The sequence below is a fragment of the Alnus glutinosa genome, chromosome 4, assembly GCF_958979055.1.
Source record: "Alnus glutinosa chromosome 4, dhAlnGlut1.1, whole genome shotgun sequence".
In the NCBI taxonomy this organism is placed as follows: Eukaryota; Viridiplantae; Streptophyta; class Magnoliopsida; order Fagales; family Betulaceae; genus Alnus; species Alnus glutinosa.
In genome coordinates, this window is record NC_084889.1 from 5,660,712 (window position 1) to 5,720,956 (window position 60,245).

Here is a 60,245-nt window from a genome sequence, read left to right on the forward strand (position 1 = left end):
TCCTCGAGCTTCAGCGGTTCTTCTTTCTCAAGCAATTCTGCCGAAAAAGTCTACAACAGCTGCCGGAAACAACTAAAACCAAAGAAAATTTTCAGATTTCGCCGGATAAATGTGAAATCTGCCGGAACTCACTAAAAAAAATCCTTTTTTTCACTTAACTTAAAAACCCCGACAATCTCCACAATCAACCATCAATCAGATGGAGGACAACCCAGACCAACCGAACACCCAAGCCAACAAATACCCAACCTCTAGCGACCCAATTATCTCTTCCATTCTCCTAATCCTTTCGGCTAACACACCTAAAAAGCCAGCCAACAATCACAAAACTACCTTAAGACTTCACACCCAACAATTGAAAATCCTCATCTACCGAATACGCTAGAGCTCCGAAAAAATCAGATTTCACCATCACCATACAGATTTCATTGGAAAAACATTTAAACACCACAAATCTGCCAGAACTCGCCAAAAAACACCACAACAGCCGCCGATAACCACTAAAACCATCTTTAATGGCCAGAAGTTGCCGACAACCACTGACGTGCTTGTCGATCTAGAAATCGGAGATGATCTAGAGGTGGCCGTCGATATAGAAATCGGCTGAAACCAGAGAGAGAGAGAGAGAGAGAGAGAGAGAGAGAGAGAGGGGGTTAAACTTACCGGTGGCGAAGCGGTGGAACCGGCGGGGGCTGGGAGGCTTTTTTCCTGTTTTTTTTTTTCATACTAAAAGAGTGAAAAAGGGGGATTAGATCCAGTGTTTTGCCAACACTTGCTTTTCTTGTTCCAAGCTGATGTGTCAATCTCTTATTGGTGGGCATAAACCCTTGTTTTCTGCCACGACCAGACAGAATGGGCTCTCTATAAAATAACCAGTGATTATATGTTTTACTTATGCAGACAATTTTTTTACCCCTTTTAACTACCATTTTTTTTTTTTTTTTTTTTTGTGCAATGTCTCCCAAGATTTCAATTTTTAATATAAAAAACCACTTACCTTATTTCTGAATTTTCAGAAATACACAACATAATCTCAGACAAGACCATGAGTTTCATTACATACATGTAAACCGTCCATCTATTCTATATGAACCAGGGAATTCCTAAAAACCTCCATATTTTCAGGGGCTAGAAACAAATCAATGACTATTGTACTATTTACATGTAAATTCACATTATTCAAGCTTTCTTCTGTAATTCTCCTCGGGTGCAAACTAGAGCATTTAGTGAGTACAACTTCTCACTTCCAATCATCACATATTTCCTATTAACAAAAAGGATACAAAAAGCACCTCTAGTTCCATATCTATCTCACTCCTAAAAACATTGCAGCAGAAGACACCTTTACCTAAAGTTTGTCATCCATCCCCAAACAATATTACAGGGAGAAAAGGAATGAATGCAAGCCAAATCTCCAAGCTACACAAAATCACCTGCCAATAGTGAATGCCAAACCACATATAACCTAAGGATCTCCGATCAAGCAAGTAGAAAATAGCTTCCAGAAAAAACTATCATCTCTCCACAATAGGCAGAATTCATATTCCAAGAAACCCCCAAGCCCTGTGAACAAACACTAAAGAAGTATGTTTAAGAAAATATTCTTTATCTCTTGACTCTCCTTCGAGAGTTTGAATTAAATTTATAATATGAAAATTACAACGGTATGATAACGTTTACAAACAATATGATTCCATCAGAGAGTTTGTGCTTATCATTGCTTCTCTTGGATTGAAACTTCAGTGGCTATCTTATCCTTACCATTTGCAGAAGACAGAGTTTTATCTTGACTGGTAGATTTGGCTTTGGTTTGTTGATTCAGTTCTTGATCAATATACTTAACACCCTCAAGTACGTTTGGTCCACTAGGATGATGATTGTCTAGGAATTTGAACGGGTATTACTAAGAATACAAGAAGCTGGAAGGGAAACGCCATTCATATTCAGATTCAGTCGGTTGATGACAACATATGAATGACCAAATTTCCTCACTTGAATTGAATCAAATTTGTTAAAATACCCTAGCTCTAAAAATGATTTTCCCAAAAAACCATTTTTTTTTCCAGGGAACCCAAAACTAAAATGAAAAATCATTCCCCATGGGACAGAACAACCGGGGGTGGTGTGACCAGAAAAATGATTTTTAGGGGAAATACTATTTCATTCATGGGGGAATAGCAATTCCTTACCTTTTTTTGAGGAATAATTATTCCTTTTTTAGGGAATAGGTAATCCCATAACCAGATAATGGAATAAATATTACACAGGAATGGTCATTCCATTCTTAACTACATTCCTGCGTAATCCTGGAATCCTACTTACCATTGCAGATTCAATCAGTTATTAAAGGACACAATAAACTGTAGCTTTTACTTCAGAAAGCTATAAGAGGAGCATAAAAGAACCAACCAACAAAGATGGACCAAACAGAGATGAGCTAACATTTGGGGTTACCCTGTAGTCTGTACTTTATTAGCCAAACTGATAAGCCTCAAACACTAAAGAACCATAACTTTATTTAATAGCGAGATATTGGTAGGGATACCACTATTATTTCTATAGTCCTAAATGTTCAATGTGTATAAATCAGTTAAGTAATCTCCCATGTTTCTTCCACGTACAAATCCCTTCATATTTTGTAGCATTGATCTTTGGGGTGTCTATTAGCTATAAGACCATTAAAAGATAATAAAAATGGGAACCATAAGAAAGAACCAGAAAGCTATTCAAGTAACCTTACGTTTATTATATGCATATAAATGACGAGCAAAAATCAAACTACATATCAAAAAAATTTCCAACAAAGGAATTCAAATCAAACGAAGATATCACCGAAAACATAAAGACTCGAGAGAAGAGTGTAGAGAGAACCGAATCAAATCCCACCAAAATCAAGTAGCAACAGACACCTTTGGAAGCTCCTTCCTCTTGAGATATTGCTGCAGCACGGCAAGCCTAGCTGTCTCGAACGCGAAGTACCCCAACGCCGAGAAACACGCACTGTGAACAACTCTGGGCCCCATTCCTCTGGACAGCCCAACCCACCCTTCATCCTTCAGTATCTGCTTCACCGTGGCCGCGACCCCGCTATACATCGCCGCCGCAACCTTATTCACAGCCTCACTTCCTTGAAGCTGAGTCATCAACCTCGTCTTTACCACGTCAAGCGGCGTCGTGATGGACGCTGATATCGCCCCGGCCAGTGCCCCACAACACACGCTCTGAACCGGCTCCAGGTGGGTCTTCCCCGTCCTTCTCAGCACCGCGGCTTTCAAGTACTCGAACGACGAGTAGCTCAACACCCCAGCCGGCAAATTCCTCAGCAATGTGGCAGAGTAACCTGCGTACAAGCCCAGCACACCGTCTTTCTCCAAAATCCTCAACAAGACCTCCCAAGAGCGCCCCTTGGCCCCAGCCTGCATTCGCTGCGTGATCAACTCCTTGGGCACCATTATCGCCGACGACACGATGTTCCCCATCGCCCCGGCGGTCGGGGGAACAAGCACAGAAGGGTACTGGTCGAGCTTGGACAAGATCGACTTCCCCAGCTCGCAGGTGCCGAAGTACACGGCGGAGGAGGCGGTAGAGCCGACAATCACCGCGGACACGCCGCTGTAGAACCCGAGTATCCCTTTCTCCTGGAAGGTCTTGGCGATGGCGTCGAAGGTGTTGGCATAGATTTGGAACGCGCCCTTGGTCTGGAGCTTGGTTTTGATGGTGTCGAGCGGGTAGAGACAGACGTAGGTGAAGGCGCCAGCAATGCCGCCACCGGCCGCGCCGATGAGTGCGCGCTCGAGGTCCGAGAGGCTCTTGAGAAGGGCCTTCTGGGCATTGGCCTTTGGGAGTTTTAAGGAAGTGGAGGCGAAGGAGAGGTGGGAATTGGATTTGGGGTTGGGATTTGGGGAAGATATGAGAGTGGAAGCGAGGTGGGTGAAGAGGGAATTGAAATCTGTGAGAGACTGTGGGTGGGGATTGTAGGATGGGGAGGGGAGGCCTAGAGAGGCCGAGATTCGGGTGTCCATGGCTGATGGCTATGTTCAACGTGTTTGCGCTCTCTCCCTCTTATCTCGTCCTCTGGTTTTCGTCCCTGCGCTCCAATCAAGTGAAGGAAAATGGAGGCGGAGAAAGCTCGAGGGACGCATCTAAACGGTGCGTGCTCGCTTGGTGAAGACGGTGCCGTTTTAAGCTCAAGAACCTCTTTTTTTTTTTTCTTTTTTTTTAACATGTCCATATAAGAAGAGGAATAGGAGATTTAAACTAATGACATTCGCTTTATGGCGTGGTCCCCAACCGATTGAGCTACCCAGCCGATTGAGTTGTCCCTTGAGACAAGCTCAAGAACCTTGATACCACGTTTTTTGACTTTTGTTCGAGTTCTGCTACAATTCGGTACATATTTTTTACAAACTGAAGTGATGATGTAAACGGTTGTTAATAAAATATTAAAAACAGATGCTAGGTGCACTCCCAAATGCATATTTCTTAATGTGACAATAAATTTGTAATTCATTTAAAATTTAATGATAATTTTTAAACCTGTATAAGTAATTACAATTAGCGGTTATTAGATTTTAATAACCAATAACTAGCAGTTAATAATCACTTTTAATACATGGGCTTTTGGGCCTATTGATGGTGTTTTGGGCATTCATCGAAATAAAATAACAAAATACAATTAAAATTGACAACATAATGAAAACGTATATATATATTACTACAGGATTACTGTGATTAACAAAATTCATAATAATCCACTTTTCTTTTTCTTTTATGGATACTTGATATAGGTCTCAGATGTTTAGGCGTACAGCAAGTACGCGACAAATGTCTTTTCATATTACACCTATAACATTTATCGATCTTCATAGTTCTTTGTAGGTTTATTCTGTAAACCTTTGTTTTTATATTCTTTCGCCTCAGTGTGGTTCCACTTCTAGTGGAAATAAACATTTCTTTTGTAAGAATTATGAGTACGTTCTCATTGACCTCTATAATATATATATATATATATTCTACCACGTTCACGTCCACGATAATGGTTTCCTTTATTACCACAAAATGAGGTTCTATTTACTTCAATAAATGGTGTAGAACTCGTTGGATGAGATTGGTGATTTTTCATTAATAGCTCGTTGTTTTGCTCAGCTACTAGAAGACAAGATATTAGTTCAGAATATCTTGTAAAATTACGCTATCGATATTGCTGCTGCAAGAGCACATTCGAGGCATGAAATATGGTATATATCATCATAAGTGCACAGTTTTAATTGTGAGCTGATTTTAAAGAGTGCAACTTCAGATACATCCAACAATAATGAGCTTTTTGGGAGGATAACTGTCTTCTGGTACTTGTATCTCTCCCTTAAATTATTCCACAAGGTCAAAGGATCTTTTACTATAAGGTACTCATTTTTATTTAATTCATCATGTAGATGATGGCGAATAAAAATTATTGTTTTAGCGCGATCCTGCTGTGATGCTTGATTTTCATTCATTGCTTTAGCACGATCCTGCTGGGATGCTTGATTTTCACTCTTAATAGTATTTCCAAGATTCATAGCATTATAAAATGATAACATTTTAGTTCATATTAATCTCACATGGATCATAAAATTCATATGTTTTAATATGATTCTTAAAACAATACAAATTTCTAAACATATGTTAGAATGTTAATTAACAAAATAGATAATAAGATTATTAAATCTTAAAGAGACTTACAATGATTTAAGAATATCCCACGGATAGCTTTTGATGTTGAAGATCAAAAGAACACAACAACGAGCTAGAGCTTCGTGCTAATAATGTGTTGTAAAATCAAAGAAAATAACAAAACAATATAAATAGATTGCAATATGTGAAACTAGTTCTTCAGGAACTATGTATGATTCTTCTTTATTATTATGTTGCATTTTATTCTTTTTTCTTTTTTGCTTATTTTAAATAATTTTTTGAGTTGTTTTTCTAAATAAAAAGGATTGATTCAATAATAATAAAAGCCTATATTTTGGGCTTTGGTGATAGGTGCATTATATATATTTAGTTCCAACAAGTATTTTGGGCTTTCATTAACAACTATTATAGAAAAACTTTACTTATAACTCTTGATCTTTCATTACTTTTGAAATAAGGTACTCAAATTTTAAAAAGTCTCAATTTAGGAGATTCATCTTTCAATTGTTTTCAATTTTAACCATTCGTTATAATTTTCTGTTAAATCTTATAAAAATACTCAAAATACCCCTGTATTTGGTTTCAAACAAAAATTATAAACAAAATTTCAAAGATTCATGCATGAGTATTTTTGTAAATTCCGTTAAATTCTTACCAACACCTAAATCTTTGCAATTTTTTTTCTTTTTTTTTTTCCTAAAAAAAAAAGGGATATTTTGAGAATTTTGATAGGATTTAACAGAAAATTATAGTAGATGGTTAAAATTAAAAAAAAAAATAAAAAAAATTGAAAGATGGATACCCTAAATTAACACTTTTTAAAGTTTGAGTACCTTATTTCAAAAGTGTTGAATGATTAATGGTTATAAATGAAGTTCTTCCGACTAGTAATTGTTGCAGATGTAACAAGACTAATGAAGACACGAATAAGAGAATGTCTGAAAGTTTCAACAAATAAGTTTTGCATAGGGAAAATTACAGTTTAACCTCCCAAATTACCACTCGTTTTGCGTATAGCCCCACAAACTGTCAACACTCCGACTCCGGCCCCCAAACTACCAAAATCTTTGAAAAATGCCCCATTTGGCAAAATATTCACGTATTACCCCTGTCATATGTCATTTTTTAATTATTATTTTTTTTTTTACAAAAAAAGAAGTAAACTAAAAAAAAAACTTAATTTTTTTTTTTCAAAAAAAAAAAAGAGGAAAATGAGGTGGCCTATGAGCCACCCCTAGGGCTCGGGGGGTGGAGCGCGACCACCCCCAGTGGCTGGGAGTGGCCGCGTGCCACCCACCGAGCCCTAGGGGTGGCTTTTCGAGCCACCCTAAATGGATTTTGGGAAGCCACCCCTAGGGCTTGGCAGCCACCCCAAACCCCATATTTTCGGGTTTTTTTTTTTTTTTTTTTAAAAAAAAAAAATAGTTTTTTTAGTTTTTAATTTTTTATCATTTTTTAATTGAAAAATGACACGTGGCAGGGGTAATATGGAGATATTTCACCAAATGGGGCATTTTTCAAAGGTTTTGGTAGTTTGGTAGGCCAGAGTCGGAGTGTTGGTAGTTTGACAGTTTGTAAGGCTAAACGCAAAACGAGTGGTAATTTGGAGCTAAAAATTAAAATGATATTTTTCCTTTTGCATATTTATCTGCAGCTTTCAGCTTCTGCGAGATACAACTATTATTAACTGGATTTCATTTTCTACCGAGACCTAAGATGCTTATTTGTCAAAGTGATATTGTTTTAATAATTTGAGCATGATTATTTTATGAATTAATATGGTTATTTACAGGGGCGGAGCCGGCTTTCGCAATTTGGGGGTCAAATTGAAAAAAAATAATAAAAAAAATAAAAATTAAGGGTAAAATTTTAATTTAAAAAAAAATAAATAAAAACCTTTGGGCGTTGCTACCTCCGCCCCCCGATTATTTATTTTCGATGAATTTGACACGTTTTAAGATGTTTTAAGATTTATGAAATGAAAGATGAAATGCATTATAATCATGACATACTACATTACTAATTTACTATTGCACCGAATGGATAATAAGGCATTTAATTTAATAAAAATTGGGGGTGAATCCCCAGCTTGAGGAGAGTACGGCCCAAGGCTGTTAGCCTAATAATAACAAGATAAGAGTAAGCCCGGTGGAGGAAGGCCCATTTAGCCAAATCGTGGGTGGTATTTTTAAGCTTTAACACTCTTCCAACCTATTTAAATATTTTTGGAATGGCCACTGAAGGATAACCCACAAGGCCAGTTGATAGGCCAAGCCCGCCAAGGCTTCAGCTGATAATATATTTTTAGGTCCCTTTCAAATTATGGGTAGGCTTGGCCTATCAACTGAAAGCCTTATTGAATGCCTGGTTCCACCGCATCACTACTCTTCTACATGACACACAGCTTGTGACAAAGACCTGGGCCTAGTATGCCTTTCTTTGTTTTGCAGTGTCGGAAGACATTGCTTTCATTTATATTTCATGCATTTATTTCTCTTTCAATTTATTTTAGATAATTAGACTATGAAAATTATGCACACAACTAAACGATGCGGTAGTAAATGTGGTAGTGCCACTGTGCCACGCAAACTGCTGTCTCAATTTGTAAGAAATTATAAAAAGCCGTAACACCTAAAACATTTCTCAATAAATAAATTATGTTTAACCAATTTATGGAGGTAAACATAAAATTTACCAAGTTCTGAGAATTTTAAGGGTTGCATACCATATCAATTTGTAAGGAATTATACTACAGCTACCCAAAATAATTTTAAAAAAATAAATAAAGATAGGATTTTAAGTGAAAACTTTACTTAACCCCTTGAACTTTTATCATTTTTGTAATTACCATTTTAAACTTTAAAAACTCTCAATTTAATGTATCTATCTTTCAATTATTATTTTTTTCAATTTCACCCGTCCATTAAATTTTAATAGAAATGTGTCAAAACTTTCAAAATACTCTTCATTTTTTGTTAGGAAAAAAATTGAAAAAAAAAATGCAAAGAATTTAAGCATTGCTCAAGATTTAATGGAATTTTACAAAAATACTCAAGTATGAATTTTTTATATATATTTATGAAGAAAAAAAATAGAGTATTTTGATAAGTTTGAGATGATTTAACGAAAATCATAATGAATTAGTGAAATTAAAAAAAATTAAAAGATTAATACACTAAATTATGAGTTCTTGAAATTCAAAAGGATTAAATAAAATTTTCCCTAATTTTAACTACTTTAGAGAGTGAGATAAGTAAACATAAAATTTACCGAAATTCTGAGAATTTTGTAGGATTGCTTAAAGAAGATTACTTCTATTGTCTCCTCGCAAAAGATTTGAAATTGAGTTCTGTGAAGAGAGAAATAAAGTTGTAATAAGTCAGAAAAGTAATATGGAAAAATATTACCTTTTACTGTTTAGTTTCATGAACTATACTTTTAAAATACATTATTAAAAGAGAGAGAGAGAGAGAGAGAGTACAAGTTACCTTTTACTGCTCGGTAAGTGCCATGAATCCATGATACATGTTTCCATGTGCTTGATTTGAATGGTAAAATAATAAGTTTTTTTTTTTAACAGTTGATCTAGAAATTAGAATGTACTTGGGAAAGAAGCTTTAGCTACCCAAATGATCATGATGGAGTCGTAAATCTTCCATGATGACGACAATCTATAACACAAACAACAAGTACTGCTAATTGCTAACCCCATGTTCCGTAAAGGCATGAAAATCACACTCCACTCCAATTACCAATCGAAAAAGGGGAACTCATGTCAGGAATTATGCAGACACACCAAAACTTGGGGCCCCTCAAAGTGCACCCATTGGGATGTTACATCTTTTTTATTTTCCTACAAATCGACATCTATTTAATTTCTTTGCCCATGTACAAGATTTCATGGGATTAGGAATTGCTTTAGAGTAATTTTACCTTGGGTTTGAGTCATTAACATGAAAACAATTAGAAAATCTTTCTTTTGATAAGTCTAGGTGGTTGACAATGAGTTCTCGAGTTTAAAATGTTAGAATATTAATTAAAGAATTAAATTTATTATTTTTAATCACCTTAAAATTTTTGAATAAATAATTATTTAACATTGTATTAAAACATAGATTTTGAGTGGGGGACAAGGATTATTTAGTTGTGATTTAAAGTTTGTGCATCTAAATATATATCACATTATTTTAATTTTTTAAAAGACGTTTCGATATTGACATCATGTGCACCGTTAGATGCATCAATTTTAATTTTTAACTCTTAAAAATCTTATTCAGTAAGTGAGTTTACACGTTTTAAACGAATTAGAATATTAATTACATGATTAAATTTATAATTTTTTTTATTAACGTAAACCAAAATTTGAAATAGTGATGATTTACACTAAAGTCTCAATCATGGGTATATGTGACAAGCTATCAGCTTTCGGTATAAGACAGAGCTGAAAAGAAAAAGTAAAGAGAAAGGGGAAAGTAATTGTGGGCACGAGATTTTGTCGTATTACTTTTTATCTAATGCCCCCATATTTTCCCTTCTTTTCCATATTCAGACCCCATTTCACGATAAATAAAAAAGAAAAATCATTTATCTTACCTACTATAAATTCTCTTATAGCCTTTACACCCTCCTACGATTAAAGGATGGAATGCCATGAAGCATCAAAGAATTATCATGACACGTAGAATAGAATAAATAAGAAAGAAAGAAGGAAAAAATTGATTTTGATTAAGAGGGAGTAAGACTAAAAGATAAATTTTTTTAAACAAAAAAATATGATTAAAAATATTAAATAATATAGCTAAAAATAAATTAAAGATTAAAAGATTAAAGAAAAACATTGGTTAAAATATTAATCTCCCACATTCAATGTCTGGCCGGAATGTTATTTGCCCCATTTCACCCTTTGATTGGTTGACTACACCGTGTACAGAAAGTATTTGGATCCTCTACGATTCAAATGAACCAGAGAGGATTCAGTTAGTTTTTTTAGGAACATAATTGTCCTTGTAATTCCTTCCGATTCAGTTTAATCGGAGAGGATCCTTTTATGCTCTGTATATAAAGGGGAGGGTGGGAAGCATATAAATATATAATGGTGCATATATTCTAAAAAAAAGCATATTAAAAGCAAACTGTTTATTATGTATGCAACTATTTCTTCCACCACAGTATAGATCCATAGACCTCTTTTTCTTAATAAAAAGCCCTTACTTTCTTTTAATTTTTTTTATTTAATTTAAAATGCTAAAATAATTATACGGATATGTTTGTTTCGATGTAAAATATTTTTTCGCTCAAAAATATTTTCAAACAAATTATTTTTTAAGAAAATGTTATTCGCTGAAGACATTTTCCAGCATTTGGCGCTTACAAAAAATCACAAATATTTTTCATATTTTAATTCAATCATATTAACCTATAAAAATCAATTTCTATTCACTACATTAAAATATTAATATAAATATTTTTTAAAAAAAATTACCGAAAAATTTGAGTTCTGACAGTGTTTCCTCGGTGGTCCGGCAGTAGTCAGATGCACTCCGACGATTTGAGAATGACAAGCTCAAACTCGAAAAATAGTTTAAAGTTATTTTTTTTTAACAATTTTACGAAAAATTAAATAAGCTATTCGATTAAACCGGAAATGTTTTCATTGAATATTAATTTCAGTCGCACCAAACAAACAAAAAAAAATTTCATAAATTATTTTTCGTCAAAACAAACGGATCTTACATTTCTTCATATTAGATAAGATTAGGATCGCCTTTGTATTCAAATTTCAATATGAATTAAAATGCTTAGAAAAAAAAAATAAGGAATTTAAATAAAAGGAAAAATGCTTCCATGTATGTATTAGTTTAGTTATATGATGTAATTGCTAAAGTAAAAAAGTTTGGTTTCTTTGAAATTTCTATCCAAAAAGTTATATACATGCTATCATGAAATAAAGACGCCACTTTAAATCCTATTATTTGTGATATAGAAAATTACAAATATATGTGGATATATATATATATTTAAAAATAAAAAAAAAAGAAAAAAAAAAGAAGAAAAAACCAAACTCCCCTGTTTTGTCTCAATAATTATACCAAGGATCCGGATCCAGATCTTTTAGTAATTTTATGTTTGAAAGCAATTTGGACCAAAAAAAAATGTAAAAAAAAGAAGAAGAAAACATATGAAATTCATTTGCTCCAACAGATAGATGAACCGTCCAAAACTTGTTAGTGCAAATAAATTAAAAAAAAAAATTATTAACAATTCGAATAATCAAATTGCTGAAAATCAGTACAAAGCCCCATTGTTCTGCCTTAGTATGCAAATGGCCCTCATGTCAGGGCAAGAGGCCGACCAAGCAATGTAAGTTGTGTAATTGTGTCACGTCAGGAGGGCCCTCGCCTTGCAATTTTGGCCTCTTCTACGCAAAGTTAGCCTTTGGAAGCCCCTCTCTCTCTTATCATTTCATGCTTCATTCCCCTTCCATCAAAATTATAGCACATACAAATATGGCGGCTTTCAAGGTAGCTATCAAGTTGTTACTTGTTAATGTAATTATTGCATTATTAGTACCACCAATTATTAACTCCCATATTCATTTCAATGAACCATCCACCTTGTACCTTTTTGGCATCACCAACCAAAATGCCCCTACAGACACTCCTACATCAACACTTTGCCCCTTTATTCATACATTAATACATACTTTTTGCTCAACTTAGGGTTGGGTATACCCTGCACAGTCGCTAGAGTTCATCAAAAGTAGAACAAGTTTCCATGTCACATTCAAAGTTGAAGGTTCCTGGTTACCTTGCATTCCTACTAGTAGAGTACTATATCACACTCATCAAATGAAATAGAAAAATGGAAATAATAGGATTAAAGATATGGGTCACCTAGACAATCATTATGCAAAATCACAACCAATTATAAGATTAAGAATTGAATTTGAATCTCTTATAATTTTTTGTTCAAAGTACAAGAATATGATAAACTACAAGAGACCGTGAGATAAGCTCTCTGCACAAACAACTTGCTTGAGCGGGTGCGTTCATCTTCAAGTAAGAAGGCCCCATCAAAACATTTTCATGACTTTTAGCCCAATTCTAAAGAATAAGAAAATTCGAGAGATTCCCAAAATCTCAGTTATAAAGAATCCGATCCACCGTAACCGCTCTTATTTCTTAGACTTTGCTGCTCGTCTTTTTATTTCATATGCATTCTCTCAAAAATCAATGGGGCATTAGGTTATAAAACAAAAAAAGATATACTAAAGTTTAGATCTTAATATCCTCAAGATTTAAAAGTTGTCTTCTTTCCTTTGCTTGGGAACCTTACAAATTGTTTGGGATGAATTAGGATAGTCTATAATTATCTTATCGAAATGTAAATAATTCAAGCAGGTGATTGTGAGAGACCACGTACTTATGAGAATCATCTAATCGAATAAGTGGTTGGACGGTCCAATTTTTATTTGGTCAGACGAGTCTCATAAATAGTTTCTAATAATCACTTACTCGAACTCTCTATCTTTTAGACAGATAATTATATATGATCCTGATCCGTTTGAAATAACCTATTGCTAGCTTGAGGCTTATGAGCTAATTTTCTCGGAAACAACTAAAATTAATGTCGCAACAGTAATGTGTCTAAGATTATTTTCCCATGGTTGCTCACCTGCTTGGTAGGTCTTCTTTTCCCCCGATGAGTTATTTAAATTACTTTTAGGTTACTAACGAACATTAATATGACTTTAGGGTTACCGTTTGTTTGCCAACTGCATCGAATACTAGAAGGTGGGATCAATAATATGGGAAAAAAAATCATTTAATTGGTGATTGGTCGAATGTCCAAGTTTCCAAATAATTAAATTAAATTCAATTGTGATTTTAATTTTTTAAACGTCATATTAATTTTGAGAGCTAGAATAAAAATATGATAAAAAGATAGTTAGTAGTATTACTCTTGTTTTTTTGGAAGCTATGGTATTAAAAAAACTATGATTGTTAACAGGAAGCTCCTAATCCTTGCAATATTTTAGAAAAAAAAAAAATTATTTTATTGGGTGATATCCTCATTTACAAGACTAGTTTAAAATAAAGTTTTAAAGATTATAAATCTAAAAGGAACACAAATGTTTTAAACAAATTTTAAAGATTATAGTTTTCTCTTAAAATATTTTACATTTAAAAAAAAAAAAATTAGATTGAAACAAACACCGCTAAACTTGCAAATTCATTACCAAAATAACAAAAACGAAATTCCGCTTGAAATTTGGAATAATTTATACGTGTCACAGAATGAGTTGACCAACCTGAAGAGCTTGGCTGGTTCCATTCCCTCCGGTAAATTTTATCGTCTTGAAAAATCAAATACGTACCACAGTCAAAGTCAAAAACGTAGAAAGGTAAGAGTCCACAGTTCGGGCGGCTGCGATAGCCTTGGATTGAAGACTTATCGAACGGCGGGTCCTACATCATCGTAGCGAAGATGATCATCAACCCAAAACCTGGTGGTCCTGGTCGTTCACCTACCATATCAAAATAGAGGGCTCGTACTTCAACAAGAACTACACCAGATTCTAAAGGGGTGCTTGGTAATTTCAAGGTTTCTTCACAAAAGCAAAGAAAGATCACAGTAATTATCACCTTCTTTAATTATATTTAATTAATTAGATAAATGCCTTTGAAACGTCACCTTCCCTCAATTTCTGAAAAGATCTGATATGACCCGATATCAAATCATGGATCCACGGGTTTTGTCCCTTTTGTAATCCCCGGTGTTCCCTTGTCTACCAAGTTTAATTATCACTTACCAACCAAATAAGGCCATTGAGTACAGAGCCACACGGTTATTATCAAGAATAATTTATCACGTTTCAACTAAATTATATATATATAAAAAAAAGCATTATAATTGTTTTTAATATAAGAAAAGATGTAGTGATGGATCTTATTTAAAATTCCTAATTTAAGAAATTATATTGAGTTTTTACTTTTGCATTTCTTATTTGTCGAAATGTTAATGAGATGCTATTCATCTTAAACCAAGCTTAAAATTATAAAATAAAAAATGAATTTATTTTTGAAATTTATGAAAATTTATTCTTTACATCTATAATTAATTGTTAAAATCGGACTTGTTGACGCGTGGCCTCTAAGCAAATATAGAGTTATTTTCTCTTGGGAGAATGATCCATCTACAAGAGTTTTCTATGAAAATAAGCCATCTATGCTTTTCAAGCTAAGAATGGAAAGAAAACATAACCTAACCTGAAGATCAATCTTACCCACCAATATCACCCTCTTAACTATTAGATGGAAAAAAAAAAAAAAAAAAAAAAAAAATCTATGACAAAATTTTGTGGATTAAGATTTTTTTTTTTTTTTTTTTTTTTTTTAAAACCGTTTTCTTTAAATTAAAAGGGCAGGATTTTACAACATTAATATTCATCACTTTTAAATAGGAGAAAAATAATAATTGCTGAAAAATATTGGATTTTAATAAAAATAAAAAATGCTGATATGACAATATCTTAATTATTTATTTAAAATCAATAATTGTGATTTTAAAGTAGTTATAGAATAAAGTACTCCTCAAAATACGGTAATTTAATTTTTGGTGTCCTCCTTACCCAAATAATAGATTATGGGTTTACTCTCTAAAAAATAATGATTATGGGGTTATTGTTAAAAAAATAAGAAATAAAATTAGGGTTTAGCTCTCCTTGTTGGGTTAGGAATGATTTATCAAATGACTATGACATATAGAGCGCGTTTGGCATTGTGATTTCGTAGACTAAAATTTGTAATTTTAAATTAAATTACAAAAAATGTATCATTTGTCAATGCATTATTTTAAAAAGTTGTGTTTTAAAAATGTAAAAAATCTACATTTTCAAATCGTAAAAAAATATGATGTTTTTGAAAAAAGCACTTTTTAAAATAATAACTGCGTTTTTAAAAATTGTATTTTGAAATTCCACATTTTAAATTTGTAATTTTTAAATCGCAAATCAAACAAACAGATTTGGTGCAACAAAAATTGAGAAAGCAAATAAACTTTTAATGACGATGACATATATATGATATAGTATGATTTTTTTGTACCATTTCTTCCCTATTAAAGCTCTTATGTTTTATGTGCTTATTTCTCAAGGCAAATGAAATTGAGACATCTTGGCTGCACAACAATTACATAATAATGTTGATGTATTCAATATTTTCAATGTTAGATATATCAATATTATTATACAATTATTATATAAAAATTGTGGAAATAACATAACTCAATGAAATGACCAATGAGGCTCCAATCCAATGGTTTTTTTTTTTGGCTGCTTTTCGTACCTCAAATAAAAAATCAGAAAAAGAAAAGAACATCTTCCATCTTAAACATCACGCAGCCACATGGCCATAGTTGACACGACCGTAGGTGATGCCAAAAGAATAAGGATTGTAATTGAACCAGACAGATCAACCAAATATTCCTTCGGACTATGCCTATATTTTTTGCTATTAAAGCTTCCCCCCCGCCCCCGCATTCATCATCCCCAAACTGGTTTACTTCACCCAACTCCTGCGTGTTCCCTAAGGTGCCTTCAAACTGCGGTCTCATCCCCCGTCACAACCGCCACCAAATCTTCGGACCCAAATACCCGCTTGCGGAAGATTCCAGGTAGACCCCCCCGCTACTTCTGCGTGCAACACGTTACACGTCAACATAACACAAAGGACATTTTCGTCATTTAATTTCTACCACATACATATATATATATATATATATATGGTCTGAGCGTTTGGACCTGAGAAATGGTTAATAGCCGTCACAATTGTTTAATTGCAATTCTGACCAATTATCCTCGTGACTATTTTAATTCCCTGTCACAATTCAAGGAACCATACTAAATGACCATCATGCGTTCAAGATGGGTCACATATCTCTTCCCTCTTGGAAAATGATAATTCAAATTTTAAATAGAAAAAATTATTTATTTAGTCAGTTGCACCAAATTAATTTTGGAGTATCAAAAGTATTTTAAATATTCTTCGATAAGATATATGTTTGAAATGTTCTAAGCCATTAAGTATTATTAAAAACCAATAGATGCATACGTGAATTTATGTTACAACCAATCCCTTACTAACATATGACATGGTTGATAATTCAACTTATTATAAAATTATAATTTTATTTTTAAAATATAAAACAAAAAATAAGATTTCTTTTTTTTTTTTTTTAAAAAAATAAAATAAAATGAAGAAGTTATCCTTAACAAGTTGGGGGTGGCCAAATTAGGGGCAACCTCTCTTAATAAGGAGTGGCAGACCAATCCTCATTAGTGGGACGACTTGCCTCTCCTCATCCTACTAGAAGCAATTAATCATCTCTTATGAAATGAGGCTATCCTTCGTTATATAGAATAAAGATCTTTTCAAATTTAAATGAAATAGATGATATTTATTTTATTGTTAAGATTTAAAGTTAGCGTATTTAGCGGTGTAAATATTGTTATATTGTTTAATTTTTTTTTTAAAAAAGTATGAATATTGACATCATAAAATACATACTTTCCATTCTATTTGAAATAATGAGGATCTTAGTCCCACTCCATCACCTGTATGTGAGGAGAGCTCACCCTATGAGATTTTATAAAGGGAAAAAAACGTAAAATTGATCATTGTGGTCAGCTTAATTTACAAAATTGCCCACTGTAATATAAAAAATAAAATAAAATTAAGAAGTTCCTGTGATAGGAGAAAATAACAATTTACTAATTGGAGTCAATTTTTCGTCCACAACTAAACATAATATGTTTGGTTGCCACGCTAGGCCTAATAAAAACGTGACACGTGTCACTTTTTAATAAAAAAAATATAAATATATAAAACTAAAAAAATTATTTAAAAAAAAAAAAGAAAAAAAAAAAGGGAAATGGGGGCTGTCGGTCGGGCAGCCATCCCTTTGGGGTTGGCCGCACACCACCCCCGGAGGTAGCCGGGGGTGGCTGCCAACCAGAGGTCACCCCTTCCTTTTTATTTTTATATATATATATATATATAATTTTTTTTTATTAAAGAGTGACACATGTTGTATTTTTACTGGGCTTGAAGTGGCAACTAAACGAATTTTATGAAGTTGTGAACAGAAATCGACTCTAGTGAGTAAATTGTCATTTTTGTTAACCATAGAAATTTTTGAATTATTTTTTATACCAATTAGAATAATTTGTAAATTAGACAAACTTTTTTCGTTTTATTAACTAAGATTTTCTTATTTGTGATTTTGCAAAAAAGCAGCTAGCAATTCTCAAAAACACCCTCCACGGCTCGAAGCCTAAACGTGCTTCCCTCCCCCAACGTCAGAGAAATTAAAAGAAATATAAAAACAAAGTACAGTACTTACTAATTTATTTCATTCCGTTTTATTTATTATTTTAATTTTTGTAGAGCTTTTGTTGGGCTTTGGAAATGTCTTCTCAGGCGTTCTGACGCTTTTTTATTTTTCCTTTCGTTCTTTTTATTTTTCTCATCTTTGACTGGTTGTACTTTTACAGACTCTCTCTCTCTTTCTCTCTGAGACTTCTCTCTCCTCTGTCTCCTCCGTCCCGTTCGTCCAGTAGCGTCCGTGTCCCGCCGGAATTTCTCTCTTATACCCACTCGCAGCCTCAAAACCACCCGTACTCGCCGGGAAACTGCTCTTTTCCAACTCCGGAACCCGTGTTCGCCAGTCCAAGCTAGTCCACGAGGTGAAGGCTGTGCTTGCTTTGACTTTGGAAATGTCAACGGAGGCGCTAGGGCTTTGGCTCCGGAGGAGAGTCGCGGATCTGCGGTGAAGTTGTGTGATGTGAGCGGCGGGGAGTTGATGGTAGTTTACGGACGAGGCAGGGGTTGCCTATGATGACCGGAGCTCCGGCTAGCGATCAGAGAGGGTGGTGGCATTTTGGTAAATCTCTCACATGGAATGGCCGATCTTGTTAGCTACGGGAATGCAGACCGTGACATCGAGCAGGTCTCTCTCCTCTTCTCTGTGTCTCTGTGTGTTAAGCTTGAAAAATGTTTTCTTCTTCTTTTTGGAGGCCGAGTTCTTTTTTTTTTTTTTTTCTTCAAAAAAATTATTGCTTTGCTTTAATTTTTCTTATTTTTCGGGGGGGGGGGGAGAGAGAGAGAGGACGAATACTTGTTCAGGTAGAGTTTTGTGTGAAACCTGGGATGTCTGTTAGCTACAGCCAAACGGCGTATTACGACTTATTTGGTGTAGTTTATTTTTAAAATTGGAAAGGAGGGACATTTGTGTGCTCAATTCTGAAAGGCTTTGCTAAAATATGACCTGCTGATTTCATTGATGGTGGACTTTGTTTAAGGGGATGTGTACAGTAATGTCATAATCATAACCCTCGTTTCAAGAGGCATTTTGATGTTTCGTCCCGATGTTAGTGTTGTAATGTGCAACCACAGACCAATTTGTTCTTGGCAGGATCTTTGGACCTTTAATCATTTTTTTTTGGGGGCATAATTTGTAGTTCTAGATGGCATATAATGGTTTTCATGTAATTGGAAATGTGGACACTGAGAGTAAGTCTTCTACAAGTGGATTTAGAGAAAACTAGAGAAATCAGCACCTAGAAGGGACGTCAATTGGCTCGATGTTTTGGCAAACTAGAATCCAGAACGGTATATGGCAATATGCCACTGATTTTTTTTTTTGATTGGTAAGTTGCACGTATACACTGTTTGTCTTCAACCACGACCTTGTCCTCCATCCCATTCTTTATGAAGAGTGAGATATCCCTCAAGAATCTTCATATGAAGAGATCTAGCCAGCGGCAGAGTTTGTTTGGGAGTTATGTTGTCCCACATCCGGGGAGGACTAAGATTACGTCTTTGTCTCCACAGTCTTGAATGAGAGACCACAGTGTTTACCATGCTTTTATTTTCCCGCTTGATGCATTCGGTAAACCTTTAGCAAACATCCACTAGCCCATTCAAATATAGGCGCGATCCTTACCCCACCCAAAAAAAAAAAAAAAGGTTAAATGGTCCTCAGATTCAGACTTCTAATTTTGGAATATTTTTATTTATGTTTCTTAAGAAAGTTCTTAAATGTTGGAGTATTAACATTTATGTTCCTTAAGAACCAATGAGCTTCAGCTCAAATGGTACTTCCTCCCTTTGTAGCAAGGCGGAGGGGGAGGTCGTGGGTTTAAGTCCCCACTAAGCGCGTTTAACTTACCAATAAAAAAAATGTTCCCTAAGAAACTCCATTGAATTTGTGATTAATAATGTTACTTAGACGATGCCATGTGTAGATTATTCTTCTGGTCCTACCATTTTAGTGTACAAAGTTTGCACGCAAATGGTTTCTTTATCATTGTTTTGAACAATCCTTTTACCTCGTGCAGGCATTAATTGCTTTGAAGAAGGGTTCTCCATTGATCAAATATGGTCGTAAGGGAAAGCCTAAGTTTTGTCCATTTAGATTGTCGAATGTAAGTTTATATCTCTAGCCTTTCGTTGAAAATTTTGGTGTTTAGAAAGTTGTTCTAAATTAGAAAGTGCTATGATTTTGACTAAGACACGGACTAAAATCTCTTCTTTGTTTTCTTCAATCTCTTTTTAAAACCACAAGGTTGTCTGTATCTCTGTATCATTATGTAGGGCATCATTAGAAGAATCACTTCACGAAGTAATAGCTTAAAATTGATCACATCTAAAAACACGCAGGGACAAAATTGATGGCAATATGCCACTCAAACTCCGTAAACATCAGACTGTACAATTCTGACTGGAAACTGTGCATTAATCTTATTGAACTTTTCTCTGAAGATTTGGTTAGAGAAAAGTTCATAGAAACTCTATCCAATTGTCTATAAAATATTATGGACTGTGTATCAATTGTCATGCTAAAAATTGAAGTAAAATTGGGCAGAAGTCATAACCTTCTCCTGCAAGTGAATTATGGACTATACCACATTTCAGTTGAAGTGACCCAAATCTTGGTCCAATAGGGTAGTAGTGAATTATGGTTGGTCATTTTGTTTTAGAAATTATAGCAATTGTCTTTTCAAAGATTTCATATACTTCCAAGGCAGCACGACATTGGTGAAGGTTAGTTAACAATGCCCTCAACTGCAATCTATAGTAATCTACATGAGTTAGAAAATATGAAAACAGGTTGAACTCTTGAATCTATATGTAAATTGACTTAAAAGTTATAAGTGGATATATGATTTGAAAAAATGTAGACAGTTATAATTTTGATTCGTAAATTCTAGGTTTTCCATAGAGCAGATGGTGTGGCTCACTATGTAAGTTTCCAATAACATCATGCTTCCTATCCCTCAATGACACGATGGTGAAATATTTAACTGAGACTTTTCCAATCAACCTTCGTTTAGTTTACCCACAACATATCGCTTGGTCTTATATGTTTCTTGGACATTCTAGTGTCTCTTTGTACTGATAGTTTTATGGATGTTTTAATGGAGCTATCAAGTAATTCTTTGGTTAGCAAAGTTGAAGTTAGCAGTTCCAGGCTAAAATCAGGCTGTTCCTCAGTTGCCACAAAGGACTATTTTCCTTTGTGTTCTTTCTCATTGGTGGCAGTTTGCAGATCAAACAACACTTTAGAGTTGTATCTTGATTGGTTGTGGTTAGTCAATGAAGTTTGTTATGTCCTTTTTGTTACATGTGCGGGTCCATTGGTGAGAGAAAATATTTTTGTGGTTTATCAGCCATGAATTGGATGAAAAAGTAAAGGGGTACTATGTAGGAAGTTCTCCAATCTTCTGTTCCATATTTGAAGTTTATGCAAATATTTGCGAGTACATTTTCTACTCCAATTTCGGTTGGTTGATGGTCAATGGTCCTAAACCAATAAGTCTCGTCAATTTCTTTATTATCAGATGCAAGTTGGATTAAGTAAAACTTTGCCTCTTCATTGTATGAGGGATTAGATGATTCCCCGAGTTTTAAGTGTCAATTAGTACGTTAACATTTGCAGTTCAATTACTGGATATGTATGTTACTTTATGTTTAACATAATTGTATGTAGAGTATGAATTTTAGTAAATTGCTTCTTTCTTAGCTTTTCAGATATTCTGTTCTGATCTTATTGGTGCTAATGTGGAACCCTCTTCTCTGTGCTTGATTAAATTCCTTTTATTTTCTACTTACCATTGTATTTGAAAATGCAGGATGAATCATCTTTAATTTGGATTTCAGGTAGTGAAGAAAGAAGTTTGAAGTTAGCTTCTGTCTCAAGAATTATTCCTGGACAAAGAACAGTGAGATCTTTGTGTTTCCACTTGATGTCACTCTAATGCTTATTGATGATATTTAACCTATGCTACATGATTAAGTTAGAATATTTTAGTTCTGAAATCTTCCAAATAAACTTCGTCTAATTTATTTTCTTTAAATCACTGCCAGGCTGTTTTTCAAAGGTATCTGTGTCCTGAAAAGGACTATTTATCGTTTTCTCTCATATATAACAACGGAAAGCGGTCCCTTGATCTGGTTGGTGATAGAATTTTGAAGTTCTCTCCTTAACTTCATTTTAATTGTGTTATTAGTTTCTGTTTGCTTTAATTACAATTGTAATATGTTGTTGCTTTTTTTCAGATTTGCAAGGATAAAGTTGAGGCGGAGGTGTGGATTGCAGGTATCAAAGCATTAATACCCTCTGGTCAAGGTGGGCGCTCCAAAATTGATGGACGGGGTGATGGAGGCCTCTATCTTGATGTAAATCTTCCTACTTAGAAACTCCTTATGTTTAAGTTTGTTACTGTTATGTTCTTTCTTTTGCAGTATGATTCCATAAACATGAAGAGTATGCCATTGGCATTGGACTAATGTTAAAAGGCTAAAGCATTCTTCCTAAGAATAAATGTATATACATTTTGCTCGACCCTTTTTAATAAAGAAAAGTTTTTATTTTTTATTTTTTTTTGTTTTAGGGAGATTTCTGTTCTTCTCATGGTTGTTTATAGTTTGTAACGATAATAATACACGAGTTGTTGTCTTAGGACCGGTAAAATTTAGAAAACTTTTGTTATTATTTTAATGGGATGTCATTCGAAGTCTAGTTACTACATTTATGTTGGTATTTAACTTCCATGTGGTTTAGGTAATTTGTTTACGGGTAAATTACACTCACCCCCCCCCCCCCCCCCCCCCCCCCCCCCACAAAAAAAAAGAAGTACCATTTGTTTTGAGTTACACCTTGGGTCAAATTGAGCCGTTAAGTGTGGATAGAAAACAAGTCACTTGTGTGAGGCAAGTTGCAGTGAGTTAAAGTTTAGAGGTGTGAGTGCAAATGGGGTGATATTTTTTATTTCTTGGGGGGAGGGGGGAGAGTATAATTTTACCCTATAGGTATTGCTTATATATGACTTTGCGTAACATGAGACTCGTGTTATGGATTCTGTCAACTTTGACTGCCCTATATGACCCTTGTGCAACTTGGAACAAAATGTTAGTTCGTAAGGGCAAGTTGCAGTGAATCAAAATTTAGAAGTATGAGTGCAAATGAGGTAGTAGTTTGGGGGGAAAGTGTAATTTACCCCGTTGTTTATTATATAGTAAACAAAAACAAAATGTGATGCATTATGATTGCAGTTAAGTTACCTAATATATACTATATTTTCCGTTATATGGTCAGCTTCATATCATGTCTTGTGATGAATTGTTTTCAGGACAGTGCAGAGTTAACATCAAATAGTGCGAGTGATAGTTCATTTAGTGCTACTCGAGACATTAGCTCACCTGAGATTTCTGTTACTTTGAACCCAAATACTTCTCCAAAGAGCTTTCAGCCTGATAACTCTGTGCATTCTGAAAGGTCACATGCATCAGAGGAGACAAATATGCAGGTAAAAGGATCTGGTTCAGATGCTTTTCGAGTTAGTGTTTCCAGCGCACCTAGCACTTCCAGTCATGGCTCTGCACCGGATGATTGTGACGCTTTAGGGGATGTATATATATGGGGTGAGGTTATTTGCGATAATGTTGTAAAGGTTGGAGCTGACAGCAGTGCTAATTATTGGACCCCAAGAGTAGATGTACTTCTTCCCAGGTCATTAGAGTCCAATGTAGTTTTGGATGTACATTATATAGCCTGTGGAGTCAGGCATGCCGCCCTTGTTACAAGGCAAGGTGAAATTTTTACCTGGGGTGAAGAGTCTGGAGGACGGCTTGGGCATGGTGTTGGAAAGGATGTTAGTCAACCTCGTCTAGTTGAAACTTTGGCAGCTCTTAGTGTTGATTTTGTGGCCTGTGGGGAGTTCCATACTTGTGCTGTTACAATGGCCGGGGAACTTTATACATGGGGAGATGGTACACATAATGCTGGGCTTCTTGGACATGGCAATGATGTCAGTCATTGGATACCCAAGAGAATCTCTGGTCCTCTTGAGGGACTTCAAGTAGCTTCAGTTACTTGTGGTCCATGGCATACTGCCTTGGTAACATCAACAGGGCGGCTTTTTACCTTTGGTGATGGAACATTTGGTGTCTTGGGCCATGGAGATAGGGAAAGTGTTTGTTACCCAAGAGAAGTAGACTCTCTCTCTGGGTTGAGGACGATTGCTGTTGCATGTGGGGTGTGGCATACTGCTGCTGTGGTGGAGGTAATTATGGCACAGTCTAGTGCAAGTGCTTCATCTGGTAAATTGTTTACTTGGGGTGATGGAGATAAAAATCGTCTTGGTCATGGAGACAAGGAAGCTCGGCTTAAACCTACATGTGTGCCAGCACTTATTGATTACAATTTTCACAAAATTGCTTGTGGACACAGTTTAACTATTGGCCTCACCACATCAGGACAAGTTTTTGCAATGGGGAGTACTGTTTATGGTCAACTTGGGAATCCCCATTCTGATGGAAAGCTACCTTGCTTGGTTGAAGGCAAGCTTGTTGGTGAATCTGTTGAAGAAATTGCATGTGGTGCATATCATGTGGCAGTATTAACTTCCAGGAATGAGGTTTATACATGGGGAAAGGGTGCTAATGGGAGGTTAGGCCAAGGGGATGTTGAAGATCGAAAAACACCGACTCTGGTAGAAGCTTTGAAGGACAGACATGTAAAATATATTGCTTGTGGTTCAAACTACACAGCATCTATTTGTCTTCATAAATGGGTTTCTGGTGCTGAGCAGTCACAGTGCTCTGCTTGTAGACAGGCTTTTGGGTTTACTAGAAAGAGACACAACTGCTATAATTGTGGACTTGTACACTGCCATTCTTGCAGTTCTAGAAAAGCATTAAGAGCAGCACTGGCTCCTAATCCGGGAAAGCCGTATCGTGTTTGTGATTCTTGTTATGCAAAATTGAACAAGGTGTCAGAATCTAGTAGTACTAACCGGAGGAATGCTATTCCTCGCTTGTCGGGTGAAAACAAGGATAGGTTAGACAAAGCTGATATAAGATTGTCCAAGTCAGTGCCTTCTAATATGGATTTGATAAAGCAGTTAGATAGCAAAGCAGCCAAGCAAGGGAAGAAGGCTGACACATTCTCCTTAGTTCGCTCCTCTCAAGCACCTTCTTTGCTGCAGCTGAGAGATGTTGTTCTTTCTAGTGCTGCTGATCTGCGACGAACAGTTCCTAGACCGGCTCTCACACCATCTGGAGTGAGTTCTAGGTCTGTGTCTCCTTTCTCTAGGAGACCTAGCCCCCCGCGTTCTGCTACACCTGTTCCTACCACCTCGGGACTTTCCTTCTCCAAAAGTATCACTGATGGTTTGAAGAAAACGAATGAGCTACTGAATCAAGAAGTGCTTAAGCTACGTACACAGGTATATAGTTCAAGTTTCTCAGGTTTCTATTTGTAATTTTATTAATCTTTTGAGAGGAGGTATGGGGTTGTTGTGGTTGAACCTAACTAAATTCAATTTAAATTGCGTATGTTGATTATTATGAATTGGATTAGGTGGAGAGCCTGAGACAGAGATATGAACTCCAAGAACTAGAGCTTCAGAAATCAGCGAAAAAGGCTCAAGAGGCTATGGCACTCGCTGCAGAGGAATCTACTAAATCAAAAGCTGCGAAGGAAGTTATAAAGTCACTTACTGCACAGGTTTCCTTCTGGTTTATAGACTTGTTAGTTTTGAACTGGATTTCCTTGGAAATTGTTTGTTCATCTTCAGTAAATGCTCTTTTTGTAGAATGTTTTGCACTCTAAGTTTATCTTCCAGTAACATGTAATATCAAATTTGACGAACTGAATTTCCTTGAGAGAAAAAAATCATTCCTTACATGATGAACCCTTTAGTTTACTTTGAATTACTCCATGAACTTGAAGAAGCATTCGGATTAAATGCTATAAGTTTTGTGCTAGTCTTGTTTTGAGCAATGTTTCAAGCAGCATGTTGTTTTTAAACTATGGGATTTTAAGTTATGAGGTATATCCTCAAACCTAAATCATATTTCTGAGTTTATGCGATTACCTGTCCTTTTCTTTACCATCTCCAAATCCTTTTGGGCTGCTTCTCTTTTTGTTGATAAATAAATTGACTATTACTTCCTAGTTATTTTCTATTAACGTCCTTTCACTATGTTCTAGCTTAAAGATATGGCTGAGAGGCTGCCACCCGGTGTTTATGACCCTGAGAGCATGAGGCCTGCTTACCTACCAAATGGTCTAGAGACAAATGGCATTCACGATCCAGACACACATGGAGAGCGCCATTCAAGATCTGATTCAAGCATCAGCTCTTACTTGGCTTCTACCCCGGGAATTGACTCTGTTGCAATAAATGGAACTCACGGCCCAATTCCTTTGCCAAGGGATCTGTCTGGAACCAATGAAACTGACATATACCAACAAAACCGGGGGCTTACGAACTCCAATGGGACGGATGAAAATACAGATATTAGGCTTTCAAATGGTGGGGGGGTTCAGCAATGTATCAGTAGTGTGTCGGAGCCAGTTGATGGAAGGGAATCTGGGCCTTTCCAAGATGGTGAGAATGGTATGAAATCAAGGAATTCTGCACTGGCTGGTAACAACAATCAAGTTGAGGCAGAATGGATAGAGCAGTACGAGCCTGGTGTATATATAACCCTTGTGGCCCTGCGAGACGGAACTAGAGATCTCAAACGAGTTCGCTTCAGGTACTTGCAACTTTTCAATGTCGTAAAAAGTTAGGAAAAATTAGCTGATTCAGACTTGGCGTTGCTGGCAACAAGTCTTGTATATGTTATCATGAAAAACTTTTTGCATTAAAATCTCCTGAATTTGGAGCATATAAATGCTTGTACCTGGTTTTTTGGATCTGGTCCTGCGTTCATGCATCTCTCACATGCTCTACCTTGACCTTATGTTTCAAGAATTTATATTTTGTTATCATGCATTCTGATGTGGTAAATGTGCAGCCGGAGACGTTTTGGAGAGCACCAAGCTGAAACTTGGTGGTCAGAGAATCGTGAAAAGGTGTACGAGAGGTACAATGTTCGTGGGTCAGACAAATCGTCAGTTTCTGGCCAGGCTGCACGCAGATCAGAGGGAGCTGTTTCACCAGCTTCCCAACCTTAGTGATACACATTTTGCATCGGTAATTGATGATGATTTTGAAGCAAAAACCACTTTCTTTTTTCCTCTCTATTCTATTCTTTCCTTTTCTTTTTTTAGGTTCTTTCTTTACCATCATCCCCCAAACCCCCCCCACCCCCCCCCTCCTTTTTTTTTTTTTAAGAATTATTTTGTTCTGTCCAATTAAATTTCTGGGTATCTTCCTTCACATATCTGTTGTAATGTAGTGTATATAGCATAATCAATTGCGAGATAATCTTGGCCAAAGAAAGTTTTTGTCCTTTGCTTTGCTTTCCCCACCCCCCATCCCTTTTTCTCTTTATTTTTTCTCTCATCTCATCTGTTTTATTTGGTGGTTGTAATATTTGTAGATTTTTTTTTTTTTTTTTCCAACCATTTTGATTTCTATTCTTGAAATTGACCGAGAATCACTTCTGGATCTCTGGTGGTTGAGGGATCATAATTTTAATGGTAGCCACAAGTCTGTACCCCCGTGTGCTAAAGTTCATATTATTCTGCTATTAGTGTCCTGCATTTGACATAGATTTTTTGATATATACTTAACAAAAAAAGCCTCTTCGTAGCTCTTAATTTGGGTGCGTGTGATGTGTGATCTTTGAATGTCCCGATCCTTTGAAGTGTCCGGACGCTGCGGTAGAAGTCATTGTACAATATATCTTACCTTTGCCTATTACAAAAGTTTGCTTGAATGTTGCAATGGAGAAAAGTGATGATTTTTTTCTTTTTCTTTTTTTTAATTGAATACGGGACAAGGTTACAAGTGAAGTTTTTCTAACTCCTAATCCCAATGGAAGAAAGAATGGGAGGCCATGATTTAGAGACGAGGGTCCCTCTTGATCCGATGGAAGAAAGAATGGGAGGCCATGATTTAGAAAAGAGGGTCAAAATTAGCTGTAGAAATGTTATTCGGCCAACTCACTTCATTAGTAGGAATTAGGAAGGCAACATGACGTAGATGCACAATCCCATACAACTCTAAGATGAGTGCTGTAACCTAGGAAGTAGGAATCGTAATAAATGATTAAATGACATCCCCTGAACGCATTTGGTTTGACAAATTTCCGGCTATCCTCCAATAAAATAGTAAAAGAGCCTATCAACGGCGATGACTTGGTAGAAAAGATAAACGAAAGCAGAAAAACGAAATGTTTTTAAGGTGCGTTATAACGTCGCTTTCTTAAGAAATTATTTGTTCCCACCAGAAAGGTATGCAAAAAGGTTACAGCAAATATTTCTCCAGAATACAATGGAGCTCAGAAATCTCTGTTTGTTTAATTGCGTTTTGCACTAACAGAAAATTAAATCCGAACACTTCCAGATTTTTTATTATAGCAAGAGACAGACATAGCCTTTTTTAATTTTAAAATACATAAGGTATCAGAAAAAGCATTGAAGATAAAAGAAATTTTGTTATTTCTTTTATTAAAACTGTACAACAGTTATTTCTGTATATTTCTGATAACTGGACAGCAGTTATTTCTGTATAATATTGAAATAACTGCTAATCCAACCGTCCATAACTGTTTAAGTAACAGTCATAAACTGCTGTTTTAACAGACACTTAAATCTGACCATCAGATCAAATAACTGTCTATGATTGATTAATAATAACCATTAGATCGTTATTAATTAATCTCAACTATTAGATCAAATGTGATTTGACCTTACAGTTTATTTATTTGATTGTCCAGTAAATCCAACTACTGGATTTACCTATGAAGCATCCTATGGTTTAGATTAAACCACTAGATCGATTGATCAGGACCATCCAAAATCGAAAGGTCATGATTAGATCGCTCCAAGTGCCAAGTGTGCCATCAAAGCGCCACTAGCGCCCTACAGCCCACTGCCACACGCGCGCGTGTGCAACCGATGCTTCGCACCGTACTAGAGTATACATGTTATAGTATACACCCAAGCATTACTTTAAATGTTTAAAGTGTGTTGGTCCTTATAAATGCCAACTTCAATTTCTCTTTTTCCTATGTGAGACTATCTTCATTTAATGCTCTTTAACACATTCCTTTTAAATCATTCCCAAGACACAAACTAAATATATATACATATTAATTTTGAAAATACTTTAACATGAGTCACATGACTAAGGCTATGGACCCTCTTTATAAAGGGGAAAATGCAATCACTCGACTCCAAAGGAAATTCTGATGATTTGTTAGACCTTTAACCAAATGGTTTACGAATTCGTAAGGAATTTTATGTACAATTATTTAAAACCTATTTACTGCTTTTAATCAATTGGTTCATATTTTGTTATCTAAGCATCTGTCAATTTTAAAACATTTTATGTGCATATAAAATTTATAAATAGGGTAAATATTGACAATTTAATTTGGAAATAATGATTATCAATATTTCATAAAACAAAATTCTTTAGAAACCCCATAAGATCTTGATCCATTGTTTTTAACTCTAGCAATAATTCGAAAAAAGCCATGGCCTCGAGTTTAGAAGCTTGGGAAAGAATTATATCCTTATCAAAGAGCCGGTCGTTGACTCGTGTCCATTGGTATAGATTTGTTTGGTTTGTTTAAGCCATTTCAACACTTGCTTTTGTTGGTTGGTTTGCAGCGAAAAGAAGAATTTAGCACGCAACAAATTCTTATTAGCAACAATTTTATGTCCCACATTTTCTAGTTAGAGGAAATTAATAAGATAGGGCTCTTTGAGTTCAAGTTGTAATCGCGAGAGAAATGTTACATACCACACAAATATCCCATAAAGTTGATGTAGTAAGTTAGTAGCCACTGTTTTTTTTTTTTTTTTTAAAAACCCAATTCTGACTAGACTTTGCCATGTCAGGTTTGTCAAATAATTATAGAATATACTATTATCATTTTTTAAATTAAACATAAAGAAAATACACGTAAAATACGTTAATAAACATAGCCATTTCTTAAGCCGCCGGGCTCATAATTTCGAATAATTAGGAAGAGATATGTTATTTGCATAATTCTTACACACCTATTAGCATTGTCATGTAATTATTATGTAAAATTATTGTGCAAATAATATGTCTTAGTTTAAAGGGTATTGCACATGGTTGGTAATTAATTGCAAGACTTAAACCAGACGAAAACCTTGCGTGGCTATAAACGCAGTCAACAACAGCTAGCGAGCAACAAATTTCAATAAAGGGGGGCTAATCCAGTTTCAAACATAAATGACGTAAGTATAATTTAATTTTCACATTGTGCCCTCAGATGTTCTACAATATATTTTTACACTGTTATGTTCATTTATTTAATTCTTTACATAAATCAATCCCGGTTTATTTTTTATAACAAAAATATTGTTATTATTATTATTTTTGTTTATTGTATAGTAGTGATAAATATCATTATTGGCTGCAATTTAAAAGATTCCAACTGCCAAATGTCTGGGCTTGATTTTTTTATTTTTTATTTTTTTGGCGCTAGTATGGAGGTTTAAATCTTGAAAATAATTATTTCACCCAAAATTATTTGGGAAAACTTCAATTTACTTCCATGAAGTTGTCACTGAATTACAATTTAACCACCAATGTTTCAATTTTGTTAATTGCACCCCATTAAGTTTTAAAAATTTTCAATCCACCCCCCTCTGTCCAATTGAGCCGTCAGAAGAAACGGAAATCAAATAAAAAGATGGAAATGCCCTCATTAAAACGTAGCGGCTTTTTTTTTTTTTTCCCAGCAAAAACAGCGTTTTGCTCGCCCTCATCTCCTTCAACAATCGTCAGACAAAAAGTAATGTGCGAAAACCCTAAGCGTGCGTTCTTGTCTCCTTCAACAATAGCAACTTAACACCGTTCTTGTCTCCTTCAACAAGCGTGTGACCAGAAACGCAGCGTTTGATGCAAGAGGGAACGGAGTGGAGGAACTCGACAACGATGAATTTGGGTCGTGTATCGGAGCATTTGGAAAGAATCGGGCCATGGCGCGAACGGAGTTGAGCTGCGAACACGAGACCCGAGGAGATTCGAAAGAGGACGACCAACGCTTCTTCCCCCCAAACGGAGACCAATACCTCTTCCCCATAGGCGATGAAGTGATTTGCAAATTGTTGAAGGAGACGAGGGCGGGCAAAACACTGCGTTTTGCTGAGAAGACCAAAAAAAAAAAAAAAAAAGCCCTCATCAAAACGCTACGTTTTGATAAGGGCATTTCTATCTTTTTGTTTGATTTTCGCTTCTTCTGACGGCACAATTGAACGGAAGGGGATGTATTAAAAATTTCTAAAACTTAATGGGGTGCAATTAACAAAATTAAAATATTGGTAGTTGACATTGTGGTAAATTGAAGTTTCCTCAAATTATTTGTAGGGAGTTGTATCTTGTAAAATATTCTTTAAAATTATAAAATTCCTTTAGAGTCAGAGTACGCAAATGCTTCTATCTCTACTGACAATCAAGCAGTATTATCACATCACATGGCTCCCTCCTCCATGAAATCCAAACTTATTGTATTAACAACCTTTGACCTTTGGTTTATCTTTTGAGAATGACCATTTCCGGTAGGTCTAACATGGCTCCCCTTTCTCCGAAGAAGGTCTTGAATTGGACCGCATGATTTGAAAATTGAAATAGCGTAACTACCCAACAACGTACGAACTCGATTAATTAGCATTGTAATATGCGTTTTTGGTCCTAATTAAGCTTGTTTAATTAAGATAGAAAAATGGAATTAGGCCAAATCCGAAAGGGATATATATATATATATATATATAATAGTGTTAAAAACAATGAAGTTGAAGGACGTGGAGGCCAGGTAAGAAATCTTTGTAGCTCTAGACTAGGATAGGGTACGTCCCAAAGGTCGTTGTACAGAAATACATCAGTGGCAGGATCAAATCAAAGACAGAAAACAAGGTCACACGTTACCTCTACAAAATTATGAGAATCCGAGAATGTATGGTCACCCAAAACCAATGTATGGACTTGCACGCATTCAAACTACAGAGCCGTACCGATGGTGATTTTCCACTTCTTTCTTTTTTCATCAAATTTATATATAGTAATTATCATAATCAAATGATCGTTTACAAGAAAGAAATGCAGAGATTATTATTCACCCAAAAAACGTTAGGATTCTTACACCTAAACATTTTGCATGTTTGATAAAATCATAAAAAAGCCATTAATGTCCGCTCAACCTTCAAGAACTGCTCTATTCTATGTAAAAGCCATACTATTTTCCGTAAGGCCCAAGAAGGAAAATGCATGTATTCGATCTCCTGGTGATCGAAAGCCAAACTAAAGAAAAGAAGAAGAAGAAAGAAGAGCCCATATTATATATATATATATATACATTACCCGTCAATTAAAAAAGAAGAGACGACGTACGTATATATGATCGATCCCTTTACGATCTGTCAATTAAGTTGTTTCACGGTGATCGCTGAGAGCTTTGTAATCCGATGTCGTTGTGTTTCTTCGAAGGACCGGAAGGTGGGATTGGCCTTGCTTTTGGCAAGAACCCCTGAAACTGATGTGGTGAATTCTCAGACTTGGGCTTCTTCACCTTGAAAACTTGACTGCTCGCGCCTGCGTCGTGAGTAGTACTCTGGCTAACCACCACTGGGAGTAGTATCAAGAGAAGCCATAGAACTAGAACTAGGTTCCTTTTACCCATCTCCCCAAACTATAAGAAAGAAAGAAAGAAAGAAAGCGAGAGATAGATAGATAAACAAAGAAAAAGAAAAAGGGTGGGGTGTGGGGTGTGTGGGGGGGATTTTATTTCATTAATTATTAAGGTAATCACTTCAGCGGGGAGATTTTAATGCGTGGTACAAACTACAAAAAAGATTGTATATATGCTTAAATTTACAAATAAAAAATTTGGAGGTGGCTTGCTTGTATAAATAGTGTTGTGATCAGTGCAAACAATGAGGAGATATGGAAACATGGGGAAGTAAATGCTGGACTATTATAGGCTATTGATGTCTAGTAAAATTAAATGCACAAGTAGTGGTAGTTGGTCGAACAAAGGAGTACTAGGTTAAGCTGGTTGGAGATTAAGATCGTTTATAATTATTTATTTGAATTTAAAAAAATTTAAACAGGTGGTTATGAAAATTCACTTATGAAATCCAACTCACCAAATATAAATTGAGCTGTGAGTTTAAAAAATAATCTACTATAATTATTAACTCGAATTCTTTTTTGAGTTCAGGCAAATAATTGTAGACATTGATTATCTATGTTTCTGAAGGCATTGAACTGGTCTTTAGGATGTGTGTTCTGAGTCATAAAGACGTGATGAAACGAAAAGGCCAAAAGGATTTGGGAACAAAGTTAGAAAATGGGAGAAAAGAGGAAAGTCGTGCATTGTGGTTAGGTGGGGTTTGTAGGGACACGTCGAAATTAATGGCCGACTTGGGGAATTGAAGGCGTCCTGCAGTTAAGTCCAACAACGTGAAAATTTGTCCCTTTGTATGCCATTTTATTACATGATGTCACAAACCTGTCATGCTAGAGCTGCTTTTTCAACTGTCGGACCGGTGAAAAAAGGGCTTCTGTAAAATTTTAAAAAAACGGTCATCGGAGTTCGTTGGTCTCAAAAGGACAAAAACACTCGTATATATATATGATTAAGTTAATATAATTAGTATAAGCAGGTGATAAATATTCGCTTATCTCGTAATTATTATTATTATTATTATTAATTTTTAATGAAAGAATTTTTTTTTAAGATAGGACTACTTCGTGTACCCACTCCTGTCAAGCAAACTCAAAACCCATACAAAACGCTCCCTTCACACGAATCAGATAAGACTTCGACTTCATCAACAAGAATGACCTAAAAAATTTTATATTTTAGAACTAATAAAAATACTACCAAGACCAAAAACCTTACCACTTAAACTTACAAGGCTTTATGCTGATTTATTATCCCAACATGTCACTCTAGAAACTCATTCGAAAATTATGGGAATACTGAATACCCTTCTTAAAGGAAAACCCCGAAAAGAAAAGAAAAAAATAGAGGTCCTTGCCAATCCCCACAAAGCACAAACAGTGAGCCCCAACTCCCAAGCAAGCTGTTGTGGCCTTTTGGCTTACAATCTCTTCCTCCTGTATTTTTCTATTGCATAAATTCAGAAAGAGAATAGTATTGTTTGGGCGGGGGTTAGATAGTAAGTAATAAATGTGGTAGATATCCCTTCATAAATGGAGGAACAGATCGATTTGCCAACCACGGAAGTTAACTAAATATCAGGAGTACTTGGACAACCGCAAGTGGAGCCTCATGCGATGTGCTCGACATAAGAAAAACGGTTGAGTCAAGGGGCCCCGTATGCTGTATAAGATGTTGGCACAAAAGCCACAAACAGGGGGGACAGATTGACGGAGACATGGATTTTGCGTAATCTGATCTTGCGAGCTTTTCGTTCAAAAATAAAGTTATATGTTCCGAGAGGAAAACCCTAGCATGACGCATGACAACCTTTGAGGCATTAAGCTTTAAGCTTTGTAGAGATTGATGATTAGATGTCGCGCCGGGCGCTTCAATTTATGTCTTTTCTGTTTGTTTCTTGCTAGCTTTAGCTTTACTTACTTTGGAGCGCTGCGGTTTTTTTATTCTAATTAAAGTTTACAACTTGTATTGCCTTTTGAATATCTGTCCTATAAATTTGCTTCCTAGAAGATTAAAGGAGTATCGAATATGCTGCCGGTTCGACGGTTTCTAATAAATTTGTTCAGTTCCATAGCCTCTCCAGCTTGTATGAATCTATGAATTAAATTGGAAGTATAGAAATAGGGATAAATGAAAAATTGGTCATTGAGGTTTGAAGTTATAGCTCATGCATCCAGGTTTAAAAAGTGTCTGAATAATCTTTGAGGTAAAAAAAAGAAAAGAGAGAGGGTATTTACCGTTAGAAAAGTTGATTGAATCCGTAATTATATTGTGACATGTGTTATTTACAATAAAAAATAAATAAAAAAGTCATTAAAAAACTAAATATAAAATATATATTAAAATAAAAAATGAAGAGAGTAATTGAGTCACCCTTTGGCTAAATGGGGTGACTAAAACCACCCCAAAGCCGACCACCTCTAAAAGATCAAGAAATTAAAGGGAGAAAAATATGACGAACCGAGAGCAAGATGGTGGAACAAGGTGGACAAATCATCACCCTGAAAAGAGATGGATTCTGAAGAATCCGGAAAGAAAAAGATGGAAACCATTTTTGTTTCTCTTGGTTTCTTTGAGGACAAGAAAGAGAATTCTAAATCTATAAACATACGTACAATAGTGAAAAAAAGAAAAAGGAAAAAAAAGAAAAAAAAAAAGGAAAAAAAAAAAAAAAGAGCCAAAGTGATTGAGTAAGCAATCTAGAATCCGAGATGAATAAGAACCCGTTTAGATTTTTCGGGTGGCCGGCTGTGGATGAGTAAAAGTAGATGAGAATTCATAAAGAAAGGAAATAAAAAAAAAAAGAAACAAACAAATTTGAGAGGTGGCCGAACCACCTCATCTCATTTGGCCAAATGGTGGCTCAATCATTCCCTTGATTTTTTATTAAATATATATTTTAATACTTTAATTTTTAGTGACAGTTTTCATATTATAAATGATGTTATTGTGTCACGTTAATGAATTGTTAACTTTTTTAACGATGGTGACCTATTTTTTTTTTTTTTACTTATTCTAGGGAATGTTAGTCACTTTTTAAACTTTAGAGAGCTATTTGTCAAAATACCGAATCATATGGACTAATTTAGCATTTATCCCATACAAAATATACCAAGATATAATTTTAGACTTTAATGATCAAGAATTGTATGCTCTTTCTGTTTTTTTTTTTTTCCAAAAATAAGGTTTTATTTTATTAATTAGTAATTTGTTTTTGTTTGGCAGAATGATATTTTGTCCCTCTTTTATTTACTTTCGAAAAATCGTTTTAGACAAATAGACTATTTGTACGTTTATTTTTGCCTTACAAACTTCTAAAATTCTCATTAATTTCCTTGGGGAATGTTCAAAAAATTCCAATCGTGCATTTTCTAACTGGAATTCTAATGACATGGCCCAAAGCACTCTAAATGGGCCAAAACTCATAAACACTTTCTAACTAAATTGGGCTTAATTACCCACAACATTTTTTTTTAAGCCCAAAAAATAAATCAAATCGATTTAATGCAAAAATTACCCCCAAAGTTTCATGTTTTAACAAAAATTCCAGAATCTAAACATTTCATCAGATCTCTAGAATTTTATGTGAAAATTATGGAATTTTTAAACTAGTTTGTTAGGATTTTGTGTAGTTAACATAATATCAAATTTTTATCACCATCTAATATGATTTTCATGTGAAAATTCGGGCTTCTAAGTTTCTGGCCTAGACAAAATTTAATGTTCCTAATAATTGGTTGGAAATGTTTTCACACAAAAATATGTTTCATATGCCCGTAAGCAAAGATTATGCAATTAAAATTCGAAAAACCATGATGATATGAACATCCTATGATTAGGCTAGGTGTTTCTCACTCCTTGGCCAATTCATAAGTGTCCTAAGATTATATTGTGAGGGGAGGTATATAATGTTGTGCTTAGTTTTTTAAACTCAGGCAATTTGATTAGAGCCCTTATCTCTTAAACAAAAAATTCTAATAGAGTTACATACTTCAGGCCAATGAGTTTTTGCAATGAGCTGTACATGTAAAATAATTTCAAAAGTGCTAGCAAATAGACTGAAAGTTGTGCTTCCCAATATCATTTCTTATAATCAGATTGCCTAATCCTAGCAAGTTGGTTACTGATAATGTTTTGGCAGTATATGAAACTTTGCATTCTATGCATACTTGTATATGGGGTAAGTTGGGGTTATATATGGCTAAATCTAAATATGAGCAAAGCATTTGATAGGGGGAGTGGGGTTTTTCTAGATGCAGTAATGTGGAGGATAAGTTTTGTTATTAGATGGATAAGGCTAGTTATGGCTTGCATTAGCATTGTTTTTTTTATGTAATTTTGGTCAATGGCTAGCTAATGGGGAGGATCATCCTAACACAAGGAATCAGCAAAGGGATCCTCTATCCTCTTCCCTTTTTCTTCTAATTTGTGTAGAGGCACTAAGCTCCGTCCTACACCATGCAGAGAGGGTCTGGACCATTTTGGGAGTGTCAACCTCCAAAAGAGGCCCACGCCTAGATCACTTATTCTTTGCTGATGATGGTTTATTGTTTTGCAATGCAAACTCTGTGGAATGGTATAGATTGGCGTAGTTGTTCGAGCTATATGAGAAAGCCTCTCGTCAAAAGCTTAGCAAAGAGAAAACCTCAATTTCTCTCAGTATAAATACCAACCAAGAGAGGACAAAAGAAATTATCCAGCTTTTTGGACTACAAGCCACACAACGCTTTGACAAATATTTGGGATTATCGGCGCTTGTTGGCAAATCTAGATCAGAGGTTTTTAAGAGTATTAAAGACAGAGTATGGAACATGCTGGATAATTGGAAGTTCAAATTTCTCTCACAAGCAAGAAATGAAATTTTGCTGAAAGTAATTATCCAAGCAATCTTTACGTACATCATGAGGTGTCGATCACTTAAAGAAATTAACTCGATGATGCAAAAGTTTTGGTGAGAATATCAGGAAAACGAATCCAAAATTCATTGGACGAGCCAAGAGAAAATGGGCTATTCCAATGCACATGGAGGTATGGGGTTTAGAGATTTTGTGTGTTTTAATAAAGCCATGTTAGCTACACAATGTTGGTGGCTGTTGCATAATCCAAATTATTTGGCTGCAAGTATCATAAAGGCAAAAAATTATCCACATAGTAATATAATGGAGGCAAAATTACGAGGAAGACCTTCTTTTGCATGGGGGAATATATTATTGGCAAGGCAGAAATTTCTTACAAATTGGTTTGTATGAAATTTCTTATAACCCGCATATAAGAGTGACATGTGTCCCTCGACATGTGAGAAGCGTATGTTGTTTTAACAGCATGTATTTTTCACATGTTTTTTTGATAGCATTAATAAAAGAACATGTAATTCTCACATGCTTAAATGACATATGTCACTCTTATATGTTGATTGTAGGAAATTTTCTACAAACCAGTTTGTAAAAAATTTATGTCCATATTGGCATGTGATATATTAAAAAATAGGCTAAATTGGAGAGTGGACGACAAAAAAAATATAAAGATTTGGGGAGATAAATGGGTTCTAATTCTAATATCTTACTCAATTCAATCTCAAAGGAGAATTTTAGAGGAGGGAGCAAAGGTGTGGATCTCATTCTCATTGATCAAGATACTAAATTGTCGCGAAACGCAAGTTTAATAACGGAGATATTTCGCGAAGAGGAAGCCAGGCTCATTTCCAAATCCCCTTAAGCCCAGGTCAGCACAAAGATCTATTAATATTGAGAGATATGTCAAGTGTAGAATTCTAGTAAGGAGTGCATATCATATAGATAAGGAAATCCAAACTGGGTTGAGGGAAGCTCCTCAAACCTAGTCTATAAAAATAGCACATGTCTCTTGAACATGTGTAGAACACATGTTTTTTCAATAGTAAGGATAGAGTTGGAATAGATTCTAGTAAAAAACAATGATTCTCACATACTATTTAAAAAGGGACACTTGAAATTTTTATAGACCGAGGATCCAACCCAGTTTAGAGAAAATCTTTGTCCAGAAGAAATACCGAACTGTGTCTATGATATTGTACTTAAGGTACAAATTGCTCTCTGCTGATGTTTATTAATAAATATTGAAAGTTATTTTCAAAAAAAAAATAAAATCATTTATCTTTCCTAAGAGTTAAAATAACGTGGAAAATAATTTTTTTACTCATGCTTTTAATGGGCTTGTGATCCATTTAATTTAATTCACATAAGCCTTACTAATAAAAGTAATGCTATACGTCACTCCCTATCTCCCAATCTTATAGTGCGTGGTCCTCACAACATTTGGTGCATGGAGATTAGTTCCAAATTCTATGAGTACCATGCCACAGAATTGGGGGACGAAAGGGGGATAGGAAGATGACGTTTAGAATTACTCTACCAATGGGCTTGCACATTTTAAGCTTCCCTACTTGGGCTTTCCCTAAGAATTAACCTTAGCTATAATAGTGGTCGTTACATAGAAATTCAAGGCAGTTGTTGAAGTACAAACTTTTGTACTTACGGCATGAGAAAATGAGCCGTTTCTAAAATTTACTCTTACTGCATTTTCATATCTTCTCGTCTTCAGCTGTCTACCAAGATTGATAGTGGGAAAGGCCCACCCTAATATTTCATGAAATTCATATAGAACAGCCTGGAAGAGCAGTATATATTAGTGGTTGTAGCATAAAGATTATAGAGGACAGCTGGTGGGTTCAGTCAAAAGTCAAGGTTCAAGAAGGTTCTCTCCTAAAGTCTCTTAGTCTTAAAACTTGTAGCGCAAGTCTTTCATTTTTTTTTTTTTCAATGTATACATTACAATGGGAACTTCAATGGGTTTGTTTAGAAAAGGAAAAGAAAAGTTAATGAAAGGTCTTTGGCTGTCTTATTCACCCATTAAACATTTGACATTGTTTTAACATGGTTTGACCTCCGTTTATCATCTACTTCACTGTATGGATCAGATCTTGATTTGAAATGAAAATGATTTGTTTTATCGTTTAGATTAGATTTTATAGATCTAATATATTGACACATAATACATATGTTGTGTCATATTATTTAAAGATTTAAAATAATGAAACACAATTTTCATTATTAAATACGTTATTGCTTCGTTTGTTTCGGCGTAAAATGTTTTTGAGAAAATGTTTTCGGAAAAATCTTTTCAGTATTTTACAGTATTTGGTGGGGGCGAAAATATAGTCAACGAAAATCATTTTCAATTTGACCGTAAAAGCTTCTTTAATTTTTGGACCGTAAATCGTTTTTTAAATTTGAACTTTTCATTCTTACCTATATGTTTGTAGGAATCCATCACCGCCGAACATTGAAGTTTGTTAGTAGCCCGAGTTTACTATCAAAGGTCTCGAAATATAGTATCTGAATGTTGGAATCTGGCGGCACTTGCCGAATTTCGACAATAACCATTGGCTGCCAAAATCCTGCTGGTGATGAAATCCGGCGACGTCCGGCCCGTTATCAACTTTTGGAATGAGTTGTTAGTACATACCTCCTTTTTTATTTATTTATCTCTCTATAGTTCGAGGTAATTATTACAAATGAGTTTCATGTCTTTCGAAAACTGTCACTATACATTTTGTGGTTAGGCGAAAAATGAGATTGTAATATATATATATATATTTTTTCCCCCTCAATTGATAGATTATCCCGCGTGACATATACATGTTGATCGCATGAATCATAAAATTCAACTCTCAATTAGTCCTAATGGATAAGAATAAAACTGTTCTATTTTTTCATATAAAAGAACTGGAATAAAAGCATTGAAAGAGAAGAACTGGAATTGGCCGGAAGCCAACTAGATGAGAAGCTTTAGTCAACATTCAAAGCAAAGTTTTTCAAAAAATGGAAGTCTTTGACATTAACTGTGAATTGTGTCGGTGGTGCCTTTGTTCTCTCTCTGCCCATATTTTCTTCTTCTCTTTCTACAGCCGGCTCAAGGAGAGAAGGATCTCAACTACTCTTTCTGGCCTCCCCTCCTCCTCTTTCTTTTATATTTATTTTTGTTTACGATGGTAGTTGGTTAGAGGTTTCTTTAGCCCTTTTCACATCTTTTGAGGTTTTATCCGTCGTTATGTACGACTTATTCCGTCCAATCGAATTCGCTACCTTAGTGTCTTAGCTTCTTGATCCATTGAGCTAGTGGCTCTCTCCTCAATGTTTATTGTCTTCTCCCTAGCGTTGGTGGCAGTTTTTCAAGTTCTTAGATCTAGTTTTTTCAAAGTTAAATCTACGTTTCTTCTAAGGTCTCTGAGTCCTAGCTACATGGCACTTCACCGATGATTTTTAGACTTTTTTGTTGTTTATTTATTTTTGTTTTATTTTGTTGCTTAGGTTTTAGTGTCCCTTTAGGAGAGACTCTTGTATCTGGATTTGTATTGATACATCTCTTTTTTGCAGTCTCAAATTTGGACTATTTCATTGCTTCTACCGCTTCAGCTATATTTGGGTGGTTGTTGTTGTTCCCAAGTGGGAGTACATATGGGCTTATCTTACTCTGTACCCCTTTAGTTTTTTTAATTACCTTGTGTGGCCTTTTGAGAGGACGAGATCACTTGTTTGACCAATTTTCTACCTTTTGTATTTATTTAAGCACTGTTTTAGTTTGGTTTGAGTCTATTATTGAGGAGCCTACTCCTTTTTCATTTATAGGATCGTCCACTTATTATTATTTTTGGATCAGAAGTGGAAAGAATCCTCATTGTAACCATTTTTCTTATTTAATTAAAAAAAAAAAGAAAAAAAAAGAAAAAGCAAACTTTCAATAGCGGAAATAAGTGAAAGGGATAAGCCGATATGGGTGATTTCGAAAAAGAGGGAAAGTATACTAGGGCAGAAACATGAAATACAATTAGATCAAAACAGCCTGAAGTTGTTTGGTGTAAATTAATTTTGTTTTCACTTGCAATACTTAAACAATATAATCATTTGTTTAAGGCTATCAATGAAGAACTGGTTAACAACAAGGGAAAGATTGTTGAAATGGGGATATAAAGGAGAAATTACGTGTATTTTCTGCATGAACTACATAGGAGGAATGGACCATTTGTTTTTGTGGGTGCTGATAGGATAAAAGAATCTAAAGAGAAACTATGAGGAGATGTGACATGAATGATTTATCAACAGAGTTAAAGATCCTAAGTTCGAATCTTGCCTCCATCATTTATTTTTAATTTTAATTAAATATTTTACGTGTTGGGTTTCACTAATTAATAAAAAGTTTTAGTTCACACGTAAATTGAGTGTTTAAATATTGATTAAATTTACTATTTTTGATTAGTTTAAGTTTTTAAAATTAGTGATGGTTTAACATAATATCAGGACTAAAGATCATAAATTCAAAAATTGTCTCCGTTATTCATGTATGCAAGGGGAGTCATGTAAATATATGGGATTTGATTCTTACACAACACCATCACAACAACCCCTCACATGAGGGTGGACTCCAGTGTGTGGGGTCCACCCTCATGTGAGGGGTTGTTGTGTTGATGTTGTAAATTTAACATTTTCCTAAATATATTGTCACAATAGGAATCATAATGAGAAATGATCTCTACACTCATTTCTCACAACAGCCCCACAACAAGCTAATGTGACTTGTAATATTTTATTATTTTTTTTGTTTTGTTTTGTTTTCTTTTTGTAAAAAAATAATAAAATATTACCAGCCACATCAGCTTGTTGTGGGATTGTTATGAGAAATGAGTGTAGAGATCATTTCTCAATCATAATTGTTAGTTTTTTCTTATGAATAAAAATCTCATTCATTAAAAAAGAAAAAGAAAAAGAAAAAAAAGGAAAGAGCTTTATTAAAACCTCTTATGTAAAACTGTAAGTCATTAATGGTATGTTAATGACACTAATTTCTGAGTTTGACTCGTGATCTATGAAATTGATAATCTTTTTCAAAAAAATAAAAAAAAATAAAAAAATTGTAGCATAAGAATTTTCAATTGAAATGAAAAATACGAAGATTTCATTTTGGTCTAAACTAAAGGAACGTTTAGTGACAATTTCTAATAGAGAGAAATATTATTTATAATTAACTCTCTTGGGATCATGTCCTTTTATGGCTATTCTAAATGTATAATGAAATTTAAATAGTAGTAATTCATTTAAGTTAGAAAATACAGAGATGTATAAGATAGTATAAATGATCATGGGGGTAATAACTCATATGGCACGAGTAAACATTTGCCAAATTTTTACTAATATTTAGAAAAATGCTACATATCACGCTAATACTTTTGTATGAACAATATTAATGTAGTAGAGTTTAATAGTTTTTAAATTAACTATTATTAAAAAAAAAATGCTACTAAACCTCGCTTTGTGATTTCTTATGAACACAGGCATCCAAGTATTCAATTCTTATGATAACGTAAATCATATAAATTTGTGATGTTCTTCCCTAATAGTATTCCTTTTTATTGATTTTATTTTTAAAACCTTATCGAGCACACATATTTTGACTAAAGATCATATTACAAAATCAGTTTGATTTTTTCCATTATTTCAACAACAATGAATTGGTCAATTATAATTTTTTATTTTTTTATATTTAATTTCATTTTCTAGTCAATTGTTTCATTAATTTGATTGAACAAAAAAAAGGAAAAAGTTGTTGTGGGTATGGAGAGTAATCTGACCTGATCCAAGTCTTCGTCCTCCGCATAGTCTATGGTCGTACACGCGGCCCAAACAAGACGGCACAGCGTTAAGTTGTGGCCTCCGCACGTCACATCACGCGGATCAAAAGTCCTTCTCGTGTCCCCTATTTCACGTTTTGGATCCTATGACTTCCTCACAGTCACAGACACGGCCTGACTTTATGACTTATGTACACTTAATAGTTAATACTAACACACATTTGACTAACGACCTGTGGCCACGTTCAAAACGACGTCAGTTCCCTTTGACCAGTACCCCTCCTGGCTCCATCCCCTTTAAACGCTCCCAATTCCCCTCCACTCTTTACAAGCTCCCTCCTCTCTCTCTCTCTCTCTCTCTGGGCGGAACTGTACCGAAAATGGGTAGAGAGGAATTGCACATAACCGTACCGAGCCTGTTCAGGTGCCCAATCTCAATGGAGGTGATGAAATCACCTGTAAGCCTGCCAACGGGCGTAACCTACGACCGCTCCAACATCCAGCACTGGCTCGAATCCGGGCATGACACGTGTCCCGCTACCATGCAGGTCCTTCCCTCCAAGCACCTCGTCCCCAACCTCACTCTCCACCGCCTCATTCACCTCTGGCTCCACCACTCCTCTCCAAGATCTCCGTCGACCACGTCTCAGCAACTTCGGATTCTCATCGGTAGGATCCAGGACGAGAGCAGCGAGGCCGATCGCCGTGATCACCTGACGAAGATTGTGGATTTCGCGAGGGCTAGCGAGGAGAACCGGAGATTTTTGGCGGATTTCGATCACTTTGTGGAGGGAATCGTTGGTGTTCTTTGCAAAAGTGCGGAGATGGAGGTTTTGGAGCTGGTTTTTAGGGTTTTGGATATGATTATGTCTCAAAATGGAGTTAAAGAACGAGTGTTCAGCTCGATTTTCAGGAGCAATTACCAAAATTGCTTCTCTAAGATCTGTTCGGTATTGCGAAATGGAAGTTTGATCTCGAAGATCGAGTCGGCCAGGATTTTGCAATCGCTTGCCCTCGACGCCGAATCCAAGCGCAGAATCGCAGAAAAAGAGGAACTACTGTCCCTGCTGATCCATCTCTTAAGCTCCGAGAACGATCCCGACCTACACGACGCCGTATTGTCGTGTTTAATCGCCGTCGCAGTGACTCGCTCAGTCAAAGCCCGACTCGTCTGGTTCGGACTCGTTCGAGTTCTTTCAGAAAGGCTATTAAACCCTAACACCAAGCCTTCCAACGCGGAAAAGTCTATGAATCTATTATCGATGGTTTCGACGTGCGCGGAGGGGCGGTGCGCGATAAGCGAGGAGGAGAAGTGCGCAGCGGCGGTGGTGGAGAGGCTGATGAAGGCTGGGACGGAGGACGCGGTGGCGGTGCTGTGGTGCATGTGTTGCGTGCATGGGGATAGGAAGGTGAAGGACGTGGTGGTGAAGAGCAACGGGATGACGAAGATTTTGCTGGTGATGCAGAGTGAGTGTGAGGGGCACGTGAGGAGGATGTGTGCGGAGTTAGTTAAGGCTTTGAGAGTTGGGTGTAAGTCTGGTGAGGGTGCGTTGGGGTTGGGGAGGTATGAGACCAAGACTACTCATATCATGCCATGTTGATTGGATTTTTGCGCATATAATGTAATTTTATTTTATTTTATTTTATTTCATTTTTTTTTATAAAAAAAAAAAAATTGAACAGGTACAATTACGTTGGGATGATGATACTTGTATTTCCCTCGTACCTATTTGTCGTGCATATATGTTTAAGAGCATTTTCAGCAATAGCAACTAAAATAATTAGTAAACAAGTGTAAATTTTTATTTTAGTTATTTCTTTTATATATACACATTTTAATTCTTTATTCTATTCTCTATTTTATTTAAATATTTAATTTATTTTATTTTATTCATTTCTTAATAAAGAGGAACAAGAAAAAAAAATTAATATTTTTTTGATGTAGTGTGCTATAGTGAATGGCCAAAAGTGGCTATTTACCGCAACACACAATGTATATATATTGACTAGCAACGTTGGATGAGAAAAATTGGCTCATACAGGTAATATGAGCCATTTGGTTAATGTACTAGATATGCTCTTATAACATCTCCAGCAGATTAACTAAACTCCTCGAATTAGTAATATTTAGCTAATTTGATGAGTTTTTCCCCTCAAAAAAATAAGCCAAAGACTAGTAATTAAAATAGAATTTTTGCTACAGCAAATAACAAGGAATTGCTATTCACTATGAGAAATGCTAAAACATCTCCAAGTGTTTTTCTAAAATAACATAGATGTAATTTTTTAATCAAAAAGTTACATATATGTCATTTCAAAAGAATACAAAGAGATGCTCTAGCGTTCCTCATTCACTATAGCACAATGTCAAAAATTATTTTATTGCTTCTCTTTCATCTTCTCTCCCCACTTTCTCTCTCTATCTGTCGTCTCCCATCTCCTCGTCGTCCTCTCGATCTCTCCCATCTCTTTCAACCAGAAGCTTCCCCACCAAGCACCATGCACCAGACAAAACGTTCCCATCTATCTTCATAGTATCTTCCACATCAATTTCATTAATTTCTACTAGTCCTAGAGCTTCCTCCTCTGTTAGTTTTAGTTTCCCCCACAGATATGACAATTCTTCCATCATTCCTCTACCCTTCAAAGTTTTGCTTTGAAATCCTCATTTTCCTGAATCAGCACCACAAATCCTCTGCTAGGACTGCTCCCCTTTGTCGTGAAAAGCACCCACTCTTTGTGAAGGAAGATATTTTCTTCTCCTCCGTGGCTCCACAATAGAGAAGCCCTCCTTCCTTCGCCGGTACGTAGCATCGCCGCTCACCTCAGCCGTTAAAACCAGGCGACCCACTGAAGGAAGACGTTCCTTCTCCTCCTTGGCTCCCCCGATAGAGAAACCCTAGAGAGAAGACGCACTTGTCGTGGAAAAATATATAGTTCTTGAGAAATCTTCCTTCAAGTTGACCATGGCTCTTTGACGGCCGGGTTCGCTGGTTGTGGTTTGGGTGACGGACGGAGAATCGCAAAGAATGGAATATTAAAAAAAAATTAAAAATAATATTTAGAGAAAGTAGATAATGAAATAGAGAAACTGTTTAAATTTGTATTAAAAAAGTAGTAAATAATGTGAAAAATTGTGATTTTTGATTAGTAAAAGTAGTTATTATTGCTAGAATTAATATCAAATGGATTAAAAAATTACATTAAGAAAATAAGTTACGTGCAAATAAGAATGTTACATATGCACGGTGAAATAGAAGGGGAAAAGATAAAAAAAATACTCATTATACACTCATCCTCTTATATGGGGTGGGGTCTATGTAGCGTGGGTTTCACCGAAAAGGTGAGTATATAAGAAATATGTAAAGAATATTTTTGTAACACTCTCCGCATGGATACAGTGTTTTGAGATACCCAATAACACAAACCGGGGGTTCATGCCATGTTTCACAAACATATGCTAAACCACACAAAGAAACGAACGCAATGAAATCAAGAGATATGAAAATGTGATGGTTTTCGGCTGTGAGAGTAGTGCTAGCTAGATAGAGATGTGATAAACCGACACAAGAACACGCTGAACTTCATCAGTGGTTCCAGAAATTAAATATTTATACAAACTAATTTTGAAAATTGTTTTAACACTCTTAAAAACTTAAAAACAATTTTCACCATCATGTAATATCAAAAACCAATTTTTTAAACTTATATAAAAAAAAAACCTTCCAATACACGTTAACAAACAAAGACAAGAATTCAACTTATTTAATTGCTAGTTTTCACGGTAGTTCAAAATGGAAAACAACAACAGGCCAGTCGATCTACTTCATTTAGCTTTAATAAAGCGTGCACACTTCGATTTTGGGTGACAAATGGAGCAATTTCGTGAGGTGTTCAAAGATTTATTAAAATTGGTTTGGCCAGTGGTGGGATGGGTCTCCCTGACATTTTTCTATTCAACATGATTAGGTACTTAATTAGGACAACGAATGGCTCCATTTATTGGTTGACGAGATCCAAAGATTGGGTTTTGGGATTTTTTTTTTTTCTTCTCGGTCTAGATTGTTTTTAATTATCTCCGGTTTGGCTTATAGGCTGAACAAGCAATAGAAGTGATCGAATATAGATGCCAGTTTAATTGAGCATAATTGCAACAAAACTTACGGGGCATGCTTTTGTTCGTTGTGGGAGCACCATCTCTTCCAATATCTGATCCTCCTAAAAGGGTAGGAATCATTTTTCCTTGTCAAAATCGTTACATCTACTTCATGAAATTTGAATTCGTAAGTTCAAAATATTAAGACTAATATTTACAGGTTTTTACTTGCACATCGGAAGTTGGAACAACTATGTCGATCATTGCTTCCACAATTCTTTTTCTTTCTGCGCTTCCAGTGGCAACTGCTCAAGCAGCTCAACAAAAGAACTTAAACTTGACCCAAGGCTCTTCTCTTTCCCCCAGTGGCAACTCATCCGTATTGCTCTCGCAATCCGGCATTTTCGCCTTTGGGTTCTTTCCTTTTGGTGATGGTTATTCAATAAGCATATGGTTTGAAGGAACTCCACAGAAAACTGTCGTCTGGACAGCCAACCGGAATGACCCTCCACTCTCCCGCAATGCCAACATTGTATTTACTAGCGATGGTAGGCTCATCTTGCAGAAGTTGGGAGGCCAAGAAAAATCCATTGCCAACGCCACAGAGCCTGCTGTGTTGGCTTCAATTCCATGCTCGACTCTGGCAACTTTGTCCTCTATGATTCGAATTCAACAATTATATGGTAAAGTTTTGATTACCCAACGGACACCCTTTTGCCTGGCCAACTCCTACGAGCTGGGAATGAGCTCGTTTCTAGCAGCTCTGAGACCGGTAGGTTGATGGGAATCTTCCGGATCAAGATGCAGATTGATGGGAACGTTGTGTTGTATCCGGTAGGTTTTCCTGATACTACACACTATGCTTATTGGGCAACAGTAACGACTTTTGTTGGGAATAACGCAACGCTGACGCTGGATGGAAATGGCCGCCTATGCATGCTCAATAGTACTGGTGTCAACGTAAAGAACATTACCAACGAAGGGATTCCCTCTGATGGGAAGAGGTACCGTGCCACAATTGATAATGATGGGATATTCCGCTTATATTCTCGCGACTTGAGTGAGAGTGGTAATTGGTCGATCGTATGGTATGTGCCAGGAGATTTATGCCTTCCTAAAGGCATATGGGAGTTAATGGGTATTGTAGCATAAAAAATCAACAATCTTTTTGCACTTGTCCTGCAGGGTTTGTTTTCATCAATCAGGAGCAAATGAATTTGGGTTGCAATAGAAACTTCACTGCAGAAAGTTGTTTATCCAAGAATAAAGATACCAAGTACGTCATTCAAGAATTGCAAAATACTATATTGGATGATAGCGCATACGCCGTTTTGTTCTCTGTGAGGAAAGAAGAATGCAAACAGGCCTGTTTAGAGGACTGCACCTGCGAAGCTGCTTTCTTTCAAAACCAAGAATGCAGAAAACAAAAGCTTCCATTGACATTTTGGAGAAGCCACAAGTGGATGGCTATTCAACTGCAACATTTGTCAAATCCAGCAGCGGTATCGACGGTATGGTTCCTAAAGATATAGAAAGCAAGAAACTATTGCCAATGGATATCTTAATAATTGGTGTTGCATGTCTAGCTTTCGCATTGATTCGCCTAGCATTTTTCGCTACTCTTATGTTCAGATATAGAATTTGGGCATACAAAAGGATCTCTTATGAAGCAGCAAATGAAGCATTGATCGAGAATGTCTCTTTGCGAGCATTTACTTATAGTGAACTAGAAGTTGCAACCAATGGCTTCATCGAACAATTGGATAGAGGTTCTTTTGGGACTGTCTTTAAGGGAACCTTGTCAAACGGGCAGAGGACCATTGCCGTGAAGAGACTGGAGAAAGTAATGGCTGAAGGAGTAGAAGAATTCAAAAATGAGATGAGGTCCATTGGACGAACCCACCATAAAAACCTTGTCCGGTTGCTCGGTTATTGCCATGACGGTTCCAATCGGCTTTTGGTGTACGAGTACATGAACAATGGAACACTCGCGGACTACCTCTTCAAATCCCAAGTAAAGCCGAATTGGGAGGAAAGAATTAAAATCGCTTTGAATATAGCTAGAGGGATCCTATATTTACACGAGGAATGTGAGACCCAAATCATCCACTGTGACATAAATCCCAACAATATACTGATTGACGAGAATGGATTAGCCAAAATTTCGGACTTTGGATTGGCAAAGTTATTGATGCCAGACCATTCTAAGACGCTCATTGGGATAAGAGGAACAAGAGGGTATGTTGCCCCAGAATGGCACAAGAATTTGCCCATCACTGTGAAAGCAGATGTGTATAGCTTCGGTATTGTATTCTTGATAATTATACGTCGTCGGAGGAGCATTGAAATTGAAGCCCCTGAGGATGAAGTTGTTCTTGTAGACTGGCCGGGTCTACGACTGTTTCAAGTCCAATGAAGTACGTAAGCTTTTTCATGAAGAAGTTGACACACAAAGCTTGGAGAGGATGGTGAGGATCGGGCTTTGGTGCATTGAAGAGGAGCCAGCAGCCCGTCCATCGATGAAGAAGGTGATTCATATGTTGGAAGGCACTATAGAAATACCTATTTCACCATGCACTCGTTCTTCAGTTGAGAATTTGTGATCCAGCTGGAGAAGATTAATTTTAGGGTGAATTTATTTTATGCATGTGTGTTTTAATTTTCTTTTGCAAATAAGCTAGGATTGAGTTTTCTATTTTATGCATGTGTGTTTTAGTTTTCATTTTCAAATGAGAATTATTGGATTTTCCTTTTTCATTTGGATTATGCATTTGTTTTTCAATTAGGATTTATTTTTCTTTTCGTTGTTAAATTAGGAGGTACCTAACCTATATAAAGGCATCAAGTCTGTTATTTTTCAATCAATTTTTGAAATATCAATTAAATTTGGAAGAACTTCACTTAAATCTCATAATCTTTCATCACTTTTTAAATAATGTACCCAAACTTTAAAAAGTGTCAATTTTGGGTATTCATCTTTCAATTTTTTTCAATTTCAACTATCCGTTAAAATTTTCCGTTAAATCCTATCAAAATATTCAAAATACCCATATTTTTTTAAGAAAAAAAAAAATTACAAGGATTTAGGTGTTGGTCATAATTTAACGAAATTTGCAAAAATACTCATGCCTAAATATTTGATTTTTTTTTTAATTTTTTTTTAAAAAAAAACAAATTAGTATTTTAGAAATTTTGATAGGATTTAATGGAAAATTCTAACAGATAGTTGAAATTTTAAAAAAAATTGAAAGATAGATACCTTAAATTGATACATTTTAAAGTTTGGGTACCTTATTTCAAAAGTGATGAAAAATCAGTGGTTATAAGTGAAGTTTTCTCATTAAATTTTAAGTCTTTTAGAGTTATTTATTTATTTGCTTATTTAGGACAACTAGAGGTTATATCTTCTCTATTTGTTATTTTCTCTCTTCCTGAATTTCTTTTCTATCTTTAGTTCGTAGTTTCTGATGTTATCATACGCTATCAGAACAATCTTAGTTCTGCCCGGGGTCATTTGGTATCAAAGCTTAAGCGTCTTCTTAAGGTGAATTTTTCATCAGCTTTCATGGCTGGTGGTCGTGGTCGGCGTGGACAAGTTCCGAATGAGGAAGTTCCCTACCATAAATGCGATGTACAAGATATGACGATTGAAGACTTGCAGAGGTAGGTTGCATAGTTAACCCAGCATCTAGCGGTGCAAAACTTGGAAAGGGATCGCGAGATGGATGATCGTGATTCAGATTCCAAATTTGAGAACCTGTATCATAATCCTGTTCTGGGTCGAGAACACTGATATATATGTAGAGTTAGGCTTCAAAGTTGAGCTTCTAGAATTTTTTGGCACTTTACAAGCCAAAGGCTTCATTGATTGGCTACACGAAGTAGAGCAGATCTTTGATTATATGGAGGTTCTAGATTGCATGAAGGTAAAGCTTGTCGCCATCAAGCTAGAGGGTCATGCTTCCGCTTGGTGGGAGCGATCACGGGATAGACAAGGCAAGCCAAAGATCTGTGATTGGGAGAAAATGAAAAAGAAGATGAAGGGACATTTTTTACCTTTCGGATACTCACAGATGTTGTTTCAACGGCTTCATATGCTGAGACAAGGTGCGAAATCTGTTGATGACTACATTGAAGAGTTCTACCAATTGGTTGCTCGAAACAACTTGTCAGAGACCGAGGAGCAATTGGTGGCGCGATACTTGGGCAGTTTGCAACAGCCCTTACAAGACGTCCTTATTCTCCACTCCCTCTAGACGGATTATGAAGCCTACCAACATGCCTTGACTGTAGAAAAGCAGCAAACCAAAAGCAATACCATATCTACACCAAGAGGAGATCAGAATACACGAGGAGTCCGTCCTCAGGAACCTCGTTCTAATTCTCAACCTGTGCAAGGCTAGAGTTCCAACTCCAACATCTGTTGTTTCATATGTGGAGAGCTCGGTCATCAAGTTACAAATTGTCGAAAGCCTACGAGCAAAAAGGGTAAGAATCTTTTAGTTGAAAATGAAACAGTAGAAGAATTCAACATCGAAGATCTTGTTTTTTATGGTGGCAATAATGAGGAGATTCTGTACAGAGATGGGCGCGAGACCCTTGTTGTTAGAAAAAGCTTACTTGCTCCAAAAGATGACTCCAAAGAAGATTGGTTAAGAACCATTATTTTTCATACCACATGCACGATCGCGGAACATGTTTGCAAGGTTATTTTTGACAGTAGTAGCTGCGGTGTCAGATGATGCAATTAAGAAGCTTCAATTGAAGATGATCACCATCCAAAACCATATAAATTGTCCTAGTTGAAAAAGGGAAGTGAGCTAATAGTAGATAAGAGGTGTTTGGTTTCTTTTTCAATTAGAAAGAAATATTTCGATAATGGACTGCAAATAATCAATATTTCGACCGGTTCTGCATAGGTCGAAGCTCACTTTGTGCTCATTAGAGCCTATTTTTGTTGTTATCGTAAAGTAACCAAAGCCCTTTTCCCAGTTCCGACACCTATACTCAAACTCAAATCAAATGTATGTACTAGAGCCCATTTCTCATTTTGCACCCTTATTTGAGAAGAAAAATGACATGATTTTTGCTTGCTTTTACTGATTACGAGCCAATGTTAGTTGTTTATTTATTTATTTTTATAGGTAAATGAAGAAAAATTACAATTAAAAACAACAAATTAGGGATGGGCAACTGTAATATCCTAGATTTTAAGACAAGACGCATTAAATAGAATTTAAGACACATAGTGATCAATCCACACTTTTAATCACTCGATCAATTTTATTTACTCATCATGATTAAGTCGCTCGATTGACATTATTTTGATAATTGCATATTTATGCGCCACCTGTCCTTAATTGATTAATAGATAAACTTAAATATCTAGTAAATTAGATGGGATAATAATATTCTTATATGAGAATATTTATTGGAATAATATTATTGATATATAATATTATTGTGAGATATTTATTGTACATAATACTATTTTGGCCTAATATTATTCGGTATAATAATATTATTAGTATAATAATATTATTCAAAAATTTACATTAGTTATGAAACGAACTGGACTCAAAACAGGTTTAAAATTATACCCTAGTGAGATATTAAATGAGAAAGACCTTATATAAAAATACCTATAATTAATAATAATTAGATTTTATTAAAAAGTAACTCTAGTTAATTTAACTAGATAAAAATTAATCATAAATTAACTAAATTTTTTTAAAGAATTTTTTTTTTTTTTTTTGAAGTTAAAATCCCTTTCAATAGATTGAAACGAGACCAAATCGGTCTAATGCCCATGGTTACAAATAATCCCTAATAAACTAAGTCAGAGGCACAGAGTTAGAGTATCCTCAATCCATGCAAGGTCAGACTTAGACCACCATAACAGACCACAGCTGCTACAAAAACACCTAGCCAACAGAAGATGCCTCTACGTAAACATAAGCCTCTACAAGATCGAGGAGAGGTCACATATTATGTGCTATACACTAGTTTTTACAGACCAGGTTTTGATCTTAAAAAATAAAGCAGACTGCCAAAGTAGACTATTACAAAAGACAAAAACAAATAAACAGAATAGCTTTAACTTCATTGGTTGGAGAAAACCATGGAAGGGGCCAAAAATCAATCCCCCTCATCCCCATATTACTCGGCGTTTTCGGAGCACCTATTATAGACCCGTTACCAGAAATGTCGGGCGGTTTAAGCACCTCAATGTGCAAAAGAGCAGTTACCGAAGGAAGAAACCACTTGTCAACCAAACCATCGGCCCATCAGAACACCGTTGCCGTCGTCGCTACAAGATCCCTGGAATTCCTGCAGACTCAAGATCATCCAAGCTAGCCACCTGATCCCTTGGAAACCTCGCTCATCTGGGTTCGGTGTGGGTGAACCCAGCAACCATGGAGAGGACCTGGACAGTCACATCGTATAATACCTGCAAATCCAAAAAACCCAAGCATAACAACCAGGAAACCCACGAATCAAAGCATGAGGAATTGATGAAACACCCACTCTGATTCAACAACCACATCCTCTGATTCACTAATCGGCTCTGATACAACATCTGATTTCACCGAACAGGAAGAAAAACCTCAGACAAAACATGAAAACAACTTCTCCATCCCAAATTAGGATGAGAAAAAAACTACTCCATCCTCGGAGGTGCCCACGACGCCCAAAGAGAGCAAAACTAATTTATTGAAAGCAAAAACATACAGCACCATGGAATGCTTCCCTCCTCCGCAACAAATCACGCTTTTCCCCTTCGCTCTGTTATCTGGAAAATAACTGCTACAGAGAGAGGAAAAAAGTTATCCGTAGATATTTTTAAAGATTAATTCAAGTTAATCTAACTTAAGTAAAATTTAATCTTAGGTTAATCCGATATTTTACTTTTAACTCATATTAATTTTAACCGAGATAAAAACAAACCACAATTTACTTATTTTAGGGTGTGTTGGGGATTGCGATTTCGTAGATAATAAGTGTGATTTTAAACCAAATCGCAGAACATAGATCGTTTGGGAATTGCGTTTTTAAATATTACGATTTGAAAACGCAGAAAATTTACTTTTTCAAATCGCAGATAAGATGATGCTTTTTTGAAAACGTAGAATTTTAAAGGTAAATTCGTAATTTTAAAGACTAAACTGCGATTTTGCCAAACGCTTAACTGCATTTTTAAAAATCACTTTTTTCAAATCACACATTTTAAAATCATTATTTTAAATCGCATTTTTTGAAATCACAAACCCAAACAGACCCTTAAAATCCACCCTCAATTCCTTCGTTAATCTTGCACCTCTCAGTGAAATTCACTGAGTTTCTTCTTCCTGTCTTTTGCTTCTTGAGGCTTCTTCCTTCTTTTATTTTTCTCTTCTTTCCTCTTTTATGTTCTTTCTTTTCTGTTCTTCATTCGAAACAGAGAGAGAGACAGAGACAGAGAGAGTGAAAGAGAGAATCATCCCCTTCCTCTTCCTGATTTTCTTCTTTCCTCCTTTTCTAAATTTCTAGAAAACTCGTCTCTCTTGAACTTTTCTTCTTCAGATAAAGGCCTCTCCTCTGCAATCAAATCCAGCTCACACAGACCCTTCTCCATTTTCTTCTTATTAACCCCTACATTCCCAAACACCTCCTCATTCTATTGTTTAAGATTATTTTTCAATGCTTTTAACTTACTGGCAAACACAAATCTAGGCGTACCTTCATACGTATAAGAATCCCACGATATTCTGATGATTATTTCAAGGTTTAATACATTTGTTTAGTAATTTGTGGAATCTGTAGAGGAAGAAAAGCTACACAAAATTTAAAATATTTCCTTAAAATCTAGGTCAATCCCCCCCCCCCCCCCCCAACCCAGAAAAAAGAGAGCCTTTTTCATGGTTTTGCCTCCACATCAAGATTTACGTTCCCCCCCTGGTCCAAAGACAATACCAACTCCCAAACTCTCTTGCCCATTAGCGAGCCATGGGTCTGTTCGGTCTGGGAAGGTATAATATGTAAGACTTATAGTTGCCGGATTTTCTTTTTCTTCCATGTTGTTTTTGGACCAAAATTAGTGAACTTCGAAGCTTAAACTGATATTGTGGTTGCTGGAATATTACATATGATTGTGGGCACCTTTTTAATTGTCTAGACAGAATGCTAATCTTGTACAGAGGTGGAATTTGTTTCCTTTGGTTTTTTAGTGTTTAGTTGTTGTATAGTTGTTCTGTTCTGCAATTGTGGGCAGAGGGTTGTATTCTTTTTTGCCCTGAGAGGGAGTTGAATCCAGTTTTCACTAGAGAGTCGTAGATTGTTGAGATAGTTCAATGAAAAATTTAATTCATCAAAAAAAAAAAATTGCATAGAAATGCATTCCCTTATATTACTTTTTAGGTTGTCGACTAGAAGATGTTGATTAAACTCCTAAAAACTGTTACCGTGAGTGTCCTTGTTTTGTATATCTTTCATTCACTTTATTTATTTATACTATTTTATATTTAAATTGCTTTTCATTTTACAGATTGTAAGTGTATTGTTGACCATTTTAGCAAGCCAACCATCGTTGTCTGTGCTAGTTCAATGGCATACAGGGTGGTTCTTGCGCAAGCTATTGATTTATCAAGAGAACAGCCTCAGTGATCTTAATATTTTCTAGTTTCCATTGACAGTTCTATATTTTCTAGTTTCCATTGGCAGACTTCATATAAGCAATCCTATGGGTACACAATTTGGCATGTTATAAAGTGGGTTGATCTTGTGGTCACTAAACATGTCTGGTTTGGGGCATTTTGATCTATGAAAGATGTAGTTAGCATATGAAGGTTGCCTTAAAGGGCAGGTTCGGAAACTTAATTGCCTTTAAAATAGGATGTACCAAATTTAGTTTTCTAGGCCAGAAGGCATATGTATGTTTTAAACGAACAAATGAAAAGAATGATACTTTTTTGTGAGACCCAAAAACTTGGTTATGGCTATAACTTATAAGCTATGTATTGGACGTGCTTGCTAGTGGACATGAACTTTGTGTCCTACAATGCAAATAAGTAAGAATAGAAGTCATCTTCTATGGATGTCATAAGTTGGTTTATATTTCAAGGTAGTTGTGCAGTTAACACCAGGTCTAGAAAGAATAGAAGTCAGACATGTTTCATGTCTTTACTGTATCATTGCATCCTAAGAGTTGGGGATAACACATATCTGATAGATAGACACATGCTAACCTCCAGCACCTTAAATGCAAGGCCGCTTCTCTTGGGAAACATGGCTCATTTTTTCTTTTATTTTTGATTGCCCGTTGCTTTTGTGTCCATTAGTGTAGGGTCATACTTCTAGACCTGGGTAGTGGAATGGATTCAAGAATGCCAGAATCATCTATGAACATGATGGCCAACCTTGTCTTTGAATTTTGTGACATCTGGTTATGAAAGATTAGAGATATTGTTTTTGATAAGTAAAAGATTACGGATATTGTTTCTGGAACAATTCTGTATGTTGGTTATTTATATTCGACAGGCTGGTAGAAATTTTGATCTAAGTGGTTCATGAGTCTTTTGATGATGATTTTGTGAAGATCAATTTAATAAATATATCCGAGATAGCCAACATATCTTTTATGTGTTGTGCGTGCTTCCTCAAAGTAATTCTTTTCTATCTCTATATTGTCATTGGGCCTTTGATGCTGTGAAATGACGGTTTTGTTATATAAATCATGTTATTTAAGGCTTTCCATTCTTTATCATTATCTTTTGCAATATTTAAAAAAGAAAAGAAAAGAAGGAAAAACAAAGTGTTTGATATCACGCGCCTTTCCATTCTTTATCATTATCTTTTGCAATTTTATATTGAAACTCCACATTTGTTAAGAAGAAAAAAAAAAATGAAATTTGGTTGCAATAAGTGATTTCTTTTTTTACATATTCTGTATGTCGTCATTTATATTTCTTTTAAATCGACTATTAGTACTATAGATAAATTTAATGATTAATTTAAAAAGAAATGTATAAAAGATATACCGAAAATGTACATACAACAGGTGACTTATCTTCCATCAAACACCTAATGTTCACTAACTTTATACAAAAGAATTAATGTATAAAAAATAATACTAAAAACCACACATTTATGATTTATTTTACCGCTATGTTACTCTATTGACGCCAATCTTTAGATTACATCAACAAATTAAGTTGGGTAATAATGGAAATCACTGGCAGTCGTCCAACTGAAAAGCGGCCATATATACGACATAAAATAACACTATTATATACCTAAAGAAAGAAAAAAAAGAAAAAGAAAAAAAAAAAAGACAATTAATATATATTAATTGGAGGTTTGTTTATTTGTGGTGATTATATATGGGGATTTGCAAACAGCAGGGCAGAGATGTCTGGAAATCTAATAACAAGACATGGACATGGAAACTCAAAGTGCTGTTTATATATACTGGGTGTAAACGAGCCGATCCTGAGCGGGTATTGGCTGTTCGGGATCGGCTCGTTTATGTAACAGTGAAGCTCGAGCTCGAGCTCGACACGAGCCTAATTTTGGTTTGCGAGATCGGCTCGCTAAGAAAGAATTACTGATCGAGCTCGAGCTCGAGCTCGATCATTTTGGTCGATCCCGAGCTCGAGTACTCTGCTCGAGCTCGACTGGAGTGAAAAAAATCCTAGCACAAACAAGTAGATCAAGAACCCTAAAATCAAAACCAATCTACCAACAAATCCAACTTAAAAAAATAAAAAATAAAAAATTAACCAACAAATTCCACACAAAATCCAGAAAAGCAAATGACAGGAAACAAACCAGTTGGAACGGAGTTGAAGCTAGAAGCGCCATTCTCAATCTTAAAAGCTTGGAAACAAATGATTTTGGAGCAAGTCCTTTTTCAGAGTTGTGGATCGTTGTGGCTGAGATTCATGAGTCATACCGAGATTTTGTTAGTTTTTCAGGTGATTTCGTCAAACCATTAAAACTTGAAAGCAAAAAAATAAGCAAAAGAGGTTGAAGACGATGCACCTTGAACTTGAAGGAAAGACGAGACAATGTCGACCATGATAAAAATTTTCGTTGAGGGGTAAATGTGAACAATGGCGGACCTACATGGGGGCTAGGGGGGGCCCTGGCCCCCCCAACCCCCAGAATTTTTCTCAAAAAAATATAAAAAATTTTAAAATAAATAAAATAAAATAAAATTTTTCCCTTAATTTTGTTTACTTTTTTAGATTTGCCCCCCCAAATTTTTTTTCTTTCAATTTGGCCCTCCCATATTTGGGAGGCTGGGTTCGCCACTGAATGTGAAGAGTCAGTAGAGAGAAAATGCGAGATTTGTTGAGGAGAAATTTGGAATAAAAGTGGCTGATAGTTTTTGGAGGGAAATGTTTACGTTAGGCAAATAGGCATCATTATTGCAAGTGATAGGCGCACTGCTCAAAACATACCTTCACGTTTTTTTTCTGACACGCGGATGATTGTGTACAAAAGACTGTCCAGTGCCCAGACTTTTTCACAGATAGCCTTTCCCTTTTTTTTGAGCGTGTTGAACAAGCTTGGAGAACTTGCTTGTTCTCGTATTTTCACTTCCCATTTTACCCCTACAATGATGAAAAATCATCCGCCTTTACCCTTAAAGACCTGCAGCTTTGATTTTTATGTTTGCCAGGGGTAAAATGGAAAGTGAAAATAAGAGAACAAGCAAGCTTGTTCAACACGCTCAAACCGAAAGACAGGCCGAGCCTGCTGCCTGGGCGCTGGACAGTCTTCGTACAAGATGCAGGAGAGAACTTGGGGGAGGGAGGGGGAAAAGACAAGACAGCCAAAAACACCTTGTTTGACTTGACAAATGACAAACTTTTTATCATTCATCATAAAAAAAAAAAAAAAGAAAAAAGAAAAAAAAAAAAAGAAGGAGAAACACGTTTTCCTTTAAATCAAGAGTTTAGATGTGAATTGTTTTCTTGTTTTATTTATATTAGTTGAAAGATGGGTCAGAGAAGTCAAAAAGGAGGTATGATGTTATAGTACACGGTCATATTAATATAAAGGGGAATGTTTTATATATATATATATATATATATAAAGGGGAGTTTTTGAAGGGATGGTATGTGCATGGTCTATAACTGAGTGATTTTTTTATCATTTTCTTAATATAATACTCTATTTACACAAGACAATGAGAAATGTAATACTAGACATTTCTTTCTTCTTTTCTTTTTTTATCTTTTTTTTTTTTTTTTAAAAAAAAGTTCTTAACAGACTAAGACTTAGGTTAAGTTAAATAGGAAATTATGAATAGGTGAGACTTGTCTAAATGACTAAGAGCATTTTCAAAGTCTTATGTAAATTTTTATATAAAATAGCTAACTAAATCTCAATTTAAAATAGCTAATTAAATCTTACTTTATCTAGTTTAACTAATAACTTTTAAAAGCACCATACATCCGATTATTTATTTTTAATTTTATTTATTTCTTTATTCTTTTTTTATAATGATAATACTTTTTTTTAAAGTCGATTGATAATACTAATTAGATCATATCTAACGACTAACAGTTATATAGCACAATGTTAAATCATATGATCTAAATTATAATGAATCATTCATAACTTGTGAATTGTGATTATAATTAAT

General features: G+C 35.5%; 5 protein-coding genes across 6 annotated transcripts; 4 read left to right on the forward strand and 1 right to left on the reverse strand.

Annotated features, from left to right (window-relative positions):
- Positions 1 to 2,706: 2,706 nt before the first annotated feature.
- Positions 2,707 to 4,142, reverse strand: LOC133866650 (protein MITOFERRINLIKE 1, chloroplastic). The gene has a single exon (XM_062303247.1). It carries the CDS (start codon positions 4,020 to 4,022, stop codon positions 2,892 to 2,894), a length of 1,131 nt encoding a protein of 376 aa, XP_062159231.1. The 5' UTR covers positions 4,023 to 4,142; the 3' UTR covers positions 2,707 to 2,891.
- A 14,023-nt stretch (positions 4,143 to 18,165) lies between these two features.
- On the forward strand, positions 18,166 to 27,478 carry LOC133866647 (PH, RCC1 and FYVE domains-containing protein 1-like). The gene is made up of 9 exons (XM_062303244.1): positions 18,166 to 18,681; positions 20,072 to 20,158; positions 21,866 to 21,955; positions 22,101 to 22,187; positions 22,293 to 22,412; positions 23,366 to 25,462; positions 25,597 to 25,743; positions 26,230 to 26,780; positions 27,042 to 27,478. The coding sequence occupies exons 1-9, from the start codon at positions 18,634 to 18,636 to the stop codon at positions 27,199 to 27,201; spliced, it is 3,387 nt and encodes a 1,128-aa protein (XP_062159228.1). The 5' UTR covers positions 18,166 to 18,633; the 3' UTR covers positions 27,202 to 27,478.
- Positions 27,479 to 43,832: 16,354 nt separating this feature from the next.
- Positions 43,833 to 45,207, forward strand: LOC133866649 (U-box domain-containing protein 28-like). The gene has a single exon (XM_062303246.1). It carries the CDS (start codon positions 43,899 to 43,901, stop codon positions 45,117 to 45,119), a length of 1,221 nt encoding a protein of 406 aa, XP_062159230.1. The 5' UTR covers positions 43,833 to 43,898; the 3' UTR covers positions 45,120 to 45,207.
- Positions 45,208 to 47,611: 2,404 nt separating this feature from the next.
- Positions 47,612 to 48,886, forward strand: LOC133866651 (G-type lectin S-receptor-like serine/threonine-protein kinase LECRK1). Of its 2 annotated transcripts, none has more exons than XM_062303248.1 (2): positions 47,612 to 47,744; positions 47,835 to 48,886. In XM_062303248.1, exons 1-2 carry the CDS (start codon positions 47,688 to 47,690, stop codon positions 48,393 to 48,395), a joined length of 618 nt encoding a protein of 205 aa, XP_062159232.1. In that variant the 5' UTR covers positions 47,612 to 47,687; the 3' UTR covers positions 48,396 to 48,886. The 2 variants fall into 2 exon arrangements, with proteins under 2 accessions (XP_062159232.1, XP_062159233.1); XM_062303249.1 differs by having other exon boundaries at positions 47,651 to 47,744; positions 47,857 to 48,886.
- Positions 48,395 to 50,351, forward strand: LOC133866067 (G-type lectin S-receptor-like serine/threonine-protein kinase LECRK3). The gene is made up of 3 exons (XM_062302630.1): positions 48,395 to 48,683; positions 48,800 to 48,954; positions 49,035 to 50,351. Exons 1-3 carry the CDS (start codon positions 48,395 to 48,397, stop codon positions 50,028 to 50,030), a joined length of 1,440 nt encoding a protein of 479 aa, XP_062158614.1. The 3' UTR covers positions 50,031 to 50,351.
- Positions 50,352 to 60,245: the final 9,894 nt, after the last annotated feature.

What these genes read in the sequence shown, in the direction of transcription:
- LOC133866651 (XM_062303248.1), top strand. Translation starts at nt 47,688, where the DNA reads ATGCTTTTGTTCGTTGTGGGAGCACCATCTCTTCCAATATCTGATCCT. An exon ending in TATCTGATCCTCCTAAAAGG is followed by an intron (nt 47,745 to 47,834) that starts GTAGGAATCATT and finishes TAATATTTACAG; the next exon opens with GTTTTTACTTGCACATCGGA.
- LOC133866067 (XM_062302630.1), top strand. Translation starts at nt 48,395, where the DNA reads ATGGGAATCTTCCGGATCAAGATGCAGATTGATGGGAACGTTGTGTTG. An exon ending in TCGCGACTTGAGTGAGAGTG is followed by an intron (nt 48,684 to 48,799) that starts GTAATTGGTCGA and finishes CTTGTCCTGCAG; the next exon opens with GGTTTGTTTTCATCAATCAG. An exon ending in CATACGCCGTTTTGTTCTCT is followed by an intron (nt 48,955 to 49,034) that starts GTGAGGAAAGAA and finishes CCAAGAATGCAG; the next exon opens with AAAACAAAAGCTTCCATTGA.
- LOC133866649 (XM_062303246.1), top strand. Translation starts at nt 43,899, where the DNA reads ATGGGTAGAGAGGAATTGCACATAACCGTACCGAGCCTGTTCAGGTGC.
- LOC133866650 (XM_062303247.1), bottom strand. Translation starts at nt 4,022, where the DNA reads ATGGACACCCGAATCTCGGCCTCTCTAGGCCTCCCCTCCCCATCCTAC.
- LOC133866647 (XM_062303244.1), top strand. Translation starts at nt 18,634, where the DNA reads ATGGCCGATCTTGTTAGCTACGGGAATGCAGACCGTGACATCGAGCAG. An exon ending in TAAAGTCACTTACTGCACAG is followed by an intron (nt 25,744 to 26,229) that starts GTTTCCTTCTGG and finishes ACTATGTTCTAG; the next exon opens with CTTAAAGATATGGCTGAGAG. An exon ending in CTCAAACGAGTTCGCTTCAG is followed by an intron (nt 26,781 to 27,041) that starts GTACTTGCAACT and finishes GTAAATGTGCAG; the next exon opens with CCGGAGACGTTTTGGAGAGC.